The sequence below is a fragment of the Vigna unguiculata genome, chromosome 4, assembly GCF_004118075.2.
Source record: "Vigna unguiculata cultivar IT97K-499-35 chromosome 4, ASM411807v1, whole genome shotgun sequence".
Lineage (NCBI taxonomy): Eukaryota > Viridiplantae > Streptophyta > Magnoliopsida > Fabales > Fabaceae > Vigna > Vigna unguiculata.
In genome coordinates, this window is record NC_040282.1 from 34894313 (window position 1) to 34966401 (window position 72089).

Sequence of the window (72089 nt, forward strand, 5' to 3'; positions counted from 1 at the left end):
GTTCTTTGTAAATGCAGCTGATCCAATTCGGAGGATGTTTATATTATAATGGGGAGGAAGTTTCACCGACGAATATAATAGTAATATAACTGTCGATACTATTACTATGAACGTAACCTTGATATTTTAGGTAGTTTTGTCTTCATTTCCTCCAGTTTATATTCATCTATCTTCACGTCTTTTTGTCTTCTCAAACCCTAGTTTAATTGAATTAGTAAAAGCTATTGTAAATCTTCTTATTCATGCTATAGTTTATTCATTCCTGTTATGCAAGTAGACAGGAGCGGATATTGTTCGGGTTAGGGAGGGGCATGGTCCCAAAATTTTGAAATTTTTTTAATTATATATATATATAAATTTACTAAATATTTTAAATTATAGACAATATATTTTAGGAATTTGTGAAAATTAAATTGTGTATTTTTTTATTTCTTTTATAAAGCACAACATCTAATATTAATAGATAATAAAGAATAAAAATATTTAGACTTAATTTCTCTTATGGTCTCTATTTTTGTTAAAAATTGACTAAAAGACCAAATTGCATTAGTTTTTCGAAAAATCAAGACCAAATTGAGATAAAAAAATTGGAGGGCAAACTTAATATTTTTAAATGAAAACATGAATCAAAAGAGTAATTAAACCAAATATTTATTAAGATCATTTTAATTTTTCTTCTTATTGTCTTTTTAGTTTTTTCACAAATTGTAATTATTTCTCACTCTCATATGTTTTCTTTTATTTTTGATGAAAAAAAAAGAGTTAGACACAAACTCATATCTTGTCTCACTTGATAATGAAAACATTATTTTTTATCTCATTAGTTTTTTGTCTATTCATTTTTGTATGAATATAGAAAAAAAATAATGTATCATGTGTTTTTCATAACTGATTTTTAATTGTGACTTCACTATAATATATTTTTCTTTTAATAATTACGTGCCTCAATTTCTTTTTTTAGATTATGATAAATTATTTTTTAATTATTTACAAAAAGAAAGTATATTAATAAAGAATAAGAGAATAAATTCATCGTTTAAAAACGATAAAAAAATTATTGATAAAAAAAAGATAAATTATATTTCTTCACATGTTTTTAAACATTATACTAATGATCAAATTGTTTAGTAGAGAAACCATGTGAAACATTATACTAATGATCAAATCTAATGATTTTAAAATTATATTACTTTGATTCTTCTAACATTTTTTTTGTCAAGATTCACTATTGTAAAAACTAGTAAAAATAAGAGAAAACATCTACAGAGAAAATGTCTCGTTCTACACTTTATTGCACTCACTATATATATATATATATATATATATATATATATATATATATAATTACCGAAAAAATAGAACACATGGAAAAGTAACCGAAATAACAGAAAACTAACTTAACTTTCTAAGACTCCTCCTTAAGTTAAAGTTGTGTTTACATGAATAACATCAATCAGCTCTCTTATATTTCTAAACCTAGAGACCTTTAAAGGTTTAGTGAGAATATATACTATTTTACTTCAGAGAAAAAAAAATTAGTTACTTCATTAACTTAAATATCAATTTATAAACTTAAAATTATTGGTATCTAAAATAGTCTTTATTATAGATAAGAAATTATAATTAATTTTTAAATTAAATTTTAAATTAATTACTAACATTAGTTACTAAGATTTTGACTATTAAAAGAATTAGAGTATAAAACTTAGGGACTACTTAAAATTAAATAACAAATTAATATTCCAGTATTTTATTAAAAATATATAAAATAGTTGAATTATCTCTATGATAAAATTATAAAACATATTGTTAAAATCAGTTAAATAATATTATTCACTTATACTTACCCCTTTTTGTCTCTCCATACAATATGAAACTTGTTCTTAGAATACAGAATATGAACACGGTAAAGATTCCACAAGATGATGCTCTTTCCTTCACTCTTCAATCTCTAGTGTTATGTTCCTAAGTTTGGATGTCGTCTCGAGCGGAGTGAAGATATGTTTCTGCAAAAAGACTCTGACACTTAATTTAAAAATGTACTTCATATAATAATAGATTATATAATAATTATTCGTGGAGCAGTACCATTTATATTAGACTATGTTTTATGGGCCTTTTCGTTGGACCAGAATAACATAGATAATTGGTTAATTTGCTTTGTTAATATGTTTTAACTCTTAAACCTTAATTGACTATGATTTTTCCTTGTTAACCTCTACCACAATGTCTTAGCTGACATTACGTAGTCTTGTCTTAGGAAATCTAGGTCATACACATCACAACCTGGAGTGATATCATGCATTCAATAATTTGAGATGATATGAAAATATAGATCGAAATGATTTCGGGTGTGTATAGTATAAAATTCTTATTATTACTTTTCCTATAACACTTCGAATGCTCGAAAGAAAAAGGAAGAAAATACATAAAAGAGACGGAAACAATAAGCAAAAGAAAATCTTGAAAACATTCTTCGAAAGATATTTAATGAAATTCTTAAAATTTTGATCCAGAACTAAATAAAAAATTTAGAATATTTTGGTGACATGAATAGTGAATACGTTTCATATATTGAATCTTTGTCTTCATAAAATCAATTTATTAAATAATTATACTTGTAAATTAACTTCTTCTTTAATTAAAATAAATATTCTATACTAATATGAAAAAAAAAAGAATTCTGTATGGTTAAGATAAGTATTTTGTTTCTTAGTATCAAAGATGCTTTTGTATTAAACTTTTAAATCGATGTAGTATTACAAAATTTACAAATTTATGATAAGAAACATGTGCAAGCAATAATCATTGTCTTTTGAGAAATCAGCGAAACAATCCTTTTGTATATTGAGATAAACAGATACAATTTTAACCAAACAATGCACACTACCATCTTTTTTATCTGTCTCGTGCTTTTGTCTAAAGACTGTTCACGGCCCTCGTACACTTCCAAAGGTAAACAAACTCATTTCGCAAACAAAAGAAATTACGATAATGTAGGGAAAATATTTTAATTGTTTTTTAAAAAAAATAGAAGGATAACATATTTTTTTTTAAATAGAATTCTTACGAGTTTTTAATGTTGTTTGTTAGTGAGTTATAAATCCTTATGATAAAAGTTATTAAAAGTAACACTTCAACTGAATCAGAAAACAACATAAAAAGTGTATAAATAATTATATCGACCTTCGTTTTAACAAAGATACAACTTAATTAGTGCAAGTTTTTAAATTGTTAGTGAATCCGAAATTAACAATTTATATGTGAAGTGGCCTTTTGCACGCTTCAAATTTCTATATATCATTAACACCTTGTTTTCATCACTGTCTTCCTCTAACTTCTAAACCAAAACGTTTTCTGTGGTATCATTGAGATATTGAGTATCTGCGTCACCTTTGATTCACAATACTTGCTTGAGCTGAGGTGTGTAGGTATTTACTTTACTCATAGAAATAAAGTTTCCATGAAAATTTTGCTTATTGTGTTTATACATCTTTGTCTTCAAAAACTAAACATTTGCTTAGTCAAATGCATTGTATTATCTAGAGAAAAATACATGGTCAATACATTTGACCCTGTACAAACTATTTGAAAATCCACTTTTTAGAGTAATATGATCATTAAGAATTTGTATTTTTGAACTTGTAATAGGGAAAAATAGATGATGGAGGATAAAATAACATATATAGAATGAGTGTAAGAAATTATTGGATGTCAGATATCGTAGTTCATAATAAAGTAAAGTAAGTATTTCTAACAAAGTGCTTGATGTAGTACAAAATGAATGATGTAATGTACAAGGCATTGAGATTTGGAATTTATTTGGAGGAATTCATTTTGAAGGTAATTGGAGGAAATGGGATTAGTGACTCGAATGCTCAGTTGAACCCTAATGTTGGTTTATGATAAGTACTTTGCAAGAGTTTGTTGTTTTTACCATATATACATGAAAGAAGGTATTTGTAGCGGAAATTTCAATTTTTGTAGTTAAAGATGTGGGATGAGGCTTAATGTTAGCATAACAAATGCATTCATCTATAATAGTCATTGTTATTGTTGTTGTGTGTGAGTAGAGGCCAATTGTAGGGGATTTTTGGAAACAATGGTGTGGATTAGGGTTTGTGAGATATAAGGTTTTGAATTGTTGATTGTTTAATGTAAGTCAAATACATTTTTGTGAGATGCAGTTGTTACATATATGGTTTAACATTTGGAATACACTTTTATTAATGAATTTGGAATACAATCGACATAATGATTGTTAAGTATATTATTGATGTTCTTGTGGTTGAATTGAATTAGGGAACATGGCAAAATCAGCAAGTTCAACCTTTAGTAGTTGGAAGTCATCCACGACAAGCCCATCAAAAACTACTTGTTATTGTGGCATTCCTTGCAAAGTTCAGATATCAAGGACAGCTAAAAACCCTGGAAGGAAATTTTTTGGGTGTGGAAACTACAATGGTGGCGATAATCATTGTAAGTATTTTTTGTGGTGTGATTGTTTGAACGAAGAAGATGACAATTCTTCTATGATTGAATTATTGTCAAGTCAGACATCTTCTATTGGAAATGCAGTAGAGAAAGTTGAGCACATTACTAAAGAGATAAAATTACTAGTGGAGAAAGTTGATTCATTGACGGAAGAAGTGGTGAATTTAAATCATAACGTTGAAGCATGGGTTGAAAATGGTAAAAGGTTAAAGGCAATTTTTTGGTCGATATGTGCCATTATAGTTGCAAAATGGATTTTTTGATTGTAATTATGTTTCGTTGTGTGTGTAGATGGGTAACATGTAAGAATTGTAGTGTTATAGATTTGTTTATTGTCTTGACATTGTTGTAAGGACAACGATTACGTGTTTTTAGGTGTTTTGTGTTTTATGTAACTAATTTGCTAAATGTGTTGTGCCTTATTTGAAATTTGAAAAACCTTTCATAGTTGTTCCAGTGTGGTTTATAGGATTTAGCATATATAAAAGAGTGAATTTAATTTGACGCTAACATGATGAAATGACATTACAATTAAAGTAAGATGTTGCTTGTAAGCCCGCCGAAAAAACGTGGGGCAGATCGAGATGTTGAGTCTGCTAGCCCGCGTAACTCGTGTGGTTTATTGGATTTATATAAAAGAGTGAATTTAGTTTGATAGTCACATTAAATTAACACTACAATTAAAGTAAAATGTTCTAAAAGATATTTTAAAAAATATTGGGAGACTTTTAGTAGAGGTGGCAATATGGGTTTGGCTTGGTGGGTCAATTCATAGACTTGCAAAAAAAAAAAAAAAACATAGGACCAACTGAGATATTAAGTCTGCTGACCTGCAAAAGCCTAACTCATATAACCTGCAGCCTGTACGGACTGGTCCGCGACTCACATAAAAAAAACTTGTACTTGTATATATATTGGTTACTTCCCTTATGGACTTATGCATGAACGTTTAAAATTCTTGTATTAATGAAAAAGATAAATGTTATGTAGTTTTGAATGTGATAAAATTTGCAGAATACGTCGTGCATGTCAAAGTACGAATATGAATATGATGAAAATGTTGAATTATCGATTTATCATTCAACTCCCTAAAATCTTTGCTTAATTTTGTGAACTTGTTAAAGTTTCCTAATTTGTTGAACATTGAAAGTTTTATCATAAGATTTAAAAAGAAAAAAACGTGAGCTAGCCCGTGAGTCAGAACTTATGTGAGACAAGCCAGACTTTTTAGCCCGCATTTTCAACGTGGGGCGGGCCAAGTATAGGGTGGGCATAAACAATGGCAGAACTTACGTATGACAGGAGGGAGCCGTGGCTCCCCCAACCTTTTTTTTTCCTTTATTTTTTATGTATATATTTTAAAAATATATTTATATATTTATATATTATTTATATAATTTATATAATTTATATAATTTAGTTTTAAAAAGTTTTATTTAAATTTAAAAATCATGTTTTCTCTCCCTGTTGTAAATTATTTTACTTCTTTATTTGATTTTTTTTCTTTAGTACTTTCATCTCTTTTTATGTTCTTCTTTCCATTCCAATTTTTACCATCAATCTCTTATCATTTTCAAAATCAAACAGCACCACAACAAAATTGAAGAGTTAAGAAACATTTTGGATTGAACAATTTTTTCTTTTGAGTAAGTTCATTCTTTATCCTTTTTATTCTCGAAACAATATGTTTTCCTCTTCTTTATGGCTTTTCTACACTCTAGGCATATCTTTATGGTCATAAAATCATACTCTAATTGTTTATCAAACTCTCTTTATGTAGATAGAGCTATTTTAGCCTTTGAAGTTGTATAAGAGAAGAACAATATTAGGAATCTACGTTAAGGTAAGGGACCATTTAGAAGGTGTTAATTTTCTTAAAATATTAAGTTTTGGTTTTGAGATTTAATTTGGTTGGGGTATTCATAATTTTATCTTTTCCGAAATAGGTGAGGGTGACAAATTTACATTAGAAAAATTATGATAAAGAGTAGAATAATTGATTCTTTTTTCAAAAGGAATGCTTGTGATGAAGATGAAAAAATGTATCTACGTCATCTAAACTTGAAAAACTTCACGATAATCCAAAAAATGAAGAAAATGAAAAACAACTATCTAAAGTTCCTAGAGTTGCATACAATGAATTTGAAAATGCTTTAGAATGTGATCCGGGAAAACATCCTCAAATCTGATAATACCCACCAAATCAAATTGATGAGGTACGAATGGCTTATCTAAAATGGGGTTCATATCAAATGCATCTATAAAATTATCTGTTGTCTACTAAAGATGATTATCCAAGAAGATTTCAATACACATGATTTAACTTATTTCCTTTATGGCTAAAGTATTCGGTATTCGTAATTAAAAAATGTTGCATATTGCTTACTGTGCTATTTTTTTAGTAAAAAATCAAGCAGACGACTTGACTCAAATGTTTTTATTGTTACATGTAATTGAATTGATTTTCATTGAATTCTAGTTGGGATTCAGTTGTTTGTCATCAACATGTTTTAACCATTTTTAGTGTTTCTTTTATAGGTTTTAAAAGATTTTATAACAAGCACTATAATAATCCATATTGGAAGGGATATTGCAACAAACTTCAGTTATAAATCCATTATTTAAGATTTTAAGTAATTGAAAGAACATTGAGAAACACTAAAGGTAACTTTTGCTTTTTTTAATATATGATTGTTGATAATAAACTTTATGTTACACTTTCATATATATTATTATCATATTTTTCTGGATTCTATTATCATATATGCTTGTTTTAAATATAGAAAATTATGTGAGGAAATAATTTTATTTTAATGTAGAAAAAAATAATTTACATATAAAAAAAATAATTTTGGCTCCTCTAAGATTTTGGTCCAAGTTCTGTCACTGGGCATAAATGGGCCGGATCGGCCCGCATTGCCACTCCTAACTTTTATGGTATATGAGTCATAGTATGATTGAGGAAATTGGACCATTTAATAAGATTTAACCAAATTGTAATATTAAAATAATTAAAATAATATATAATTTGAAGGTTGAGGTCACGTGAGTTGTGATTGTGAAATGTAAAGTAGTTATTAATAATATTTCTCCATAATTAAGATATGAACATAAATGACAACATATTTATAAGGTTTACATAAGGTGAGACAACTTTGTGAAATATAAAATTGGTATTCATCTAACATTTGTGACCCAAATTTTGACTTAAAATGTCATTGGTGACAATCTCCAACAAATATTAGTCTAGACAATATCGTAAAATCGTGACTTAAAATATAAAAATTGTGGTCTAAAGTATAGATAATGGTTTTTCAAGACAACAGATTTAGTGTTACAATAATTTTAAAACTAGTTTTTAAAATGATGACAACAATCATGATTTTTTACTCCTTTTTATTTTTATAATGGTTTAACCAATACTTCCATAAATGTCACATTTGGGTGCATTTATTAAATTGTTGCTTTATGTAAAATATTTGTTTTTTCATTTTGTATAAATTGTTTATACAAGAGTTCAAATGAAAAAATTGTTATGTATGTCTTCGAATCACAACATGGTGTAGTTAAAGGCCACACTATATTAAGTGTGACTAACATTTTAAGCAATATTTGTAGACAAAATATCCATGATAAATATCACTATACATATACTTCAATTTTAAAGTTCAAGCTACAAGATTAAAATATTGTCTTGAAGTCATTAGTAATATCAACCTATCAAAGTTAAAACTAAAAAGTTAAAAGACAACAAATCTAGAATTGTTCTTTACTATAAAAAAATTTCATTATTCTACAATATTGTCTTCATGGTTTTCGAACCATAAACAATTCCAAAATATAGTCTCAAATGTTTTCAGCATGTAGAGATACCATCAAAATCCTGATCATTTTAAGAGACACATTATTGATATATTGTCAAATTCCAACAAATGCATTAGTTTACTTGTAGTAAACAAAGGTCGTATTCACAAGAATTTGTTCAAATTTATCCACAACTTTTAATTTGTAAAGATTTGGAATGGAAAAAAAATTGGTTGTTTAAATCAAAGGAAGATGCAAATTAAAGTTAATAAAATTAACGATAATGAGTGTGTTAGGATTGAGTTTCACTCCTTTGATCCTACTGCGCTATTATTGATTTACTAAGTATCAAATCATTATCCAATGTTCTTGGAAGTACTAAGTTAATTCTAAATCAATTCCTTGACTTTAGAATCTAAGGAGTTCAAAATCAATGTGATTCCTTCAACCCTAATTGGATTAATCCTTGCATAAAGAATAGGACTTTATAACTATCTAAAGCATATAGATCTATTCCTTGAATACTTAATCAACAAACTTGCTTTCATGACAAGGGTTTGATACAATTAATGAGTCATGATCTATTCCTAGATAAATCTTTGTTAGGTATTTTTGTTTTATTTCTAGATCATATGTCTAATGAATCAAATATCAAGCTACAGATGATCAAACCACAACAAACATTAAGCATTGAAACAATGCTAATATTGAATGTAAAGACATGTATATTCAGAAAATTAATACCAATTACATGAGAGTTTAGTTGGTTACATCTAATCGCAACAATACGAGTATATCTTTTCATTGTCATGAAGAGCCTAAAAGAGAAATGTGAATAATGGAATAACATGGAGATCCAAGAAGGAGAAAGAAGATTTTCCTAGAAAACATAGCAGACCCTAAAGGTCTTCCCAATGCATTTTATTCTTCCAAATCACTAAAAACCCCATCTCCCTCGAAGATGTAAGAAGAAATAAGGTAAATGTTTCATATCAGCAAAGCATCGCCCAACACCCAACACCAAACACTCCAAGCGGGTTCACACACAAACTTAGCTCCTTATTCGACTTGCGATTAGTGCAAGTTATCTTATGTTGACTACATTTACTAAGAGGCAAAAATTAAGGTTTCTATCCAATTGACACCCAAACCTGGCTTAGTGGCACCCAACACAGTTCACCACTGGGAGTTGGTGCTCAACCTTGGCTTAGTGGCACCTAACTACAATGAAAAATCGCCTTAGTGGTGTTGAGCGTGATTCATGTGGCGCTTGACACATATGCTCTTTTATAATTTTTAGTTTTGGTTTTCTATCCATTCTTCCTTGGATTTTAATCTTGTTTTGCTAACTCAAGTGCTTCATGTTCACTTATTATAAAAAAATAATGAGGATTAATGGTATAATTAGATAAGAGTAATCAATATCTAAGTACTTACAAAATAAGGTCAAAATGAGGACTAACTGAGTGAAAAGCTAAAATGGAATTGATTTTGTAAATGTAACATGATAAATAATAATGGTGAAAATTAACATTATCAACTTCCCCAGACTTAGAACTTTATTTGTACGTAACTTGACACAAAAAGTCATCTAATCAAGAATGATATAATGATAAAGAAGAAAGTTCACACAATCTCTTAAAATTTCATTTATGTAGCCTTTTTTTTATTCAATCCAAATAAAATGTGTTTCCTTGTAAAGTTTAAGCTACATCGTAATTATCACAAAAATACACTCATGTTTTTATTAGAGGCTAACAATCACAGAAACATGTTTTCATTGATCAACTAAAGAGTCACTCCTTACTAGAATAAGTGTGGCACTCAAGCACACTTCTGTATAAGGATGTTTGTTTTCCTCTCTTCCATCATTATTTCAGTGCAATTTAAGTTTGCTTTTTGTTTTAAGAGAGGTATGAACTTTCACAAACATGCTAAAATCACAAAGACTTTAATGGATTGTATTGTGGCTAGCTAAAAGGAAAATTTGGTTTTCATAGATAACAAAGACACTTTGAGCAAAAAGATCAATTAAATTATGAACATAGCATTCTATTCTTTTCTTTCTGAAAATCAAAAACTAAATAGTTTTTATGTCTAACGAAGTATGTTGCGCCAAGGTGAAGATACAAGGTCTAGATAGGCGTATGATGACAAAAGGTTGCATGTTACATACAGGTGGAAGTATGGTAGGAAAGTTTGTGGTACCATTGAAGACGACAAGTTATATGAGGCATGATGTTTGAACGTCATCATCCATTCCTTTGATATTATGGAGAAAGTTAACATACAAGAGGCGAGGAAGGTAGAACGGAGGGTCAATCAAATTAAGTGTTTACTAATTAGGATTTGTGAAATCCATCTAAATTCTATATTGTGACTTATCATACCACGTAAGGTTGCAAAAGTAAACGTCGGAGTCATGACTACATTTTTTTCCTATTCAATATAAAATAGCTCCAAAAACATCCAACATATGCACGTGACCAAAGATATATGAATATTCTATATACTATAATGTAGTCATATAAAGATACTCCCTCCCATTGATTGCTTTTTTTAAACACTTGTCGCATGCTTTTTCAAGTATACCGCAAAATATTCATGACACTTAAAGTTGCCAAATATATACTTTAAGATAATCTCAAGCGAATGTGATTGCATCAAATATATACTTAAAGTTAAGTAGGGTTAATTATTTTAACAATTTTTTTTTCTATTAAAGTATAAATGATGTAACAATGTATTTACATTGTGGTTGGTATTAATTAAAGAAAACTACTCATATTTATGATAAGTATTTTGTTTAACATTCTTAGTATTAAATAATATACTTTTGAATTGAACTTTTAAATCTATGTAGTATTACAAAATTTGGAAATTTATGATAAGAAACATACGTAAGCAATAATCATTGTCCATTGAGAAATCAGCAAAAACAATCGTTGTATATAAACTAGCATCTCTAGCATCTTTTTTCCCTGTCTCTTGCTTTTGTCCAAAGACTGTCCACGACCCTCGTACACTTCCAAAGGTAAAAAACTAACATCTCTAAAAAAAACTTAAAATAAATAATTTGTAGAGAAAAAATCATATTATTTTAAAAAATAAAAGTATAAGATGAAAAATAATTGAAGTATAAAACTTAAATAGAGTTCCTACGTGTTTTTAAGGTTTTTTTTATCTATAATAATATATAAAGAGAATTTCTCTTTTTTGTTCACTTTTCATTTTCTAATTTTATCATTAATTATTATTTTAAAAATTAATTATTTTATAATTAATTTATTTTTAATCTTTTTTTCTAAATCTTTTTTTATTTTGACCGTTATTCTAAAAATATTTTTTAACAATTATTTTATTTAACAACTATTTTAAAATTTATTATATATATTCTAAAAATAAATATTATTAATCTTATACAAATTACAAAAATACAGATACACAGACACGACAGCGTACTGTGTGTTCGCCAGTTATAATTAAATTTTATGTCTAACAGTTAATGGCCGCTTTCACTATATATCCTTATCATAAAAATTATTAAAGTAAAACTTTAACTGAATCAGAAAACAACATCAAAAGTATATAAGGAATTTTATTGAGCTAAGTTTTAATAAACATAGTGTAAGTTTTTAAATTGACAGTGAATCTTAAATTAGTGATACTTTCAACTAATGAGTTAACATGACTTATTATGGATTAAGTGGCACTGGATTGGAAAATTTAAGTTTTTGTTTTTTTAAATGTGGGTTAAATCGAAACTTTTTTACTTAACCCACGAATTTAAATAAGATTGAAGGTAGTTTGATCCGAAACTTAACAACTAACAATCTTTTATTAGTTCTTCTATAGTTTTTTCATAATATTTTTATTATAATTATTTATTACTTCTACTTAGATAAATTAACAATTTTGTATTTTTAAATATTTTAACATTATTCACTTAAATAATATAAATATTTAATTTATTTATTTGTTAAAATTACGTAAATTAATACTTCAATTTTAAATAATTATTTTTATAATAATATTCGATGAAATGAGAAAATACTTTAATTATAGTGTTACCAGTTCGATTGAGTTAGATTACAAAATTTCAGCTCACCAGCTCACCAGAAAATTGAATTAAACTTACTTATTTTTAACTTAACCGCGCTTTCACTTTGACACTTAATTTTTTATATTAAAGTTGCTTTTTGCACGATTCAAGTTTCTATATATATCATTGCCACCATATTTTCATCACTGACCTCTACCTTCTGAAACAAATGTTTTCTGGTGTATCATTGAGCTATTGAGTATCTGCGTGACCCTTGAGTCAAAATGCTGGAAAGGTTCTCGCTGCATGAGTTGAGAAGGTGTGGATGTATTCACTTTATCCATAACAAAGTTTTCATGAAAAATTATTTATTGTGTGTATACAACTTTGTCTTCACAAACTAAACATTTCTCGCTGCAGTGTTGCAGTAAACTATTCATGTTCAGAGATATAGTCTCTATAAATCTTTTCTAGGCTTACTTTTGTGTTTGTGGTCCTCTTTTAAATTAGCTTCGGACGTTTGCTACTATTAGACATTAAGTCCTCGTTTAGTATTCTAGCCAAAGGTCTTGAGTTGAGAATTCAAGTTGAACATTCATATTTGATACTTATAAGCTCTCAAGAAATTAACTTCCTCTTACTATTTTGGTAATGCGTGTTGTATAGCTTAAGACATTTGAGGTCATGAAACTTAACCTTCAACTTACTTAGTATACTATTTGAGCATATGATAGAATTGGCCTAATCATTGAGCACTAAGGCTTCTTGCTTGAGAGTTGCATCATCTAGTTGTGTTGGTTAGCTTATTATTGATGACCCAGTTTTTTGGTTCAATACTGACATTCATGAATTTGTTTTGAATGTTACAGTGTTTAAGGGGAAATAGCAAAGAAGATGGAAAATTTTTGGAGCATGATTTGTGGTGATTCTGTTGGTTCAAAGACTATGGGAAAGCTTTCGTGTTACGATTTCAAGTTTCTGAAAGATCCTTCGTTATGCATCAACCATTTATTGATAATTTCCTTTGATGCGTTACTCTTGATCATGTTATCTTTCGCTGTGATCCACAGGTCTTTCTCAAGACCATGTCAGGGTCTAATCCAAGTGGGAAGATATTCAAAATTGCAACTATGTTCTGCCATAACCAGTGGCTCTCTTGGGTTGTTGAATTTGTGTTTAGGCATTTGGTTTTTGGAGGAGAAGTTAAGGAAAAACAATACTACATTTCCCCTTCACTGGTGGGTGCTAGAACTTTTTCAGGGATTCACATGGTTGTTTGTGGGATTAACTGTAAGTCTCAAGCTGAAGCAACTTTCAAGAGTATGGTTATGGTTGTTCTCTATATTGACATTCTTTGTTTATGGTATTGTCTGTCTTTTATCCATGTCTTACTTAATTACCAGCACAGAACTATCCTTCAAGATCGTTTTAGATGTTTTATCTCTTCTTGGAGTCTTTCTACTACTTTCATGCACATATAGTGTATGTAAAATTGAAGACACTAACAGAGAAACTAGAGAAGGCCTTTATACCCCTATAAGCGACCAGTTCAATGGAGTTGATCCTACTAATAGGTATGTAACCCCATTTGCAAAAGCTGGATTCTGTAGTAGGATGTTGTTTTGGTGGTTGAGTCCACTCATGAAAAAGGGTCAAGAGAAAACCCTTGAGAATGAGGATATCCCAAAGTTGGGAGAGTTAGATCGAGCAGAAAGTTGTTATCTATTGTTTGAAGAACACTTGAACAAACAGAAAGAAAAAGATCCATCGTCACCTGTGTCAATTTTGCGGACAATAATTTTGTGCCATCAAAAAGAGATTTTGATATCAGGATTCTTTGCATTGCTTAAGGTGGTGACTGTGTCTTCTGGTCCTGTACTTCTAAATGCCTTTATACGGGTAGCTGAAGGTAATGAAAGTTTCAAGTATGAGGGCTATGTATTGGTCATATCACTTTTCATTATAAAGGTCATAGAGTCCCTATCACAAAGGCAGTGGTACTTCCGCAGTAGACTTATTGGGATGAAAGTTAGGTCATTGCTTACTGCAGCCATTTATAAAAAACTGTTGAGGTTGTCCAATGTTGCGAGATTGACACACTCTGGTGGTGAAATAATGAATTATGTGACTGTGGATGCTTATAGAATTGGAGAATTTCCATTTTGGTTTCACCAAACATGGACTACAAGTGTCCAACTATGTATTGCATTAGTGATACTTTTTCGTGCCATTGGGATGGCCACTATTGCCTCATTGGTGGTGATAGTTCTTACTGTGTTGTGCAATACTCCAATAGCTAAATTACAACACAAGTTTCAGACCGAACTTATGGTGTCACAAGATGAGAGATTGAAGGCTATTTCTGAAGCTCTTTTGAACATGAAAGTTCTAAAACTATATGCATGGGAAAACCATTTTAAAAATGCTATAGAGAAGTTAAGAAAAGTGGAACTCAAATTGTTAGCTGCAGTGCAACTACGAAAGGCATACAACGTAATTATCTTTTGGTGTTCGCCTGTTTTGGTTTCTGCTGCTTCCTTTGGGGTGTGTTACTTCCTTAAAGTTCCATTGCATGCAAATAATGTTTTCACATTTGTAGCAGCTCTACGGATTGTGCAAGAGCCAATTACAACCATCCCAGATGTTATCGGGGTGGTCATTCAGGCTAAGGTTGCTTTCGCTCGAATTATTAAGTTCCTTGAGGCACAAGAACTACAAAGTAACAGTTTTAGAAAAGAGAGCTCTGTTAACAGTCTTAATGACTCAATTTTAATCAAACATGCCGATTTTTCGTGGGAAGATAATGTATCAAAGCCAACATTGAGGAACATAAATCTGGAGATTAAACATGGGCAAAAGGTGGCTATTTGTGGAGAAGTTGGCTCAGGCAAATCAACCCTCTTATCACTGATTCTTGGAGAGGTTCCGATCACAAAAGGAACTGTAAGTTTTTTTTTTCTCCTTATGTGCTCATAGAATAAACTACTAAATCTTGTGATTTACCATTCTGTAATAACTTGATGATATTCATACTTTGTAGTGAACAATGATTTGTCATTATTAGCACAAACATTCAAATTGTTGTAAGGAGGGATTTCTTTCCCTTTTGTTCATTGTTAGCCAAACCATTAGGTGTCTGATTCTCTTTTCTGAACTACAGATAGACGTTTATGGGAAATTTGCTTATGTTTCTCAAACAGCATGGATACAAACAGGTACTGTAAGGGAAAACATTTTGTTTGGATCGGAATTAGAAGCTGAAAGATATCAAGAAACACTTCATAGATCTTCACTAGTGAAGGACCTGGAGTTGTTTCCCAATGGTGACCTAACAGAAATAGGTGAGAGAGGAGTTACCTTAAGTGGAGGTCAGAAGCAGCGAATTCAACTTGCACGTGCTTTTTATCAGAATGCTGATATATATCTTTTGGATGATCCATTCAGTGCTGTTGATGCCCATACTGCCACAAATTTGTTTAATGTAGTCACATTTTCCTTTCTTCTCATGCTGCATTTATATTGTTAGTGTCTTTTTTTACTTCAATATGGCTTTGAAATATGGCAGGATTATATCATGGAAGGACTTAAAGAGAAAACGGTATTAGTAGTAACCCATCAAGTTGACTTCCTCTCAGCCTTTGATTATGTTTTGGTAATTCCATTCATCTTAGGGAAATGTTATATCATATTTCAACACTCAAGTTAATGTGGCTAACTGAAGTAAATTAGTGTTCATATACTTTTTATGACACTACTCCATCTTGGACTTTCTAATTCAAATTTTGTTTTATGTATAGTTAATTTCGAAGGGAGAAATCCTTGAAGTTGCTCCTTATCATCATCTATTGAGCTCAAGCAAAGAATTCCAGAACCTTGTCAATGCTCACAAGAAGACGGCTGGTTCTAACAAGCTTGTGAATGTTACTTTTTCCAAGAGACATCCAACTTCTGTTAGAGAGATTAGACAAGCTTTCATGATAAACCAATTCAACATAGCACATAGTAAATTGATAAAGCAGGAAGAGAGAGAGATAGGAGATACTGGGTTGAAGCCTTACTTACAATATTTGAATCAAATGAAGTGCTATATACTCTTCTCTGTTGCTGCTCTTTGTCACATTACATTTTCAATTTTCCAAATATTGCAAAACTCATGGATGGCTACTAATGTTGATAATCATCATGTCAGCACTTTGCTGTTGATTGTAGTTTACTTCTTGCTTGGAGTTATTTCAATACTTTTCATGTTCATCAGAAGTCTAAGTCTTGTTTCTTTGGGGTTTCTATCCTCAAAGTATCTTTTTTTACAATTAATGAACTCACTTTTTCGTGCACCAATGTCATTTTATGACTCTACACCATTAGGAAGGATACTTAGTAGGGTAAGTATATTAAACAATCTTTTTCTTTGCTGCGAAATGTGATGGTGATGGAAGTAACATAGTACTTTGACTCTCATTTTCTTCGTTAGGTCTCATCAGATCTAAGCATTGTGGATCTTGATATTCCATTTAGCCTCACCTTTACTGTGGGAGCAACAATAAATGCTTATTCAACTCTGACAGTTTTAGCAGTTGTCACTTGGCCAGTCTTGGTTATCTCAATACCATTAGTTTATGTTGCAATTCGCTTGCAGGTAACAGATTATTCTTTGAATTCATTAAAACAGTGAAATAGTGCTCTTTATCAACTGTGAGAAATACAACAAATTTTAATTTCATAATGTTTTGGAGCTTCTACCTTTTGCCCTATGGTTAACTTATTACTTTTTTTTATAGTATTTAAAATATTAGTTGGAAAGTAAACATGGTAAGTTTTGTTTCTTCTTTTAACAGAGATATTACTTTGCCTCTGCTAAAGAAGTAATGCGGATGAATGGCACAACAAAATCCTCTGTGGCTAATCATATTGCTGAAACTGTTGCTGGAGTTGTAACAATAAGGGCTTTTGAGGAGGAATATCGTTACTTTGTAAAGAATCTTGATTTGATTGACATCAATGCCAGTTCTTTCTTCCATAGTTTTGCCTCAAATGAGTGGTTGATCCTACGTTTAGAAACTGTAGCTGCAGTTGTTCTTTCCTTCTCAGCACTTTGCATGGTCTTGTTTCCACCTGGGACTTTTACATCTGGTGAGACTTGGTCATTGTAACATAACATCTATAATGTTTTTGTCTGAGTATTTTAATTATTTTTAAATTATTGAACAAAAGCATTATCACTTTTGAAACAAACTTCTTATTTGCACTAACCTTTCACCTAGGATTTATTGGCATGGCTCTCTCTTATGGCCTTACCCTAAGCTCTTCCTTAGTACTTTCAATCCAAAGTCAATGCAGCCTTGCAAATTACATAATATCTGTAGAGAGGTTAAATCAGTACATGCATATACAAAGTGAGGCTGAAGAAATAATAGAAACAAAACGCCCTCCTTTTAATTGGCCAGATGAAGGTGAAATAGAAGTAAAAGACTTGCAGGTAACTGGTACACACTTTTAGAATATGGAGTATAATGTTTAGAAAAAGTAATGTTGAAGTGAACTGAATAATTTACTGGTTTATACACTAAGACAGGTACGATACAGGCCTGATGGACCACTTATACTCCATGGAATCACATGCACATTCAAAGCAGGACACAAGGTTGGAATTGTTGGAAGAACAGGCAGTGGAAAATCCACTCTTATTGCTTCTTTATTTCGTCTTGTGGAGGCAGCAGGTGGAAAAATTGTAGTTGATGGCATAGACATATCTTGTATTGGCCTTCATGATTTGAGGTCACGTTTTGGTGTTATACCTCAGGATCCTACCCTTTTTAATGGAACTGTTAGATACAATTTGGACCCTTTGTTTCAACACTCTGATAAAGAGATATGGGAGGTAAAACTTTGTTGCATTCTACTTGTCTTTGTTTCTCATAGCAAAAGGTGGACTAATTTTGTTGCTTAACATGAAGGTTCTTGGGAAGTGTCAGTTGCGAGAAGTTGTCCAAGAGAAAGAAGAGGGCTTAAACTCCTCAGGTACACTTCCAAGTTTCTTTATCATAACTATGTTGCAAGCACTTGAAGCACTTTTTTTCCTCCAAATTAGCAATTAGTAATGAAGAACAATGTTAAATTGTTACACAGTTGTTGAAGATGGATCAAACTGGAGCATGGGACAGAGGCAGCTATTTTGTTTGGGGCGTGCTATTTTGAGTAGTAGTAAGATATTGGTGCTAGATGAAGCTACAGCATCAATTGATAATGCAACTGATTTGATTCTGCAGAAAACCATTAGGACTGAATTTGCTGATTGTACAGTTATAACAGTAGCACACAGAATACCAACTGTGATGGATTGCACTATGGTTCTTTCAATCAGTGATGGTACGTTTCATATTGATCGTTGTAGTCTCTTTATGTCATTTGACAAACACAGTTTCATTCTAGTTCATGACTCCTCTTTCATTTCACATAGTGTAAACAGTGAGTTCAGTTGCTTAATACCACACACACCAAATATATGTTTGCTTTAAACAGAAAAAATGGTTGCATTAACCTATTTACAAGATGAAGTTAACATTTCAATTTGCATGGCACATCTTTATAACATACAAAATATGGAGTTCTTGATTTTCACACTTGAACTTTTATCAGGGAAAAAATGTTAATACTATGCTTGATCAAAGAAAAAGAACCTTATGATTCCATTTACAGGAATATTGGTAGAGTATGCTGAACCAAATACCTTGATGAAGAGAGAAGGGTCATTGTTCAGACAACTTGTCCAAGAATATTGGTCTCATTTTCACTCTTCAGAATCCCATTGATGCTATTGTTATGTGCTAGAAAAAAGTAAACGAAGTTTTCTATGAAGATGTAAGGTTTAATGGAACTTTTGTTACTCAATGCATCACAATTGTTCAAATTTAGTTCCAACCCTTTGCCAAAGTTGGCCTATAATCCTGAGAAGTTTTACATTTTCACATGTATGCTATTTTGTAGGTATGTGATGTGACTATAAATTGTGAAATTGGTATTTCTCCACTTCAGCATTAAATATAACTTGTACCCTGTAAGTACAAATCATAAAAGGAAAATATAAATGACGAATATATTTTAAAAACTGAAATTAAGAAATTGAGATGTAGGATGAACATACGTAGAAGTTGAAAAATAATAAAAATTAATTTAATTTTATATATATATATATATATATAAGATCTTATTTCTTCGTATTGATAATACCATGGATTAAACCCAAGATCTTTTTTTCTCTTTCTTTCATTTTAATTATTAAGTGACTTTATCACTCCATATATTTAAATAAAGTTTGATTAATAAATAAAAAAAATGTTTGATGTAAGTAAAAAAAAGAAAGAACAAAGTTTATAGTGTTAAAAAGTAAATTTTGACAAAAAAAAAAAATATCATAATCCTTAAATAAATTAATGATTTCTGAGACACCGGTTGAAATAGCCTTTTTAAATTTGTTTGCTATCTGTCTTCTAGTTCCTCACTTTTTTATGTTTATTCTATTTTTATGTTTTAAATATTTATTAAATCTTATTGTTACTCCTTTTAAATAAGGTAAGTTATTTATTTAATTGATTTTTTTTTCTTTCATAGTTTTACTCTTTTATATTGTATTATTTATTTTAACTATTATATTACTTATAATATTTATTTTATCAATTCAATATTATAATTCGATAAACTGGTAATGACAGATTTATTTTATTTTTTAATAGTTTGATGTTTTACCATTTATTTTAACACTACACTAGTTATCATCACAAAAATATAACATCTACTAAAGGATACTTTATTTTTACTTAATTGTAAACTTCATTGAAAATGCTTTAAAATACAATATGACATTAATAGTATAATATATAGTGAAAAACATGAATATTAAAACTAAAAAATGAAATTAAAATAATTAATCTCCAAATTAAAAAATTCAAGAGTTGAAAAATAATTAAAATAAAAAACTATAGACACCTCACAGTGTATTTTCCACCATAAAATTAATAATATATATATAAAAAATCTAACATAGATATGTATATATTTATTATTCTACATTTTTAGTTAGTTTACTATGTACTTTTATTAAACATTTATGATTTTAGTAAGTTAATCTAATATCTTTAAACTACTCGTTAGCAACATTAAACTAATGTTTCAGTTACTTATGTCAAAGATAATCAAATATAATTTCCAGATTGTTATAACTTAAATAGAAGATAATTATCCTAGAAATTAGATTATTTTAAAATGGTCTTTGATTAGTAAAAGAAATACATCGAATAGAGTGGACAAATTAAACTCCTATTTATTGTACAATTAAAAAAGTAACATGTTTACAGCACGTTTATAATCCAGAAAAAAAAAAAGTTCTTATGTAAACAAGTAATTCAAATTTATAACACTAATTCAATTATAGGATATACTTTTATTTTTTATTTTTTTCCTTGGAGAAGAAAATCAAAGTCTGAATTATTCTCCATAATCTACTTTTAAGTAACCAAATTCCCACACCTAAGTGTGAAGCATTTCCCGTGCCTTGCACGTGCAGGCGATAACGAAGATTCATTAGAACAAATAACCGACTTAAACCTCTGTGCCGTGTTGCAGGATAACACTCTCCTTTCACCACTGTCTTCGTCTCTCTCACCCAACCTCTTTCTCTTCTTCTTCTTCTTCTTCATTTTTCTTCCACCTTCATCCATGTCCATTTCCATGTCCATTTCTACACTTTCCTCTTCAACCTTCCCAAACTCTAATCCCTCTCTCACTTTATCTTCCCAAAAGTTCCCTCTCTTCCCCAAACCCCTTCTTCTTCCCTTTTCCCACCCCCTCTCTCTCCCCCTCCGAACACAGACCTTCCTCTCTCCGCTTCTCTGCAAGTCTCCTGAGGCGGAAGCGGAGGCGCCGCCGCCGGAGGACCACTGGCTGCAGAAGCTTCCGGAGAAGTCGAAGCCGCTCTACTCCCACAGCCTGCCCTGCATTGAGGCCTGGCTCCGAAGCCTGGGCTTCTGCCAGAGCAAGGAAGACAGGGCCCTCTGGCTGGTTCACAAGCCCGATTGGCACGCCCATCTCTCCCTTGATGTCACTGATCTCTACATAAGGTGCTTGCCTCTCTTTTTATGCTTCCTTCACTTCCTTGCTACTTCAAACAATATTTGATTTCTCTTTTTTCATTGTAAATTAACTTGCTTTTGCATTGTTATGAGCATGGAGCAATATTTCTGTAAATTACAGCCATTGATTATGGTACACTGAGACTGCAAAATGCACAAATGGTTTAAACTCCATCAATTGCTTTAATTATTATCATTATTAACGGTGACTGCTGTGTTTTTTTTTTTTTTTTAAATTTACACTAGTAGGTCGAATCAAGCATGAAATTTGTTTACTTTTCACATATAATGTGTCGATGTAGTGAAAAAGAGTGATATATAAACACTATATATATATATATATATATATATATATATATATATATATATATATATATATATATATATATATAGTAGTAACGATGGTGAGCAGAAGAAAACTGTGACAACCTTCCTTTCTTTTTTGTTCTCATTATAAAGAATAAGTTGAGTAGTTGTTCATTATATATATACATCTGCCAAAGTACTGAAAACAGTTGGCAAGCTAAATTTTGTTTGACAGCAAAAGAAGGAGTGACGTTGAAATTCCAAAAGCTATGCTCAATGTATGTAAATATTTCATACTTCACTGTTTAATAGTCACGTTCTTTTCTAAAATGGACATAGCAAACTTTCATGTATTCCTCAGAGTTTCTAAAGATTGACCATAGAATATGTTGCATGGTTAAGGATGAGAGCTTTCTCTTTGATTAAAAGGAGGGAGAATGATAGTATGCATTCTGAGGAAGATAGAGGAGCAGCTATGGTTATGAAAGTAGAAAGATGTGGAGTTTGCTCCTTTCCTCTCTAATTATATCTGTTTTGTATGTAGAAACATTCCCTTCCCTGCCTCAAGGGTTGTATTTTTGTGAAAGGCTTAGGAAGGTTTGTCAATCAGAAAGCTCGCAAACTGAAAACATGAATGCCTTTTGTTTCTAAAAGTTGAACTGATGCATAATTTGGATCTGAGAAGTAATTGGTGTTAATATTTGAAAACATAACTGATAATATTACTTCAATGTCTATTGAATTTACGATAAAATGTTGATGGAATTCTTCTTGGAGATTCTGCTGAAGGCATTAAAGAAAAATATATAGACAATATTAAAGGTACACTTTTTGTCTGCATTTCTGTGACTAGCTTGTTATCGATATCTGGTTTGTCTGTTGGGGACAGAGAAGACCAGGTGCTAGGATTGAACTTCCTCTGATTCATGCTATAACCTTAACATCCTCCAATTAGTCATATTCATAGTTCATACTATCCATAGATCAATAAGTTTGATTACAGAGTAAATTGTTGGTCTTTTAATAACAAGTTGAGTGTGAAATATTTGGTAACTATGGATTGAGTAGTCCCATTGTATTGGTGCATACTGAAGTTTAACTAGAAAGTTAATGTCAATGATTGTATAAATGGTGCAGGTATTTGAAGAGTGGACCAGGGAATCTTGAAAAAGATGTAGAGAGGAGGTTTAGTTATGCTTTAAGCCGAGAAGACATTGAGAATGCTGTACTTGGAGGACCATAGTCATTGTTCTTTCGATCTGTCAAATATACAAAAATGGCTTGATTATTTGTTGAATTGTTAACTTTCATGTCAGCATGGCCTTTTTTTAAAGGAAGCACTAAAGAAAATGTTACCCATGTTTCCCCTTAACATAGATATATTTTTGGTGCTCTGACAGTACACTGTAATGTTAATATAGTTTTTTTGTTGAAAGATGAGTTAGTATTCCTTCAGTCCAAATTCTTTTTAATGTTTTACCTAAATGAAATATTAAAAAAAATGTACAGCCAGCGTAAAATAATTTTTTTAATAAACTTGTGTCATATGCTTCCGTTAGAGATTTTCCGTCTTCTCGTTAACACCCTAGAAACCATCCATTATATTTCATTGGATTTTCAGCTTCTGCATTTCTCTTATTAGCGTATTTGTAACAAGAAAGGAAGAGGCAGAGTTAGTTAGTCATGTGGAGGACTATCATGGAGTAGTGCGAATCAGAAAAAGTGCATGTATAAGGAAGGAGAATGTTTTATTAGTTAAATATGGATTTAGTCTCTTAATTTTTAGATAATTTTGGTATTAGTTTATTTTAAAAATTTAGATTAATTATATAAATTTAGTTCTTTTACCAAATTTTATTAAGTTTATTTAATGTTTCGTATGTATTTTACGATTATATCTGAGTTGTTTATATTGTTTATACATTTTTGTTTTAATATTAAGTTAAATATTATTATGAAACGTGTGTTTGAAATGTTAAATAAATTTAATAAAATTTGATTAAAATTATAAATTCATGTATTTTAAAAAATAAAGACTAAATTAATTTAAAATTTTAAAATAAATTAAAAATTATGGGACAGAAACATATTTAAAAAATGTTTTATTATGCCTATGTTTGGATGGCACATATGGATCTGAGGATGAAAGGGGTTTGTTTTTGGGGGCTTCTCCCTGCACCTTCAAAGTTTCTCCTGTACCTCCAAAAATTACGGTTTTGTCCCTCGTAAATTTATTTACGCCGGTGGTTGAAAATAATGAAAGCAAAATTTATTGCACGTTACCAGTAAGGTTCCTTTTTATCTCTGCTTCAGTTGCACCCCGAACTTTTCCACCTTCCTTTTTCTTTACTCTCTCCCGTTTTCTTCGCTCTCTCCCACTCTCTCCGTTTTGTTTCGTCCCTCTGCTCACTGTCTTAGTGATTCACTCTCAAGTGGTCCATTGTCCTCTCTGATTCAACCTCCCACAGTAATCCCACTGGTCCCTCACTCAAGCTTCATCCGTGCTTCAAGGTGACTCTATTTCATTAATCTTTGAAAGCTCCTTCACTTCCAGGTATTCATTCTCATTTGAATCATAATCCAATCCATCGTTGTTATCATTGTATTGTATTGCTTGTTATAACTAGAATGAGCATTGAAATTTAGTTTTGTGTACATTGCGGTTGTCGACATCCGTTTCAGAAAAATGTGAAATGGATGTCGACATCCGTTTTGTTAATTTTTTTTTATATAACGGATGTCGACATCCATTTCAGGAAATTGTGAAACGGATGTCGACATCCGTTTCGTTATTTTTTATTTTTTTTTAAACGGATGTCGACATCTGTTTCAGGAAATTGTGAAACGGATGTCAACATTCGTTTCGTTATTTTTTTGTTTTTTTACGAAACGTTTTACGAAACAGATGTTGACATCCGTTTCAGGAAATTGTGAAACGGCTGTCGTTATCCGTTTCACTATTTTTTTTGCTTTTTTTTTAGGAAACGGATGTCGACATCCGTTTTAAGAAATTGTGAAACGGATATCAACTCCGTTTCACTATTTTTTTTTTGCTTTTTTCACTATTTTTTTGCTCTTTTTTACGAAACGGATGTTAACATCCATTTCACTATTTTTTTTTTTTTTTTGCTTTTTTTTGTGTTTGAGTGTTACGTGAGGTAGCTATGAAATTAGTGGGTGCAAGTGAGATGAGAGTGTTGTGTGATTCGTGAATGTTAAAGTGCGTATTGCATGTTACGTGAGGTGAGTGTAGTGTGTTGCAGTGTGTTGCAGTGTGTTAACGTGAGTGAAGAGAGTGAAGAGAGTGAGGTTTGTGCAGTGTGTGGTGTTGTGTATGCACGTGAGAATGAGGGAGTGAGAGGTTAGTGTGAGTGGTGAGTGAAGAGAAGAATGTGTGATATGCAATGAGAAAAGAAAGAAAAGAAAGGAATGGATGAGAGTGTGGTTGTATTACGTGAGTTAGAGTAAGGTGGTGATATATATGATCAAAGGTGATGATATATAATAGGAAACGGACGGCGAAATCCACAATTAAAATTTGCGAAGCATATTTCGACATCCGCAATATTAAAATTTGTACATTAAATCTTGCATCATAGCCTTGAAACCCTTCTCATCCAAGCTCCCTCCCTGTATCGTGCCTTGCCTCTCTGCTTCAATGCAATAGAACCAAAGTTCTGAAATGGCGTGTTGTTACAAGTACCACTATCTGTTTCTTCACTCTCATTCCCTCTGGAGAAAGCTTCCACTCCCGCACAACAGGAGGTGGTGTGAAGCTCTTCTCGCCATCACTTGTCATGTCTGTCAGGTAACGGAAGCTGCATGCACCGAAAATAATGAGGTTCAGATCAAAAACAAGAACGAAAAAATGGGAAAGTGGAAGTGAGTTTAAACGGCGTTTTCAGATGAATGTAACATGTGTGAAGCTGAAGTTTGAAAACGGAACACAGAGTGCGCGAGGCGAGACTGCGTGCGAAAAAGCAACAACATGCAGTGTAGGAAACCAGGCACTGGTTGGAGGAGCTGGTGCCGAAATAGGAGGTGGTTATGGCGCAACAGCCCCTCTTGTCCCCATCATCCGCAACAACCTCAACCTCACCAAAAGCGACATTGGAAACGCCGGCATTGCTTTTGTGTCCGGAAGCATTTTCTCTAGACTTGCAATGGGTGCAGTGTGTGACCTCTTGGGTCCACTTTATGGTTGCGCCTTCCTCATCATGCTCTCCGCCCCCACCGTGTTTTGCATTTCCTTTGTGAGATATGCTTCTGGGTATATAGCGGTTCAGTTCTTGATAGGGTTCTCCTTGGCCACCTTCATATCTTGTTAGTACTGGATGAGCACCATGTTCAACAGCAAGATCATAGGGCTAGCGAATGGTACCGCGGTGGGGTGGGGGAACATGGGTGGCGGAGCCACCCAGCTCATAATGTCTTTGGTGTACGAACTTATCAGAAGAGCCGAGGCTACTCCCTTCACCGCTTGGAGGATTGCATTCTTTGTTCCGGGTTGGTTGCATGTCATCATGGGGGTCCTAACTTTAGGTCAGGACTTGCATGATGGAAACCTTGGGGCCTTGCGGAAAAAGAGTGATGTAGCCAGAGATAAGTTTTCTAAGGTTAGTGATCCAAAAAGATATTTTTAATATATAAAAAATAATAAATTTATTGTAGGTGTGTAGATAGTAAAATCCTACCCTACTATAGCATAGACAAAAAGGAAAAGAAAATAGTTGATGAACTCGAGCAAGTGTTTCTTCAAGCACTACAAGTACGATAAAAAGAACTAGTTTTTTTAACAAACTTTTATTTATTTATTGTTGGATTTGTTATCATTATGAAAGAGGGAGCGTTATGTTTAACTTGAAGTGGGGCTCTGTTTTTGTTGAGGAACAAGCATTCTATTATGAGGGGAAGGCTATTATGTCAAACGAGGAATTTGATAATCTTAAGGAAGAACTCATATGGTAAGGGAGCACCATTGTGAACAAAGAGTTTGATGATTTGAAACTCAGGCTAAAGGTTTGCCCATTTTCTAGCTTGACACTTGCTATTAAGCTTCTGTCAATATTGCTTGTGCCAACTATGAGGATCCAAGGGGCTCCATTAATTAAGGAGCCATGAACGGGACCAGAGTTCCCTACTACAGAGCTTACAAAGATTCCCTTCTGCATTGCTGCAAACGTGCCTATTGCACGGAAGTCTACTTTCATTGTGTAATAAATAGAGGAGAGAGAATTACTTAATTTTTTACTTTTTACTGTGAAGGCAAAGATGGAATTAATTTTTTTTTGGAGGTACAGAGAAGAACCGTTTGGAGGTACATGGAGAAGCACCCTTCATTTTTGGACAGTTAAAGGTGAATGCACATACGGATTACAAAGAATTTGGTGCATGAATCATCATTACAAACCGAAGGGATCGCGGATTTACCGTGTTTACTGTGCAATATGAATAAAAAAATCAAAATACTTTTTTTATAACAAACTAGAATTAATCATGCTTAATAATAGTAATATTAATTATAATATTAAAAATTTATAATATTACTAAGTTTAATAATAATGAAAGAATGGTAATAATATTGATAATAATAATAATAATAATAATAATAATAATAATATTAATAATAATAGTAACAATGATATTAATTAGAGGTGTTAATTTGCCTCCTAGTCCATGGACTATCTTGATCCACTCTTCATTTAGCCTACTTTTAGGGATTGTCCCAAATAAGGAGGTCAAACAAAAGCTCCAACCTCCAAAGCTCCCTCTTCAGTGGGTTAGGACTAGGGTTAAAGTGAGTTAGGCCCCCCAAATAATACTACATTAAGCGAAAGCTAAAGATCAAGTTGAGCAACCCAAACAGGCTTGAAGACCCAGATGTATTCGAAGAGTCAAACACGTCCGACGACCAGAACGGGTCCGACGACCAGGACGAGCCTAATAGCCTTAATGGGTCCGACGACCCAGACGATCTACACGGGCCCGACTACACAGACAAGCATGAAAACTCGGATGGTACCGATAACCTAGATGGGCCTGACGACCCTAACAGTCCTGAAGACCCATATAGGTCTGACGATCCTGACGATCTGAAAGGGTTTGACAATTCGGACAAGCACGACGACTCGAATGTGCCCGACTTTGTCGCACCCATCTTGGTTGTTCGGGTCGTCGGGTTCGTCCGGATCGTCAGGTTCGTCCGGATCGTCAGGCCCATCTAGTTCATCGGATCTATCTAGGTCGTTGGGTCCGTCCGAGTCGGCGAGGTCATCCATGTCGTCGGGATCATCAAGGTCGTAGGGCTCGTCCTAATTTTCAGGACTTTTCGGGTCATTCGGGTTGTCGGTCCATCCACTCAATCTCCTTTAAATCCTCTCCTGAATCCTAACACAACCTAAAAGACAATGCAAAATAAGGAATGACTTGTGTGGTGTGACTCTTTCTTTGAATTTCTACTATTCCTTTCTCATTAGAGTGTTCATTCTCTCTTTTCTAGGTCGATTCGTGCTACGGAGGAGCCATACTTTCATAAAATTTGTTAGTGTTATTTTTCATTTATGTTATTTTCATATTATTCAAACTTCTCTATTTTGAGCAATTATATCCCTTCGTTGCAATATTATTTCATTGGTACTTTCATTGTTCTTCATGGTTGATTTTAAAACATTTTGCTTGGCTTACAATATTATTTAGACTTAATTTACTTATCTAGACAAAGTGAGTAGATGGGCATCATAAAAAACCAAAGGCTTGGAGAACATGGAGATCTATAGCTCCCCCTTCCAACGGTGTGTGTGTGTGTGTGTATATATATATATATATATATATATATATATATATATATATATATATATATATATATATATTACTTTGTTGAGTCTCTATATTTCTTAGGATTAAATATGTTTTTGGTCACTTAACTGTTAGAATTATGGTGTTTGATTTAGTCCCACATCGCTTAGAATAGTGAGATGTGGTTCTCTATTTTACTATATAAGAGACTCTATGTAAAGCTTTAAGATACACCTGAAATACAAATACTTCCTAGTGTAGTCGTGGACGTAGGCATACACATTGTACGCCGAACCACGTTAAATTCTCTGTGTCTATTTTTCTCTCCTTTATTCTTTCCTTTATTGCCTTGTTCCTAACATTAACTTTCATGAAAAATTAGAATTAATCATTTTTTGAAACTTTGGCCTAATTTAGTCTCACAACTTTAGAAATATTTGGATTTAGTCTTTTTAGTCAAATTTTGTTAAATTTATTTTACGTTTCAAAAACGTTTCTCGACTAATATTGAAGCTTAAATGTGTCAAACAATATAAACAACTCAAATGATATCAACGTTAACATAGTTAGGAGGTGACCACATGTGAGTCCAAACCCTTCTCCCTCTCAAACCCTTCTCCGACAATACAATCTTACTGAGATCTCCAATAATACAATCTCACCGAGATTTTTTCCTTCATATCCAAGATTGTCTCATTCAAATCTAACATCACGTATCCAAAATTTTTGTTTTTGCCTACTACATCGTCGGAGATGAACATATAATTTTGTTATGGATTTCAAATTTATCCTTAGGATCCATGGAAGTCGACCCTAAGGGAAAAGGAAGCACATTATTTTCATATAAAAAATATAAAGACACAAAGAAGAAAAATATAATAACTAAATTACTAATTAAGTCTTTTATTGAAATGACACATTAGTCACATCTTTAATGGTCTTTACACCAATTTAACCTAAGCAACCATATTAACTATTTAACATATATTATAACTCAATTAAGTAAAAAACAAATAAAAATGTCGCAACAAATCAAAACTTAAATATAAGAATCGAATTACTAATTAAACATAATTTTTTTTTATCAAAGTAATTTTTATTTAGAAGTTTTATTTCAACGGTATATTGAATACTTTAAAAATGTTTTTATTTTGTCCAAAGGTCTACATCATAATAGTCTCTTTTATATTTTCAAACTAAACAAATTTCCTTCCATTCCTACTATGTTGTTGCTAGCATTTCTATTCTAAAATTTCCAAGAGTAATTTACCCTATTTTCTATTATACTCTAATTAAGTCCATTTCATAATAAATTATTAATATCTTTAGTTTTTACAAGATAGCTTTCATTGTGAAGTTTTAGTACTATATATCTTTTAGAAAATTTACATTAAATATATAGTAAATAAGAATACTTTAACTTAATTTTATATAACTTAAACATTTTAATTTATATGAAGAAAATGTTTAGGCCTTCCCGATAAGATCGAATTTGTTTTCATGTAAATAAGATTGCATACAATCGAATTTTGACATGAGACGACTTAGTCGAATACGATCAAATTTGGGTCAGGATCGACTCGGCAACATTTCAATTGGATCGACTTGACCATATTCGACTGAGACCAATTTAGCCTAATATGTCCAAATTTCAACGGGAGTCGATTATGTAGAATATGGCCAAATTTGGGCCAGGGTCTACTTGGCCAAATTTTAATCAAGGTTGACTCAACTGAATACGTCAATCGGGACTAACTCGACTAAATACAACCAAATTTCAGTCATGGCCGACTCGGCTGAATACAACCAAATTTTGTACAGGAATGACTTGTTAGGTTTATAAGGAGGGGTATCACTGGGGAGAACAACACCAATGAGAGTGGTGTCAGTATCTTATGTGGTTAGGCTCAGATCTCATTTGTGTTGTTCTCCCCAGTGAAATCTCCTTTGTAAAACCTGACATCAGAGCCGATGGTTAAAAATCGGCTCAGATGAGTGCAGTATGGTCCTAGTATCGAAAGTCTTCCTGGCAAGGGTCCCAGGTAAGGGTTCCAGGTTAAGCGTGTCCCAGAGAAGAACGGCGGTACAGAAAAGGGCAGAAAATGAGTACTCGTGGTTGGGCAGCTTCCGCTGAAGGGGGAGTGTACCAATGTGGTTGAAGGGACTCACCCTTGAGGGGGAGAATGTTAGGAATCTAAGTGTGAGTCTAAGTCCCACATTGACCAGAATTGAGAAAGTAGAGCACCATATAAGGATCAAGGCCCATAAACCCATTGTCTTAAGGTTTTGGGTTGAGAGTGGTGTCAATTCCTTATGTGGTTTGGCTCAGGTCTCATTGGTGTGTTGTATCTCCCCAGTGAAACCCCCTCTGTAAACCTAACATGACTGGATCGAATACAACTAAATTTAGGCCATGGTTGATTTCGCCAAATTTTATTCAAGGCTGCCTCATCTGAATACTTCCAAATTTCGATCACGATTGGCTCGGTCGAAACGAAAAAATTTCGTCTGAGGCCAACTTGGCCGAATATTGCTAAATTTGGTGTAATGTTGATTCCGCCAGTTTTTGTGAGGCTGACTCGACTAAATTCGACCGAATTTCAATTAGAGTCGGTTAGTTTGAATATGACAAAATTTTGGTCACGGTCGACTTAATCGTATATGAATAAATTTGGTCTTAGATCGACTCAATCCAATACAATTAAATTTAGGTCGGAGTTAACTCAACCGAATACAGACAAATTTCATTCTAGGCTGACTGTTGCATAAGAAAAAAATTTATTTGTGACCATAAAGACAGCATGTAGTTGAGAATAATAATGTGACCATAGGATACGCTATAGCATAAGAAAAAACCATAGGACACGTTCAACTTTTGAAGTCTTATTTCCACAATAACTTGACTCAAAGGGAACATAATTTAATGGATCTGGTCCTTTAAGTTTCTGTTTCTTTGCATCTATTGACTATGACTGAGTGATATGAAATTAAAAGAGACGTTGAAGTAAGAACTAAAGTGAAAGTCACGCTGGGTTTTTCATGATGGAGAGTAATTTTGCTCTCAATCCATTACCCATCCATGTTTATTTATATATTTTTTTACCTATTGTTCAAAACATGAATATCTTAGTTTCAAATCATTATGTTACTACAAAATATATTGTAATTTGATGTGGTGTTCACACAATTTTTATGTGGTCTATATCATCAATTTGGTAAAAAAAAAATATATTTATGCTAATTAATAAGCATAATGAAAATAGTCCATTATATACTCATTCACATTGCAAAAATATTCAAATTTTGAAAGCTAATTAGGATTTACTCTCTCTTTTGTTTTTCTTTTTTCTTTTCCTCAAATTCATATAAAATTTTCTTCTTTTTTTGTTCTCACTTTTACTTACTCCAAAAAATTTTACTTTTCATTCTAATTATTCTTTTTTTCTTTTTTTCATTTTCTTACTTTCTCTTTTACCAAAAAACAAAACCCCGAAAAATCATGCCTAATCCAGGATTTATCAAGTTAGAGTCATGCATCATTAGAGTCAAAATCTTAATTTCACAATGCTATTTAAATTAGTTTATGGGGTGTGTAAAACGATGTAAAGTTTTTCTAGCACAAAAACAAATCATGTAAATATATACATATATATATATATATATATATATATATATATATTATATAATTATACATAAAAGTTTCTTTCAATATAAATATTAACATTTTTATCTTTTTATAAAATATTTGTCATCTTATATTAAATATAGCATTGCATTACAATATACATTATTTATCATAAATTTAAATATACCTTATATGCTAAAAATATTTATTCATTATAATTTTCAATTATATAAAATAAATATTTATTTGATATATATAAACCATAATTTTATAATTAACGATTTCTTTAAATAAGTTTAATTAATTAAAAATGTAAAAAATTAACGCTCTTTTAATATATTTATTATTATTGGTAAAAAATTTATAATTTTTTCTCGTTTAATGTTGCTTCCTCGTTATTTCATATTTCTTAAACAATATTAAAAAAATGCACTACAAATAATTGTAGAATTTATATACATTCCGGTCAGTCAACTAAAGACTTTTTTAATCCCCAACATTTACATTTATGTTGTTCACACACGTTGAAGCACCTATAAATTGGTACCATCTCTTGCATCTTATAAACCAAACAAAACCAAACCAGAAGCTATAACACACACAACAAACACAAAGCCCTAGAACCATGGAATCCCTAAACAAAGCCTCACTCCTCTTACTCCCTCTCTTGCTCCTTTCCCTGCTCAGCCATTCCCATGGTGGAGGAATAGCTGTGTACTGGGGCCAAGACGTTAGAGAAGGCACCTTAGCAGAAACTTGCAACACCAAAAACTACCAATTTGTGAACATAGCCTTTTTGTCCACTTTTGGCAATAGCCAAACCCCTCAACTCAACCTCGCTGGCCACTGTATCCCCCAGAACAATGGTTGCAATGGCTTGAGCAGTGACATCACAACTTGCCAAAACGGTGGAGTCAAAGTGTTCCTCTCCCTTGGAGGAGGTGCTGGAAGCTACTCCCTCAACTCAGCTGAGGAAGCCAATCAACTTGCATCCTACCTCTGGGACAATTTTCTTGGAGGACAATCTGGTAAGGAATTGTTTGAAACTATTTATCGACCATTTCACACTTATATAAGCGTAAAATGGTTATACAAGACTCATAAACTCATTGTTTTAAGGTTTTGGGTTGAAAGTGGTGTCAATGTCTTATGTGGTTGAGTTCAAGTCTCATTAATGTTGTATCTCCCTAGTGAAATCTCCTCTGTAAACCTAAAAAGTAGTATAAGCCGAAGGTTAAACCCGACTCAGACGAGTGCAGTATGATCCTTGTATCGAAAGTCGTCCTGAATGCAGTGGTTCTTGTATCGAAAGTATTCATAGCAAGGGTTTCAGATAAGCGTTTGAGTTGAGAATGGTGTCAATACCTTATGTGGTTAGGCTCAGGTTTCATTGGTTGTATTTATAAAATAAAAATGAAAAGTAGAGAAAGAATAGTATCAAATGAGATTAAAAAAAATTTGGGTATCAAAATACCATTGTTCTAAATTATAAGTATTAAATTTTCAGCATTTTGTTTCATTCTTGATAATGCAGGGTCAAGACCATTAGGAGAGGCAGTGTTGGATGGCATTGACTTTGACATTGAGTCTGGTGGGAGTGAACATTGGGATGAACTAGCCAGGGCACTCAATGGGTTGAGTTCACAAAGAAAGGTGTATTTGTCTGCAGCTCCACAGTGCATAATCCCTGATCAACACTTGGATTCTGCCATCCAAACTGGGCTTTTTGACTATGTGTGGGTTCAGTTCTACAACAACCCTTCTTGCAGTGGAAACGCCAACAACTTGATCAGTTCATGGAACCAGTGGATCACTGTGCCAGCCACACAAGTCTTCATGGGGCTTCCTGCAGCAGAAGAAGCTGCTCCAAGTGGTGGTTTTGTCCCTTCTGATGTGTTAATTTCTCAGGTTCTTCCTCAGATAAAACAGTCTTCAAAGTATGGTGGAGTTATGCTGTGGAACAGATTCTATGATCTCCAAAAAGGTTACAGTAATAGTATTATTGGCAGTGTTAATTAGTGAATAGTCAAACACTGCTTAAATAATTAATAATCACCACTTGATGTGTTGTGAACTCAATGTACGATTATTGTAAAACTTGGCTTACAAGTCACAGATGATATACTGTTCCCAACAATAAAAAAGTTCATTCTGAAGTGTCATTTTCAACCTTTCTGACGTATAAAGATTCTTGTCTTCTACAGAAATTCTTGTTGTATTTTGTATTCTAATGGTTTCCAAAGCATGTTAGATATTTTTGTGGAATTCTTTATATGAAAACTATTAAATTTTTGGCTTAGTAATTTAATTTATATATTTAGTTCTTTGATTCGTTTTAATCCTTATATTATTTTGAGTCCTGTTAAATAGAAACATTATTTTTGTTAAATTCACATTAACATAATTTAAAATGTGATCATATATCGGTCTAGGCCTAATTAGTCTAATATTGGATGACTATAATAAATATAGTTAAATTTTTTAATTTGCGACTAATCGCTTTGCATCTTCTATCAACCTACATCATTAAAAACTATAACAGGTATAGTTCAATTATTAAAGTTGAAATTAATTAGAAGATACATGCATTAGTATTAAATATGACCATCAAACATTGTTTACATTGGAAGATGAATAACAAGATGGTCCATTGAATAAAAAAGGCTTGATGGAAAGATTCTTTCCAACTTACATATTGTATTTGGTATATTTTTTTACCATTCGAACTAAATCATCCATCTTCAGTATATTTCAACATAAATTAAAAAATAAACGACTTATTTTAGAAATGGTACTCCACACAAATTATGGCAATCAACGAAAAGCAATCAAGAGTATACACTTTATGAAAACAGTCATGACTTTTTATGTCGTGCATACTTCCTTTATCATGATTTTCACACCTTGCAATGTTAGATGATTAACCATCTGGCATCTTCAAATTTGTACTATGTTTATAAATAGATTTTGCACTTTTTGGTGTCAACGTGTAGCTTGCCTTCAATTTTGCTAACCTTCTGTTTTTTAGTCGGTGGCGGAGCTATTTGGAGGCAGGGAGGAGCCCCGGCCCCAAGATTTTTATTTTTTATTTATATATATACATATATATATATATATATATAATTAAAAAATATATTTAAAATTTATTAATTTTTTTAAATTATAGACAATATATATTAGAAATTAATAAAAATAATTTCTTTTTATTTCTTTTATTTAAACATAATATTTAATGTAAATACATAATAAAACATAAAAAATAAAAATATATAGGTTTAATTATTCTTTTAACCCCTGATTTTATTTAAAAATTAATAGTAGGATTAGGTTAATTTTACTAACAAAGCAAATCATCCATATTAACAGTTTCAATTTTAATGGAAAGATCATTGATATGTTTCGAGGAATTTAACGAAATTTATCATACAAGACAATCAGTTTTCAAAAATTGGGATCAAATTGAGACTTAAAAAAATATTGGAGGACCAACTTAACATTTTTAAACCAAAGCATGAATCAAAAGAATAATTAAACCAAATATTTATTAACCTAATTTTTATTTTCCTTTTCATTGTCTTTTTAGTTTTTCACAAATTGTAATAATCTCCCACTCTCATATGTCTTCTTTTTGTTTTTAAAGAAGAAAAAAGTTAGACATAAACTCATTATATTTCTCATTTATCCTCTTCCTTTCATGTCTTTTGTCTTATTTTATAATGAAAACATTATTTTTTTTATCTAATGAGCTTTTTGTAATTTTTTTTATGAATATAGAAAAAATAATAGTGCATTATGTATTAAGAATAATGAATATATTTTTCTTTTAATAATTACATGTCTCAATTTTTTATTAGATTATGATCAATTATTTTTTAGTATTATTTTAAAAAAAGTATGTTGATAAAGAATGAAAGAATAAATTAATCCTTTAAGAGTGAGAAAATAAAATTATTGACTAAAACAAGATAGATTCTACCTCTTCACATATTTTAAAGCATTATACTAATGATAAAAAATGTTCGGTTAGAGAAGTCATTTTTTGAAGCATTATACTAATGATCGAATTTAATGATATCAGAATTATATTATTTTGACCCCTCCGACACTTTTAATCAAGATCCACCACTGTTTGTAGTTGAACCAACTCCAAGTCCCCTCATGCACATAATTGAATCACATTCTTGCCTTTTGATTGTCTTTGGTTTTACCCTTGACATCCATCACAATATTAAACACATTATCGAAAAAGTTTTTCTCTTTGTTAATCATGTACGTGTCTTAACAAATTATCTTTCCAATATGAAAGATTCCAAAATATTGATCTTTTTGTCCAATTATGATATTGTCCATACCCAAACAATGTATCAAATGGACCTTCAATTACCCTAAACTAATTTGGCTTGACTTTTGATCGACTTGAGTCAACATTCGCTATAATCACACTCTTCTTGATCTTTAACCTAGGCCAACTTGATTCAACAATGTCCTAAACTGCCTTGACTTGACTTAAATTCACCTTGATTTTGGATTTTCAAAATCCAAATCAATCCAAATCCAATTAAGTGGATTTGATTATAAATCCAAAAATATAAATTTAGATTGTTATAGACTGAATCTCAAAATTTGATTTTTTTTCCACCTTTCTGAAAATACTTGGAATGTGATTCCATTATCTATGCATACATAATGTGTTTTTCAATCATTATGGAGTTAATTATTTTTCTTGCGGTAGAATCACACAAGCTAATTAATTTTAGTGAGTATAAAAACATTCATAGAGAGTTGGTTTGGTGATCCCAAAACACAAAGGAAAAGGATACAGATATATTATAAAAATTGTCGTGAAAAAGAAGAAAAGGATTTGAGAGAACTTTTAAAACTGTTGGAAATGCAGATAGAGTAGTTGTTTAGTCCAGAACCAACATTATCCGATCTCATCATCCACAATTATTTGAGGTTGAGAAATTGATCCATCTAGAGTCCAAGTATATTATGGATCTTAAAATGTTCGTTGAACGGTTCCAAATTGTTTCAGAAAGAAAAAAAAAAAAACCACAATTGAAAACTCAACAACTTAAACGCAAGTCAAAAGCTTAAAGGCAGAATTGGAAACTCATCTTAAGAAGTCTTTAAACATGCTTTCACCTCCACCAACGAATGTTCACCTTCACTATCAAAACGACCTCTTCACCAACAAACCTTCACCTTAAACACATATTTTAGGTTACTAAAGCAATGACCTTATCAATCCAATCGAAGAGCATTTTGGGAAAGATCGCTTACTTTAAGATCAGACCTCACACGTCGCATCGTGGATAGCAGATTGATGGCCACTTCCATGATATTCTTTTCCTCCGGCGAAACCAACAAGAAATGAGAAATGCAAACGAAAGAAACGAAAATAGAGAAGTAGAAAGGTAAACTTGACTTTACCTTTTCTGCCGCTTACTTTTTCTTCAAATCTTCTCAACGAGATCTATATTTCTTGAAGTGATATTAGAATTAGAATTTCTAAGACAATTCTCAAATCTTTTGGTATGATAGGAAGATATGACCCATCTACTGCAAAATATCCACCAGTTACTACTAAAAGTATAAGGAAGATAAACATAAATTTCTTTTTTTTTTATTAAAAGTTGACAAAATATATTTATTATTTATCATTGCATAAAAACTATTATAAGGTTCCTAACTCATTTATCACGAAGCAAAACATAATATCATTTAAAAGGTATTCTATTTATCGTATTCGAAAGTTTAAATTATTTTTTGGTCCTCATTTTCTTAAAAATATTTTAATTTATTCTTTAGTTTGATTAGACGGTGTTAAAGTCAACGTCAAGTGTCAATTTCTGATTTTTTTGAATTTTTTAAATTTTTTTGAATTATTTTTACACGTGTTACTTCACAGTTGTGTCACGTGTCAAAATGATTTAATTTATATTTGTTTTTAGTTTCAATTTAGTTCTATTTTTTGTAAAAATTAAGCAATATCGTCACTTCTTAAATTGACACTCAATTTACTTTTTTATAAATCTTATGATGATATTCTTACTAAAATTAATGTTTTTATTGAATATTTTTATAAATATTTTAAATTAACTCTAAATTTTATACAAAACATTAAACTTTGGTTTTGTTTTGAACTTCAAATTTAGTTCCTAAACTTATGTGTGACAAGTTATTTGATTTTTAATCTTCACTATCTTTGTATAATATGATACACTTGATGCCTTTATATATGATGACAAAATTATTAATTGTTGAAATTAAGTTTGGGATTTAACTTTGTTTAATAATAAAACTAAAAAATAACTTGTTTAAAAATATTTCTACAAATATTTGATAAAAATGTTAATTTTAGTAATAATATCATCATAAGATTTAGGTTAAATTATTTTTTTCGTCCCTCTATTTGTCAAGAAATTTCAGTTTGGTCTTCAAGTTTTTCGTTGTCTCAATTTGGTCCTCATTTTATTAAAAATGACTCAATTTGATCCTCGCCGTTAATTTTGACTAGATGGTGTTAAAGTCAACACCACATGTCAATTTCTGATTTTTTTTTATTTTTTCTAAAGTTTTTTACACGTGTCACTTCACAGTTATGTCACGTGTCAAAATGACTCAATTTGTTCCCTATATTTGTTTTTAGTTTTAATTTAGTCCCAATTTTTGTAAAGTGTAGCAATATTGTCCCTCCTTATATTAACAATCAATTTAATCTTTTTATACAACTTATGATGATATTCTTAATAAAATTGAAATCTTTATTAAATATTTGTAGAAATATTTTTAAACAACTTTTTTTTAGTTTTATTATTAAACAAAGTTAAACCCCAAACTTAATTTCAAAAATGAACAATTTTGTCATCATATATAAAGGCATCAAGTGTATCAAATTATACAAATTTAATGAAGATTAAAAATCAAATAACTTGTCATACATAAGTTTAGGAACTAAATTTAAAGTTCAAAGTCTAATGTTTTGTATAAAATTTAAAGTTAATTTAAAATATTTATAGAAATATTTAATAAAAACATTAATTTTAGTAAGAATATCACTATAAGATTTATAAAAAAGTAATTTTAGTGTCAACTTAAGGAAGAACAATATTACTTCATTTTTACAAAAATTGGGACTAAATTGAAACTAAAAACAAATATAGAGATCAAATTGAGTCACTTTGACACGTGGCACAACTGTGACACGTGTACAAAATTAAAAAAATTTTAAAAAAAAATTAAAAATCAAAAATTGACATGTGGCGTTAACTTTAACACCGTCTGGTCAAACTAACGGCGAAGACATAATTGATCATTTTTAAGAAAATGAGGACCAAATTGAGACAACAAAAAACGTAAGGACCAAACTGAAATCTCTTGACAAATAGAGGGACCAAAAGAGTAATTTAACCTAAGATTTATACAAAAACTAAATTGAGTGTCAATTTAAAAAGGGACGATATTGCTTTATTTTTACAAAAATTAGAACTAAATTGAAACTAAAAACAAATATAAGAACCAAATTGAATCATTTGGACACAATTGTGAGGTGACATGTTTAAAAAAAAATTAAACAAAAATTAAACAAAAATTCAAAAAAAAAATCAAAAAATTTAAAAAAAAAATGACACGTGACACGTGACATTGACATTAATATTGTTTAGTCAAAACTAATGACAATAATCAAATTGAATTATTTTTATATGACCAAATTGAGACAACAAAAAATTGAAGAACCAATTTAAAACTACTTGATAAATACAAAGATTAAAAAAATAATTTAACCTGTACAATATTATCAATGTATAAGTATAATAATTTCCTTATGAAATATTTATATTTTCTCGAATCTTCGTACATTTCATTCTCTAAACAATCATTTGAAGAAAAAAAAAAATCTAAATCCTGCTATCCAAAAACATAAACATGAATTTCCTTTTTTCCTAATGATTATTAGATAACACATAATACTTTTTATAACCTAAAAGATGTGAACTAAAAAGAAAAACTCTACGAATATCTATCATCTTACTTGATAGAATTAAAATACAAACTAAATAGTATTATAAATATTATTTTTAATATTTTAAGAATATTCTATAAAAGTTTTAAGCAACTTTGTTTCTATTACTCCAGGACTCTACACGTCAATTAAAAATGTATCACTTTTATCTAGAAACACAACTAAGTAGCATTTCATTCTTATCAACTTCGGTTCACGTCTTTTCTTTCCCTTCTTTTTTCCGCACTCTTTTGTTTTAATTCGCCTCTTTCTTAAATCTTTTAATGTCTTTTTTTTTCATTTTATTATCACTTATCATTTCCATTTTTTATCTTGAAAAATAGGGTTCAAAATTTTCTTCAAATATATCAATTATTTTAGAAAAATAATTTTATTTCTTTTACTTCTCTAATGAATTTAAATACTTCACACTCACTAAAATTACACTTCTCAATTTTTAATAAATTAAATAAGAATTAATTAAGTACAAATAACATTAAACCACAAATTTGATTAGTAACACATTAAATATTTTTTCAATTTTAAATAAACATTAAATTACACATTTTCAAATTTTAATAGTTTTATTCTCTAAATAAATATACATTTTTAAATTAAATTGTACTACTTACTTATTTTTTAAATAAATTAATATTAGTAAATAACAATATTTTTTAAATAACTCATCATTTTTCAAATAAAATCCCTTAAGTCATCTTACTATTCGTTTTTATTTTACTAGCATCAACTATACTAACTTATTTTAAAAAGAAAAATGTATAACAAAATAATGTTTTTCTAATTATTAACTTTAATATAATCATCATAATTTTAAAAAAATCACCTAATTTCAACCACAACTATATTATTATTTTATTTTATTTTTCTAATTTTTAAAGCCAAAATAATTATTAAGTATTTAGTGTTTTCAAATAAATATATATTTTTGAAATTATTTTTTTTTCAAAAAATTACAATACTTGTACAATATCATTACCATAAAATTCTAATTAATATTTTATTTATTATTTTCATTTCACGTCAATAAAAAAAAAAACTTTCCTTACCTATTTTAAGGAGTGTAGTATCCAGAAAATTAGTATAATTTCAAATTTAATATTTTAAAATTATATTCGGATCATTTAATTTATTCGATTAATAATTTAAATTGTTTAAACTGTGGATTAAATTAGTTGAATTTTTCAGATTACAAATTTATATTAAATTAATTTTTTTAACAAAAAGTAAAATATTTTTATTTTGAATAAATAAGTGAATTTTTAACTAAAAATATAATAGACTATAATTTTATATGACTTATTACTAAATTTTAAAATAATAATATCCTATTAAAAAAATTTAAAATTTAAAATATACTTATAAATTTGTAAATATTAAAATATGAATTTAAGTTTAATTACATAGTTCAATCAAGTTTTTAAATTTGAGTACGATTATCTATTTTATTTAATTTTATTTATCTTATCTAATCCAAATTCGATCATAGTACTCAAATTTCAAATTTACTTTAGATTAAGTATTTGGATTCTGTGGGATACGATTTTTCCATAATTGTACTGTTTATTGAAGGAAAATTATAGGTTAAAATTTTTTTTTTCAATTTTCGTCAAGTTTTATTAAATAAGTTTTAATTTTATTTTTCTGTTTAAATAAGTCTCAAGTTTCGTCAATTTTGTTCAATTTAGTCCATTTTTGTTAACACAGTTTAAATCATTAACGCGTGACTGTCATGTGTTACTTTGTGGTTTTTTTAATTTTTTTAAATTTTTATATTTTTTTAAGCGTACACATGTCAACATAATAATGTGTCACATGTCAAAGTCAATGTTTTATATTTAATCTGGTCCCTATATTTGTTATTTTTGTTGAATTAAATCTCAATTTTGTTTAAAAATAACCAATTTTTTCCCTGTCAAAGATGACACCAATTTTAATTTTTATATAAAAGTTATAATGATATGAATTTTAATATATTATATAAAAACATTTAATAAAAAATGTGAATTTTAATACAAAAATTAATTTGATTTCAATTTGGAGAAAGACAAAAATAGTTTGATGTTAACAAAAATTAGGTTTGATGTTAACAAAAATTAGGACTAAATTGAATAAAACTAACGAATATAAAGACTAAATTAAATATAAAACATTGACTCTGACACGTGACACACGTTGGTGACATACGCTGGGTTGACACGTGGATATTTAAAAAAAAATAAAAATTTAAAAAAATTAAGAAAATCACAAGTGACACGTATGACACTCATTATTAACGACCATTAATAATTTAAATGGTATTAAAAAAAAAGATCAAATTAAATAAAATTAAAACATATTTGAACACAAAAATAAAATCAACACTTATTTAATAAAATTTGACGAAAGAAAAAAAATATATTTTAACCAAAATTATACTATAATTTTTATGTAATGACTTTTATTCTTTACTTTTTAAAGTAACTTAAAGTGAGTCACTAATTTTTTAAAAGAAAGATAATAGTATATCAATTATATAAAATTGAAAGTAAAGAAAAAAAAGAAAATCATACTAGGAACCGTGCCACCAGCACAGTAAAAACTTTTTGTGAAAACATAATTTTCCCATATTTTAAACGTTGTTTGCAGTGGACCATTGTTGCCACGCAGTTGCTGACTGTCAGTGGTCACATGTGATAGGATATGGATAATGACAGAATTAGTTTTTTTTTTCTTTTTAAATTAGTTTTCTACTTTTATAAAATTTAATTTAGTCTTTTCTCTTTAGACTAACTTTTTAATTTAACTTTTATATTTATAATTTTAATTTAATTTAATTTTTTTAAATGAATCAATTTGATTTATTTTTAAATTGAGATCAATTTATTAATTAAACTTAATTATAATTATAATTTGTATCTATATGTTAAAATAATTTTAAATTTTTTTATATTAAATTATTTTATTTAAATATTTAATTTTTTATATTTTTACATTAAAAAAGTTTCTGTTTAAACTTATAATTTTTTAAATATTTAAAATACAAAATCTAAAGTAAAATTTAAAATTTTTAAATATTTAATCTGACAGATATTTTTAATGTAACAAATGTGACTTTATATTTATATTTTTAATATTTTTAAAATATTATAAGTTTAAATAAATATTTTTTATATAAAAATAACATATTTAAATATTTGTATGGAGTATTTTTCTGTATAAAATATAAAAGAAATTTTAACAAGTATTTAGATGTTGTAACAAAATTTAATTATTGATTTGGTCTAAAATCAAAGAAGTACTAAATTATATCTTTAAAAAAAGATCGACTAAAATGAATCAAAATTATTGACAGGAACTAGATTTAAAACAAGCACTATCGTGCAACGGTAACTGTGTGATAATGTCATGTGACACGAAATAACATGTATAATTTTTATTTATTTACTATTTAAATCTAAAAATAAAAAAAGAATGAAAATTCTAAAATTCCATCCATCGACATGAGATTTGTATAGTTTTTCCTCATTATATTAGAGAAACTTTTCCTCATTATGGTTTTATTATCTTTGATGATCGAGGTGTCAATATCCACCTTATTAAACTTGCAGGAAGTAAAATAGTTAAACATTAATATGTATTTTTAGAATTTTTAAGTATTCAAATAAATTAGATTTGAATTGATCATATTTTAATTTTCAATATATTATTTAGATCAGAAAATTTAAATTTAGTGAATCTTAATTTTTTTGTTGAAATAAAGTATTTCAATTATTATAAAATTTAAAAAATTATTTAAATATCAAATAATTATTAAAAATTAAAAATATCAATATTAAGTATTTCGATCTTGATGTTATTTTTATATTATTTTTTTTTCAAAAAATACTTATTTTATATATAGAAAACATTTTTTTTTTCAATTTACAATAAACGAAATTACTTTTAAGTTATTTTCAAATAATTTGAATTTGTTTAAATTCTTTTTTCTTAAATTAATTTAGTATCGATTAAATCCACACTAAAATTCAACAATAACATAAATATTTATTAATTAAAACAATTAATTTTATATTTAGTTTTTTAAATTAATATTTTATGTCATGTTAGAGTTGAGTAGGCTGATACCAATTTCACAGTGACAAATTTATCAGATGTTCAAAATGAGGATAGCGTGTTATAGCTTCCTTCTTCCTCTCGTCTTTCTCTTCCTTCAAAGTACATTTTTAAAAGAAAAGTTATCTTTTGAAAAACTTTCTTGTCGACAAACTTAACAAAGTTTTCATTAATAGAATTAAATAGATTAACTTTTTATTTTTTAATCAAAATAAAGTAATAAAATAGTATTTTTTATCTAAAGTGATAGTTTGTTAAAATTTCTCAAAAAAATATTTTAATAATTTTTTTTAAGTCACGCTAAAAATTTTTCTTCATTTTTAAATTAAATTAAACATTTTTTTTCTTACAATAAATAAAATGCTACCATACCAATAATATTGTCAAAGGTTTGTAAAAAAAACTTTATTAAAGAATAATTTTCCTTTTAGCATTTTCCAAGAAATTAATACTTTTTATGTCAGAAAACAATGTATGATTCTTGCAATTTTTAATAAAATATTATTTTATTCTTAATATTCGTGTTCAAACATGTTTGAAAGAACAATTATAAGATAAAAATAAAATACTTATTAAAAGAATTAAACTATTTTAGTAAATTTTTCGTTAATGATTTAATTTTCTTAAAAAAGAATAACTTTAAATTATATTAATATTTACTTGGTTGATAAGATCCATAAGTTGCAGAGACAGTAACTTTTACTTTTAAGACTTGTAATATCTTAACATTACTAACAATTTAGGCATCTGCTAATGTTGGTTTTGAAATTTGGAAGAAAAAAAATAATATACTTAAAAATTTGTATATTTTATAGAATTAATATGAAACTTTTCTTTTACAATTATAATATTTTGAATTCTAAAAAATTATCTTTTAATTAAAAATTAAAATTCATGTATATTTTAAAAAATTAATACGAAGTTTCTCTTTTATTACTATAATTATTTGAATTTTAAAAAGGTTTTCCTAATTCAAAAATTGAATTCTTAATGTTATCATTTAAAGTATGTGAAAAATTCAAAATATGTGAAAGTAAAATTTATCTTGTTTTCATCTACGAATATATTCTCTTATTATTCCTAAACAATAATCTATTATTTTATTGTTCATTTATATACCTATTTAAAAAGAATAAAAAATAATTTATTAAAACATAATACAAAATTGAGAGATGTAATTATTAAAAGAAAAATATATGACAATCACGTCAGGTTATAAAAAAAAATATATAGTACATCACCTCTTATTCTATATTCATACAAAAAATACATAAAAACTCATGAGATAAAAATATTACTTATTAAATTAATATTTTCTTGTTAATAGACAAGAGAGTTACATTTATTATTATAACATGAGAAATTAGAATACAAAAAATAAGTTCGTGTCTATTTAACTTCCTATTTTGTTTTATAAATAAAATAAAACATACTAGAGTAAAAGATAAATACAATATATGATGAAAATATAATGAGAGAGGTCATACAAAATTTTTTAATAAATTTTTTATTCTTTATTACTTAATTTTATATTTTATTATCTATTAACATTGAATGTTATAATTTATAAAAATTAAAATATATATAATTTAAATTTCATAAATAAAATATATTGCATATAATTTATAAAAAAATCAACTAAGATCCGTCTCGATCATCAATAATGAGTTATATTAATATTCTAATTATATTTTTTCATTTTATAACTTAAAATATTAATATATATTATAATGTAAATAGAAAGAAGTTATTAATTAACCAGGCACCATATAATTTTCTTTATTTAATAGGAGATCCATTACATGCATGTAATCAAACATGCATAGGTCACCCTAATGAGTGTACCTACAACTTTATTCGACATAAACACGATTCTGCATGGATCAAACCGACATCCTCAGCGACGCGGAACCAAGACCATAGAGACGGTTCCATGCATCATCACCATTACACACACATATGCAACCTTTAGGGACGTCGATTTTTATCTGAGCAGTGTAGTTATTAGCGATATCAAGGGCTCTGTCCCAAATGGCTACACCACCATAGTTCGAAGATTGTCTTACGGTTGGCAGAACCTTAGAAATAAGATCTTCCGGTGGTATGTACCCTGCTATGCCGGCATCGCAGGCAGCAACCAGGCCCAAGAATATTTTGCTGCCGGGAACACCAGCGCTCCATTTGTTCCACTCTTTCAAAAGATTAGAAGCGTCTCCGTTTGCGTAAATGCAAGGGTTCTGGTAGAAGAACTCCACCCAGATGTAGTCAAAGAGCCCAGTGCTGATTGCCTTGCCAAGGTAGTAATCCGGGTACACACATTCGGGTCCTGCACCCAAGTAGATTTTTCTGGCGGTGGTGGATGCGTTAATGGCCTTCACAACTTCGTCCCATTTAAGGTTTTCGCCGTCCGCCACGTCAGCAAGGTTGATGCCATCTAGGGCTACGCTTCCCAGTGGACCAGGGTTGCCACTGAGGTAGTTCTCCAAGAGGTAGCTTGCAAGCTTTTCTGCAGCTGCTGTGGAGTTGGAGCTGGAGCTGGAGGAGTAGTGGCGGTGGCTTTTGGTTTTTAGGGCTGTTACGTCTTGGCCAATGGAAAGTAACACTTTGATGTTGTTTTGTTGGCAGTATTCTATTTGTGGCTGTAGCTTGGCGGGGCAAGAAGTGCCACAATGATCATCCAGGTTTATTGCTGGTACTCTGCCATCATCGTACACCAGAAGGCTTTGGAGGATGACGATGTTGTAGTTCCCACTGGAACATAGGCTTTCTAAGGTGCCCTCAACTGATTCGGACTTTTGACCCCAATAAACGGAAATTTCACCGGCGCCGGTGCCACAGTCGGCTGCGCCGGAAGGGGCTGTGAAGGAGAGGGCTACAACGGCAAAGAGAAGGAATGCGATTAACTCTGGTTTTGGGAAAGCCATGGTTATTTAGGGTTGTGGAGGGGATGAGTTTGAAGGCAAGAGAAGGAATCAATTTATAGCGGAACTTTTTTTGTCAGGACATTAACCAATCCATTGTATCACGTTGTCACGTGCTTTTATGTGAAGCTTTGGTGGCGGGAAAAGAAGAACAAAGATAAGAGATGAAATCTGAACGGTGAGGAATGGTTGATTATCATGTTTTTCAATGAATGTCTTGATACATGTAATATATTAATATCTCAATTGTACTTTTTTATTTTATTTATTTATTTAGTTTGAAATACTAATTTATAATATTGCATTATTGTTAAAATGAATTATAAATGGATTTATTTTATCTTTTAAGCTGTAAAATTATCATTTTTCATATATTTAAATAATTTATGTCTGATGTTATTCAACTCATTCACTTCTTTCTTATGTAGGCAATCTCTTTTGGACAATATTTCCTTTGAAAGACAGAGTTTTTGAACAATATATTTGTAATATTGTTTAAGTAAAATATCAACCACTTATATGATTAAAAAACTTTATTTTCTAACTTATCTCAAATATAAATAAGGTTCAATAATTTAATTCAAAATAATTTTATATACATTAATTAAGATATTGTTCTATCAGCAAAAAGTAAATATATTGGTTAAGGAAAATAAAATTGTTCCAAAGAAACGAAAAAGAAAAGATAAAAAATGTTTAACTTAGTAAACGATAATAAGATGATAGTATAGTTTAATTTATAAAATATCTATAAAATTAAATCTCTATTAATTCAATTTATTATAAGTTGAAATAATTTACATTCAAAATTAAATTTAATTCATTTTTTTAAGTAACTAATTCGGAACTTTAGAAATCGAAATTTAAAATAATTGAATTTAAGTATATATATATATATATATATATATATATATATATATATATATATATATATATATATAAACAAAAATAAGCTTGGATCTTTGTAATTTGGTTTTATGTTGATTTTAAACCTATATTTGTTTTAGAAGTTTATTACAGATTTAAAATAATTTAAAGTTAAAGATAAAACATACGTTTAGTGGATAGCATACTTTATTCAACATAATATGACATAGTGATATTTAGTTCAAATTATAGTGTAACATCCCATTTTAAATAAATAATTCCAATTTAAATAAACGCCACATATATTAAATATTCAGAGAGTGCGGAAAGACGAAATATGACATACACAGTACCCCAACATATTCATAATAAAAGGAAGAGGCTCCACAGGCCTAAACGAGGTACAAAAACTCGCCAAGAGCGAGAGAAACTACTACTACTACTAAACTCCAAACGTTGAGGCCCCTATAGTGAGCCTGATAGTCATCCAAGATATCATCAAACCGCAGCATCTCTATTATCACCACTGCTAAAGGTTCTCACATCTGCTCACATCAACAAGGTTGATGATCATCGCAAAGGAAGAAACCACACACAATCATACAAACAAGCGAAAGGGTAAGCTAGTGTAACAGATCCTTATATTATAACACTCAGCAGGTAAATTCAAAACCAATCATAATTAACAAACATCCACACATGATATACCCAAACCACTTAGGGCTTTTAGACTTGACTAATCCGGATACATACGATGAGGCACCACCACCAAACTGTGGAATTACGTCCTAGCAGTGAGGCATCACCATGAGGCCTTCGCAGAATTACATCCTTACATGAGGCACTACCACGAGACCTCCGTGGAATTACGTCCTGGCCTTGAGGCACCACCACGATACCCCCGTGGAATTACGTCCTTATGTTGAGGCGCCACCATGAGCTATCACCCCGAGGTCCATGGAATTAAGTCCAATAGATGAGGCACCACCATTGACTCCCCCCCTAAGAGGGTCCATGGAATTACGCCCATACGATGAGGCACCACCATTGACTCCCCCTAAGAGGGTTCATGGAATTAGGTCCTATTGCTGAGGCACCACCGGGGACTCCTCCGTGAAGGGCCCGCGAAATTACGTCCGTAAGATGAGGCACCACCACGAGCCCCGCTACAAGGGTCATGGAATTATGTCCTAAACCACCCTTACTCATACATTATCAATCAATCATGAAATTCTTATGCATACCCTTAACATGTCATTAAGTATGAGTGATCAACCATCAAATATATCTCATGCCAAGCTCATTTCCAATTCATTTGTTCTCACCCATAACATACATAGCACATGCATATCCACCCCCTTTGTACTTAATAAGTCAATGAACCAACCAATCAAACAACCATCAACATTCAAGAGACAAAGCATAGCAAAAACCCAAAAGAGGTCTCACTCAAGTTGGAGTCCTCGCTCAGGCGAGAAGAGTGCTCTCGCTCAAACAGCAGACTCTTGCTTAGGCGAGACTGCAATAGTGGCTCCTGGAAAATGTCGCGAGCTCTCGCTTAGGCGACGCGAGACTGTTCGTCGCTCAAAAATATAGCAGCTCGCCTAGGCGAGCGCTCGAGCAGAAACCTGAGCGAGTTCCCGCTGTTCTCGCCTGGGCGAGTATATCAGTTTCCACCACTGTTCCACGCATGCTCAAACACAGACTCACTCATGATAGCACCCAAGGCATTTTTACATCATCATAAGCAACATGCTAGCACCAGAACTCAAAACAGAACCAACACATACAAAAGTGAATCAAAACGTGAAGTCTAGCTTCCCTTACCTGGAGAGGGCTTATACGGGACCTCGACACCAACTGCGGAGTGCAACAGTTCGAGAACTGGTCTCAAAAAATGGAAGAACAGCGGGGCAAAGGAAGAACAAAGTTATTATGGAACCCTAGAAGGAAGAACACGAAAATAAGATTTAGGGAGTACAGGTACGAGCTTGAGAAACACTTACATGGAGCGAAAACAAAGCTGAGCTCGAGAAATCTTTGGCCAAGATCGGAGTCAAGCCCTAACAGAGCGTCCTGAAAGGAAGGGGGCAGCGCTTAGGGTTCTATTTTGCAAGAAATGAATCAGAATTGGAAACCCTAGCAGCTTTAGGGCCTTAGCACCCTATGGACCAGTCCTTAGGCCTAGCAGATTAAGGTCAACCCTTAAACATTAGGACAGAAATAAAACTGGGCCTTACATATAGTCATATAATAAATATCATTTATTAAAATAAATATTAACTAAAAATATACAAAATATGATTTGATAGAATATATTTCTTTTATGTATATTTAACTTCATAATTATAATCAATGTATGAAGATAAATTACATATCAATAAAAATATACTACAAGAAAATTCCTAAATAATAATCAATTTTAGTGAAAAAAATAGTTAATCACCATAATGACCAACTTAGATACTAATTTATAAACAAAAAATTATAGGTAATTAAAATAGTTTCTAAATTTGTTACTAACATTAACTACCAAAGTTTTGGCTACAAAAAAGTTAAAAAAAAACTATTTTAATTACCAATAACTTTTAGTTTAAAAATTAGTATCTAAATTGGTTATCATAGTGACTAAGTATTTTTTGTCCCTAAAATTGGTCATTATTTAGAGATTTTCTTGTAATTATATATATATATATATATATATATATATATATATATATATATATATATATATATATATTGAATATTGTAGTTATTTTTTAAATAATTTTATATGTTTCATTTCTTTGATTTAACACTACAAAAAAAATTCTGGAATAATAACCAATTTTAGTAACAAAATAGTCACTATAAGTACCATTTTAGATACCAATTTATAAATTAAAAATTATTGGTAACTAAAATGGTTTCAAAAAATAATAATTGATCTGTAAATTAGTTGCTAAAATAGTTTATATTATGAATTGGTCTTTAAATTAGTCGCTAACATTAGCTAATAAGGTTTTGGCTACCAAAGGAATTAGTCTCTAAATTGGTCTCTAAACATATTTTTTGTCACTAAAATTGGTCATTGTTTAAAAGTTTTCTTGTAGTGTAATGTAAGAATAGGAAAACAAGTAAAAATATTTATATTTTCTTTTTCCAACTCTTAACAAGTGTATTTTCGAAAAGAAAAAATGTACACAAAAATTGTTAACTAGACCAAAATTGTCATGGTGTTAAAGGAAACATACATATTATTATATTTAGTTATATATTTTTTTCCTAAAATGTTATAATTAATATATTTCGATTATTAAGAAAGTCATTTGCATTCCGTAATGTCATACCTTGGTGTTACATTATCACTTATCACAAGTGTATAAATAGAATTTGGATTCTCTGTTAGATTTTTTAAAATAAATTTACATATTATTTAGTATAAACACATTATAAACATATACATGTACAAAATTATTTATATATAAAAGTCTCATTAGTTTCTTACTACTAAGTACTTCCACTTCTATCATCTTCTGCTCTCGTGTAACATATAATTATATTAGATGAAAACCAAAATCATATAAAATAAGGTAAGTTAGTGCATTTTGAAACAATATAATTTCAAATAGAAAAAAAATGTAAGGATTTTACATCACATTCAACAACCACACAAAAATCATTCAATTAAGATAACAATCCACCACTAACAATTTATTCTACTTCCGAAAGACCCATTGTTGAATAGACTAAGAGATTTTGCTTTCGTTATATGACATATCATTAGATTATGGCCTAAACCTTAACTCTACTAGGCTCTATATCTCCGAAATTAAGTCATCTTTATATGGTAGGATACATTTCTTCTATTTGTGAGACACTGACCCTTCTCATAATCACCCATCCAAATTATAAGAACCTCCACAAACTCTTACCATCTGAATATTTATATCATTGTTAGTTCATATTTTCCTTCAAAATCACCCTTCAATACACATCCAATAATCACACAACATATATTTTTTTCTTTGAAAACAACTACATCCACATCACACACACACACACACACACACACACACACACACACACACACACACACACACACAAATCAACAACAACTCTTAGTAAATTATGATATAAGTCATGACTCTACTGAACCTCACATACCTCTAAGTATATTATGACATAAGCTCTGACTGTACTTGACCCCTACACCTCATGTATTTTCATCCCACAAAAGAAAATAAAAAATAAATATTATTACAAATATTTTCCTCTCTCTCGCTTAGCAAGCATATCGTCTAGCAAGTAATCGTCCAACAAATACTTTGTTCACTCGTTATCCATTTTTCTTTTTAGGTCTTTGAATTTTCACTTTTTTTTTGCTTAGCGAAGGAACTAACTCACTCAGAGACCAAACCCTAGAACAAAAACTCAATAAAATCCTTCCAACGAATCCATACCTCGCTCTTGAAATCTCTAGAATTTTACAAAATATTTTTTACTCAACAACAATATTGCTAACTCTATGACCCAAACCTTTAGGAGTCAATCCACTAGGCTCGCCCAACGATTATGGCTTTGGAATTTAAATTTTCAATTCTCGCTTAACATGTAGTGGATCATCTAACGAGTATATGATTTGGTGAGTATTGTCTGCTAAACTCAAAAAATTAGTAAATATATCGGTTTGATATTATTGGCTTCCAATGTTATTTTTCTTCCTTTTACAAGTCACGAAAAGATATGATCCAATTCTAAAATAGGTCACCTTGAGTCAAATAATTTCAAACTAACATATATCTCATCATTTAGGGCTCTTTGTATAATTGTAGAAACCTCAAAGATATATTAGTTAATCTCTTTAGTCTTTTTGGGTTTAACTCATTTCTTATTGTCAAAATAGTTGCATTGAGTTAAAAAAATTTGCCATAATTACAACTAATTGACTCAATTATTTTTCAAGAGTCGATACTTGCACAACAAGTGTAACGTCCCATTTAATAGACAAAAGTTATTAAAATAAATCATCACATGATTTGATATTTTGAGAAACACAAGAGAGAGTATAAAATAATCACCATTACAGTCATCCGAAATTTACATAAAAAATTTCAAAAACTACTCAAAATAAAGTACTAAAACAAAACATAAGAAATTCCTATAAAAGGGTGCTCAAAGAAGGAAACTAGCTACAACGACTAAGCTAAACAATAACATCTCCCTACACAGGGTCCAGATCAACAGGTGCCTCATCATCTGCGCCCACCAATAATGGTGATCATCGCAAAAAACAAAAAGCCAAACAAAACACAAAACACAAATAAAAGGGTAAGCTAGTGAAAATAATTTTTAACAGTTAAATAAACAAGTTATGAAACACAAGCAACATACAACCAAAGAATAATTCACATGCTTATCTTCATGTAAACAAGTAATGGACTCTCGACTCGATTATTCGGATTATGCGCTTAATATAGAATTCTAAAGGAAGTATGCACCTATGCTGGTTTCTAAACTCTGCAGAGTCTAGACACAAGGGGTTATTGTAAGACCCGTAGAATTTAATTAATTAAATAAATAATTAATTAATAAATACGGGAGGGGTAATAATTATGACATTAAATTATGGTTGGTACGATGTGGAAAAGTGCTAGCTCATGTGGTTGAGAGCACTTTGATTGTGTGAAAGGGCTTGGGTTCGAGTCCTATGTATGCTAACTTTTGATGTTATGGTTTTGTTATTTTAATTTATGAAAACATGTTCTTGTATGTTATGATAATTGAATTGTGATTCCTAGCAAGAAATATGAATTAGTTAAATGGTTTGATATAGACTTTGTGATTACATGGTTGTGGGTTCGAGCCTTGGAGAACTTACATTAAACTTTATATTTTTGGCATTTTGGTTTTGACGTGAATATGGAAAGGTGGGAAGGAAACCTAAGTCAGTGGGCAGCCAAAGGAGGCTGGAAGGCATCCATAGGGAGGGATTGAATGGCACATTATGTCTTATTCAATGCCATTTTCGTTTTGGTAATTAATCCCTTAGTTTAGGCACACATTAAAAAGGAAAATTAGGTTAAGGGCTAAGGTTTGATAAGCTGGTAAACTATACCTAAAGAGAGAGCGAAAATCTGAGAGAGTGTGAGAGGTTCTGGTGTGATTTTACGTGGCTGAATAGGGAGGAAGCAAGGAAGGTGGGTGATCAAGGGGGAATCCTACAAATTTTCAAGCTTAAGCGAAGGAGAACCAGGTTAGGGAAGCTGGACTTCGTAAAATTTATGCATATGATCATAAATGTGTAACTGTATGGTATAATTGATGTTTGTGTACTGTTAATGCCTTCATAATTCTGCGTTTCTGGAATTTTCCAGAAACCGCCTGGCGGGTGATGAACCACCGCCAGGCGACTCATGCTATTTGGTGTGTTCTGGGTTCCTAGAAGAGGAACCGCCCGGCGGCACATTCTCGGCCGCCAGGCGACGCAAAATGTCTTAACTATTTTATGGGTTTGTTGATGAGGCGCCTGGCGGGACTGGTTGAACCGCCAGGCGGTGCGCGGTATTTTGACTTGTTTTTGGGTTTTCTGGAATTCTGGGTGAAATCTGATCAGGGCAAAAGGCAGTGGTGATCCTTATAGAGGGGTAATGATGATCAACAGTAGGTATAACCACCTAATCGAAGGCTTAAATGAATGGAACAGTGAATATGAGTTAGGGTTGAGCGTATGTTATCAGAAATCACGAATTGGAATGTGTTACTGTGAATTGGACAGAGGAAATGGTGATCAATAAATTAAATTGTTATGATTGTGCTGAGATTAGTTTTGTGTGTACTCTTAAAGATGGAAAAATGGTTGAGCATTTGGTTGCAGGAGGAATCTGGGAAGTTCCAGAACTGACGCACCGCTTGGCGGCACGAAGCTGGCCGCCAGGCGACGTAGGTGACAGTGCAGAAGGAGTGCTTGTTGTGATTGAGCGAGTGTTGAGTGTCAGTAAGAGTTTGGTGTAAAAAATGAGTGCATTTGGTTGAAGTTCGGAGTCATAGGGATAGGAGTTGATGGAATGGAATGACATAGATGGTGGATAGGATATGCGAGGACGAGTATATTAGAGTAACGAGGGATAATTGAAATTGAGGTTTTGGTATGAGTCATATAATTGTGTGAGGGCAATATTGGACCTTGAGAGGTCTTGTTGGATGGTGGTACTGTAATCTGAGTATAGTAGAAATAAGTATAAAATATAGTGAGATGAACTTGTATATCTAAGTAGGTTATAAAAAGGGGGAAGAAAAGAGGACAAGTATGGTAGGAGCATGAGTACTGTTTGGAGAAAAGGGTGAGTTATACTAAAATTATAAAAAGAGTATGTGAATCTAGACTAGGAAAATGGTTTCAAGTAAGGTACTTCCATTGATGCAAGGGCATTGTGAATAGTCAAGTCTAAGGGACTTGTTATGAGTCAGTTAGTGAGAATAGCATTGGAAGCTAGAAGTAGTGAACCATGAAAACTCGTGATAGGGAACTCAAGTAGAGTGCTGCTGTACTGATACAGCGCCTGGCGGCGAGAATGGGTAGTGCCAGGCGATGGCAAGGACTCAGTGGGGTTCTGGACTGGATGGCGCCTGGCGGTTGGATAGGCTCCGCCAGGCGGCGGCGACACGGACAGTGGCTCCTGGAACAGCGTCTGCCTGGCGGTGTAGACTGTCCCGCCAGGCGGTGGTTGCAGACTTTGTGAGTTTGAGGCGCTTGGCGCCTGGCGGTACGTGTCCCCCGCCAGGCGGTCTGGAAGCTGGCAGCGCCTGGCGGCACGTGTCCCCCGCCAAGCGATTCGCACTGCGACAGCTTTGAATTTGGATTGTGTAGGTGTAATCTATGTGGCGTCTAATGGTACCTTAAAGGTAGGATTGCTGGAGTTCCTTGAGTTGTGGCTCGGAACGTATCCCTTGAGTTGTGGCTCGGGATAGGGGTTTAGCACGTGGTATTCCTTGAGTTGTGGCTCGGAATAGCATCTCTTGAGTTGTGGCTCGGGATGGCGGATGAACACGAGAAACCCTTGAGTTGTGGCTCGGGTTGGCGAGTGTTGTCGGTATGAGTGTGCTGGTTGTGGCCAGTACGGATGGGTCCAGATAGATTGCCCTCCTCAGTTGTTGGCTGACGAGTTTGGTAGTCTTGGGACGATACGGGCTTTGTTCGTATATGGGAACTCTACCTGGCGTTGCGGTGTATGATCCGTAGCATGTTTTCCCGCACGTGCTCTATCGGTTGTGGCCGATAGGTATGGCAGCAAGTCACCTTGAAGTAATCATCAGACGAAGTAGAACACGAATAAACGTATTGGGGATCGAGTTGAGGGAATAAAAATATAGGGCAATATGGAAAGTTAAGTTAAGTGCTGTGATATGTATGCATGTTGATATATATATATATATATATATATATATATATATATATATATATATATATATATATATATATATATATATGTTTATAGCTTTGTATATATGTGATTTTATCTGCTAAGCTCACCCTATCTGCGTGTGTGTGGCGATGATCGTGTACGCGGTACACGGGAGCAGATGTTGGTGATGCAGGTGGCTCTGGTGCAGCTTAGTCGCGGAGAGGGGATTGACTTGGGAAACTTTTATATGTATTTATTTGTGGTTTTAGTTTTGTAATGTACGCTCTAAAATTATCCGCTCAATTAATAACGCTTTAAATTTTCCCGCGTTTTGGGAAAATGAGGTATTATTAAACGCGCTGTTTTATTTATTCCATTTATTTATTTATAAATTAGTAATATCCTGACGGGATGTTACAGTTATCACCCAACCACACACAAGGTTAATCCCATTATGCCTTGGGCCCAAACATGTCCCAAGACTAGGATTTCATGCCACTCTCACCACATAAATTCATTCTACTCTATATGATTGTGAACGATTATCAAAATTCAGAATACCTTCATTTATCTAGACATCTCCTTTATCAAGGTATACCCTAACCACACCATCACCAATAATTTCCCTTGAAACTCTTTCATCATCAATATTCCACATGTTATCTCAGAATAATTATCATCACATGCTACACACATCAAGTACAGGTAAAAAAAATGCCACATCATTCATGCATAACTTCATACATCATATTCCTAACATTAACTCGGTCAATCACAAGTTAAAATAAGAAATTAAAATTCTGTAGCAATTCTCGCTTAAGCTAGACTGATCTCACTTAAACTAGAAATTCTCGCTTAAGATAGACTGATCTCGCTTAAGCTAGACTAATCTGACTTAAGTTAGAAATTCTTGCTTAAGCTAAAATTCGAATAGAGAGCAACGTGGAATTTTGCTATTCTCGCCTAAGCTAGAAATTATCGCTTAAGCTAGACTGATGTCGCTTAAGCTAAAAATTCTCGTTTAAGCTAGAATAACATGTTTTCATGGATTTCAGCATGCAAAAACCAAAAATTCCAATACAACAAAACTAAAAACACACAACCACAAACATCAAACTAACATTTTAAGCACGATTCAAGACCAAAAACATGCAAGATACTTAAAAAAAAGTTTTAAAGCCCTAACTTTCCTTACCTTGACTGGTGCTAATGTGAGGTGAAGAAAGCCCTAAGTGGAAAGCACTGAAAAACCCAAATACAACCTAGGAAGCTAACATGCAAGAACATAGGGGAAGAAAACATGAGATCTTATCGAGCTTAGACATAGGTGAAACTTCAGAGGCGAGAAATGAAAGAGTGCAAAGTTGGGGTTGCCCAAAGGAAGGGAAATGTCGGTTCGTTTTGGTGAGAACTCCGCAAAAGTCCCAATTTCAGTCTCTACTTCGAGAAGTGGTCGAAACTGAGTTTGAATCAAAGAAAAATATGTGGAACAATAGTTGGAAAGGGGTGAGTTTGAGAGAAAATAGAAAATGTAGAGAGAAAAAGCTGGAGTGAAGGAACTGAAAAAGTTTTTTTAATAAGGAACATGTGGCTAACTTGGGCCCTTTTTACTAAGACTGGGCCAAAATCCCGAATTAAAAGTGGACCTTACAACAACTGAAATATCTTATATATATAAAAATTCAGCAACAAATCTCAATCACACATAATCATCTAATTCATTGTATCAACTAAAAATTAACAAAATAGTCAACATCATCACATCTCAATTAGAAACAACATTACTATTCACCATATCTCATTACAAATGTATTTACAGCTAAAATCAACTAGTTTTCCTTACCTGAACTTGAACTTTGATTTCAACAAAATTTTCACCAACTTATCATACACAAGACTCTCTACTTGCACAAACAAAAATTCAAATCAATAATCTAAACATATAATCAAAGATAAGGAGATATTCATCTTGAGCCCAAAAGAGTTACATGAATGCAAAATTTTCCACTTATGCAAGCAAATCTCTAAAATGATTAAAAAAAAGAAAAATATGAACTTACTCTCATTAAGACTTTAATCGAATATGATTGTTACCCTTTACTCCAAACTCCTATGATGAGTAGATTAATCAAAATCTTAAAGAGGACACAAAGTAATATAATAAATATTTTTTTAATAAGATAATAGATTTTTAAAATACATAAAATTCGATTAACTACTGATTTATATGTCAAAATTCTAATAATAAAATAAGTAATTTTTCATTTATAAAAATTTGCTTCCATTGTTAAGTATTTTATAACTCCTTACACACTCACATCTAATTTGTATACTTATTTATCTTTTAGTTTAGTAATTACTTACATATTTTAATGAAGAACAATAAAATTAACAAAATTTTGTGATAAAAATATTCTTAAAGAAATTAAAATTGAAGTTTATAAGAATTGAATTTATTTTATTTTTAAATATGAATTTGGATTTAACTTCAATCCAATATTTATATTTAAATTATATTTAGTTTGGATTGAATTTTCACTACAAGAAAATTCTAAATTAGAGACCAATTTTAGAAATAAAAAATAGTTAGTCACTATAGTGATAAATTTAGATACCAAATTACAAAATTAAATATTATTGGTTACTAAAATAGTAACTATTATAAATAAAAAAATATAATTTGTTACTAAATTAGTTATTAATTAATTAGAGACCAATTTAAAAACTAAGTCATTTTGGTAGTCAAAACCTAGGTAGCTAATTTTTAGTGACAAATTTCTTTTGGTAGTCAAATTCATAATAACTAATTTTAAAGACCAATTTAGTAACTAATTATAATTTTTTTATTTATAATAGTGACTATTTCAATAATCAATATTTTTAATTTTATAAATTAATATTTAAATTGATTATTATAATTGTTAATCATTATTGATCATTAAAATTCGTCCGTATTTACAAATTTTCTTGTGGTGTTTTAAAAATTTAATCCATATCCTTCTCTAATATATTGATTCAAGAGTGAATTCTTAATGAATACATTATTTTTTCCAATCAGAAAGTAGCGCACACTCACAACATATACCAAACGTTTTATCTAGCTCTATAAAATAAAAACTACAAATATCAAAAATTAATTAATTTTTTAAATTACTAATTAATTTCACATGTTTTAAATTTCATTCTAAAATTTATTCTTGGAAAATATAAAATTTTAGAACGTTTTAAATTTGAAACTATTTTTTTCTAAAAACTATCAATTTTTAAATCAGTATCACATTTTTATACATTCAAACTATTCTCTTTTTAAAAATATGATTTTGAATTTTAAATATAATTATGTTTTAGTAAAAACATTCTAAATTATTTGCTTAGAAAATAAATCTAAAATTAATTTTAATCTTTTTCTTTTAACATTAATCATATCTACTCAATAAAGGCCACTCTATGAAAGGACGCTGAGATGGAAAATAAGGCAGATGGAATGGTGCATGACCTAGATCAATTCATAATATACACACAAAACGTAATTGATCATAATATTATTATAATTTATTATGTTATATAAATTGAATAAAAATATTTAGAAAAGTAGTATATACACAAATTATTATATAAATATTATTATATTTATGTAAAAATATTAACTTTTTAACATATAAATCATTTTTTTCAAAATTTAATTATAAATTTAAAGGCACTTATAATTCTTTCTTCTCGATCTAAATCTCTTTTAATAAAATAAATACACAAACAAATATCGTGCGGACATTACGAATTTAAAACTATATAAGGAAAAACTAAATAAATAATTTAATATAAATTAACATTTTTTTCTATTTCTTTACTCAAATTAAACCACGTGTTTTGCAGAATTTACGGCTATGCAGGTGCATACATTGAATGGTAGCATGTGATATTGAAAGAGCCTTATCTCTTTAGGTAACGTAGTAGGTTGAAACAGCTAAAGCAATTATTTTAAGACTAAGAAAAAAAAATTAATATTAATATTCTTTTATTAAATCAATTATAAAATCATATTTAAAATAAACATATTTCAAATTTTTTAATATTAATATATTTCTATTAAAATAACAATAAAATTATTTAAAAAAATTATTAAAAGTTTTTTAATATTGAATTGATATAGTTTTATTAAATTGATTATAATTTTATATTTAAAAATAAAATAAAATAAAATTATTGATGTTTGTTAATTTTAATTGATATTAAAAGTAATATTTACTAAGTTAAAAAAATTTCAATAAAAAATAATTTTTTAAGAGAATAAAGATAATTAATTTTTTTTATAACTAATTTTGATTTTGATTTTTTGTTTATTTTTATGTGATTCTATGTGATTTTTGATATTTTTTTTCTGTCATTTCGTCTTTATTCTTTTTTTTTTTGAGGATTTTATTATATTTCATTGTTTGAATCTCATATTATTTGTGTATATTTTTTGTAATATCAATATTTTTATTTTTATTTTTTTTTAGTATCTTTTCTTTCTATTTGTATTATTATTTTTTATTCTATTTGTTGAATTTATATTAGTATTAGAAATGCATTTTTTTTTTGTATTTTTTGATTTATAGATTTCAAAAATTATTTTGCATATATTTTAGTGAGGACGTGAAATTTTTACTTTAATTGAAGTGTAGAACTATTTATTAGGTTATCATTTAGCCTTTTAATGAATAATAGAAATGACATTTCTAAAGAAATAAGTGAAGGAATACAAGTTGAGATTAAAAAACACCGTAAAAGTTAAATAAAATTAGTTACAACAATTTAATACATAATTTTACATAAAAAAACTTAAAAAAATAAATTTTAAATAAAAAGATATCATTTTTAAGTTTTTTTAGTCTTTCAAACGGTTGAGCCATCCTAAATTCATGTTTATTTGTTTAATTTTTCAACCAATCTTTTCGTGGGTTTTGCTTGTTTCACTTAATTTTTTAAATGAGTTTTTTTTATTAATTATCATTATTTTCTATTTTAATGTAATTTGTTTATTTGTTAACGAGATTAAGAAAATAAGATAAATCAAAACGTTTTAATTTAAATACAAAATTATGTAAATAAATAAAATGTTACGTGGTTGGGTAGGTTTCCTTAAATTAAGGACATAGAGATAACAAGTGTATTGACGAGTTACAAGTATAATTTATTTTATAGAGAAAAAAGATATTATCATCATATATTCTCACCATTTTTAGATATATTTCACATAAAATCTTCTTTGTTTATTTTATACTTTTAATCAATATAATATTTTATGATACTCAATTATAAAAAATGTAACATACCATGAATAGTGTCCACAAAAGTTTCAACATGAAACTCGTGCTACAAAACATCATTTTCACGCTGCATATGACAATACGATTACTACGAGGTTGTTTTACCCTATTGTCCTAGAATGATATATACTGAAACTACTGTATAAATATTCCATTTTGTTTCAACTCTATTCTAATTCATTCTGTGTGCTACACCTTTTCACATAATTAAAATTTATTGAAAATCATTAACTGTAGGTTATGTACTTTTTAATTGATTTTAATTGTATTTTAGTTATTAATAAATAAATAAAAACGTTTTAGATAATTCATCACTCTTAGTAAATGTTTTAGTTACTCTCGATGAATTTTCATGCTTCCATTATATAGATATAAATATAAATACATTGAGAGAAGAAATCAATTTAAAAATAATAATAATATGTATTATATTATATAGTTTATTATAATATATGACTTTTAATTATTCTATATCTTTTCCGTTTTGTTTTTTTTTCTTGATTTTGAGATTTTGTTTTTGTGAATCTGGTTAATTTGATTGTTTTGGGTTTCTTAGATATGGTTACGAACTTTATGTATTTTAACTATAAAACTGATATTAATATTGTTATTAATTTAACGTATAAAATTTTGTAAAGGAAATTTTTTATCATACTCGATATTTTCACAAACACGTTTGCTGCAGAATATATATTATATATATATATATAAAGAATTTCCTCACTTTTGCAACTATTCTTAACATGCCCTAATCCTTTTACTAACTATCTATTACAGTATATTTTAAAAAAAGTTTCGAAAAATCGTTAAAAGTGAATGAATGGTGTAAAACCAATCTTATTAGACAATTAATCGAGACAATTAATCAAACATGAGAGAGAGAGAGATTTTTTTGACCCATCTTTAATCCACCACTCTCATCACCCTTAGATAATCTATTTTAGTTTTTTGTAGTGATGTGATGTAATGATCTAAGGGTGATGAGAGTGATGAATTAAAAGTTGGTCAAAAAAATGGGTTAAAGTATTATTATCCATTTTTCATTAATTAAAGACTGAATGATACAAGAGGTTTTATGCAGGTACAATATAATATATTTTGGATTACTACAACATACCCCCTAATTCAAAATGTTAATTGATTTCAGGCACAATAAATCTTTGAGCTTTTTAAACTTGTTATGTCTTAAAACTTTATGAATTTATCAGCTACTACTTGATCTTCTGTAAAGCAGTATACAAGCTTCAATTTGCCCTTGTAAATTTGATCTCTCAAAAAATGAAATTTTGTTTCTATGTCTTTAATTCTACCATGACACACACATGGTTTTTGGATAAGCTAATAACAGACTTATTGTCTACCAAAAGCTAAATGGTATTCTACACTCAAGCTTAACCTCTTCAATAAATGCTTCAAGCCACAAACATCGACAAGTTGTTTTTGCTAAAACAATGAATTATGCTTCACACCAGGATAATGCCACTACATTATGTTTTCTAGAACACTATGAAATTTGTGCTTGCATGTATTTGAAGAAGTAGCCAAAAGTACTCCTTCTATCACCCTATCTCCACATTGTCGGACTAGACTTTCATAATCCCTTCATCTTGATTTGTTTCTCTTGGAAACATAAACCAAGTTCTATTGTATCCTTCAGGTATCTTATTATATGCTTTGCTGCAGTCAAATGTGGTGCTCTGGGGTCACTAATGAATTGATTAACCGGTCCAACACCATAACTAATATCTAGTGTACTATTACAAACATATCTAAGTGGTCCTACAATTTGTTTATACAAAGTCGCATCAACCATCTTTCTCATTTGTTTCTTCTATAAGTTTCAAGTTAGCAATAATTGGTATTGGTGTAGAATTGTAGCTTGTCATATTAAATTTCTTCAAAATTTCATTAATGTACCTTTTCTGACGATTCAAAATTCTTTTAGAGTGTGTTTGAATTCAACGCCTAAAGAGTAATTCAGAACTTCCAAGATCAGTCATATCAAACTCAAAGTTCATTCTCTCCTTGAACTGCTTGATCTCAGTTTGTGAGTTTCTTGTTGCTATCAAATCGTCAACATATAAGTATATTAGTAAAATTCTGATGTGAGATAGCCTTCACATATATACCATACTCTACTATGCATTTACTAAATCTAATCTACAGCTAAAACAAATCAATACATTTGTTCCAACATTTGTTCCAAGCACGTAGTGCTTGTCTCAGGCCATATAAAGTTTTTTGCAGTTTAAACACCTTTTGTTCTTTTGCTCTTCTTTCAAATCCTGGTGGTTGTTTCACATAAACCTCTTCCTTTAGAGGTCCATTTAAGAAAGTTGATTTAACATCCAACTGACTTATCTCCCAATTCCTCCAACTAGCAACAACTATAACAAGTCTCACTGTTTCTAGCCTTGCAATTGGTGCATACACGTTTGTGAAATCAACACCAAGTTTTTGCAGAAAGCCTTTTGCAACTAGCCTGGCTTTATGCTTTATTATACTACTATTTGGCTTGAACTTGGTCTTAAACACCCACTTAACATCAATAAGATGTTTATGTTGTGGCAAATTCACAAATTCCCAAGTTTTGTTCTTTTCAATTGACTTCAATTCTTCAAGCATACCCTCATTCCACTCTCTTATATTAAGAGTCTGCTTCCACGTTAATGTTTATGCATCATCCAGAAACGCCAAATGCACAAGTTTACCAGTGTCTCCAACCTTTCTATCAGCCAAAACTTCATGATCTGTGAGCCTAGTGGAAGGAAAACTCAACCTCTGTGACCTTCTGGTATTATGAGCCTCATTTGTGCCACTAATTAGAGTGGCAATCTTATGTTCAAGAATATAAGGGATTCTTCTTTGTAGATTAATAAACAATTACATCTCTATTGATTAACTATCTTATTCTTATCTGGACTATACAGTTTTTAAGCCCATGTTGGATGATATCCAACTAATATGAGAGCCTCACTCTTGTCCTCCAACTTCTTTTTCCTCTCGTCTGGTATATGTCTATGACAAAGTGAGCCAAAAATCCTTAATGTTTAGAGGGTTTGTCTTCAGACCTTGCCTATTCAGGTGTACACTCTTGAAAAGCTTTTGTAGGGCATCGATTTAGCATATATGCAACAGTTAAAACTTCCTCTCCCCAGAAATAATGAGGCAACCCCTTTCCCTTGATCATGCATATGGTCATGTCAAGTAATATCTTGTTTCCTCTTTCGGCTAATCCATTATGTTGGGGTGTGTAAGGAGCTATCACTTCATGCTCTATTCCCTTTGGTTCACAAAACTCAATAACTTCTCTTGAGTTAAACTCATTCCTTCCATCAGTTTTGAATATTTTTAATTTTAAACTAGATTTCCTTTCTGTTAGAGTGCAAAATTTCACAAAAATAGGAAAAAACTTCCTTCTTTTCCTTCAACAAATAAATTCATATCTTTCTAGTCCATTCATCTACAAAGACAAAAAAAACTTGATACTTCCAAGTGATAACATCAAAGGGGCCACACACAACCGAGTGACAACAAGATTCATCTTCACTACTGCTTGTAGGACCATTAATAGTACACGCTCTGAGTTAGGATTGCCTTCATCTTATGCCAGATGTGCTTTATCATCTTTCTTGTTCTTTTTGATCGTGTTATTGTGCCGACATTCATTGGAATAATGACCAAATTTATCACATGTATAACATTGGACCTTTCTTTTCTCGTAGGGCTTCTTGCCTTTACCTCTAACTTGTTTGCCTCCTCTAGCACGAGCACTTTCTTTCTGGGTATTACATTCTCCTCACTGAATTACTTAGAGAACTCTTCATTTTTTCCTCCACTTCTGCCACCCCTCGATCTTCCTCTTCTATGATAATGTTAGTTTTTACCATTATCTGAGTCATATTTTATCAACAAAATCAACTCTTATATAGCTTTGAACCTACTGAATCCTCAATTTTATCTTGCTTTTGTAAATAAATACATTTTGGGTTACATTGATATAATTTTACAACTAATCCCCATTTTTTGTATCCATTTGTAGACAAGAAGCTTTGTTCCAAAACCCAAACAAAGGAGTGACCTTGAGTAGCAAGAAGAAGATAAAAAATACAATAAAAAGGAAGACCAAGCCATCGTCGGGCGAACCAGGACCATGTGCCAGCCTGATTCAAGGGAGTCAGCGCCTGGCGGCACACTCATTCCCACCAGGCAACACACATTCCAGTGGGCCAGTGCCTAGCATGACTTGTAGGGTGTCGAGCGGCAAACACAGTTCTTGTCTTCTCATTTTGAGGTCTCACTTGGTAGTGTAAGGTTCCACCAGGTGGCACTTTCGCTTGTGTGGCAAGTTGGCCCTTTTTCTTCTAATTGTTTCAAGGGAAACTCATCTTGAACATTTTGGAGCTCGAACAACACGATTTGGAGCGCTTGGAGGACTGTTAGGCTTGTGGGAACTATCCCTTCTTGCTCTTTGTATCTTCTTCCTCTTCCATCTTCATTTTGTAAGGTTGTGCCCTCCATAACAATGGAAAGCTAAACCCATTTTTTTGGGGGTAGATGTAGCCACTAAACTCTCATGTATTTGTGAATGTTTTGAATATACATATGAGTGTATATATATATATATATATATATATATATATATATATATATATATATATATGTTTCTTTCATTAATTTCTAGTATCTTTGTTTCTTTACTTAATATTTACATAGTTTTGACTATTCATTGCATAATATTTGGGTCATTAGGTATTGGAAAATATCTCTTGAAACCTAGACTTGGAACAAGATACTTAATGGAACTTGTATCTAGGAATGGACCTTGACCCATTAGTTGTCTTAAACTTTAGTGTGTAAAGCCGGTTTGCTTCTTAATAAGGAAACCTAAACTCATTCAACTAAGGGATTACGGTTTGAGTAGACTTGTGGATTGACATTAGTAATTTAATGGAGAAAATTTTTAGTGTTTTATATGTGTCAGAGTGAAGTCGATGAAATCTAACTCCAACAATATCAATCCATTGCATTTCTAGTCTTTTCCATATTTTAGAGTTTCAAATATCCAAGTTCACCTTTTACCTGTTTATGCAAAATTTACTTTCATGTACAAAAACTGAAATTATGGATTCATTCTTTAGTTTAAATTAATTATTAATTGCACGATTATTTAGTATACACGAGTCTCTTGGGAAACGATATCCCGGTCTTACTAATTACTACTTGCGCGACTTGGTACACTTGCCAAAGTCTTAACATTCTACGACCACGACCTCTAAATCTTTGATGATCAACTCTGGTTTGGAAAGGTTGATCGACACTTTTCTCCCTGTTTTTCTCTCAATTAATCTATGTTCATGAGGCTTCAGTGAGATTTTGTAGTTCTTCAACGAACATCATCTCAAGATCCTTAGACTCCTCACAACAATATGATCAAATTGAGGTGTTAGGGTTCTGAGTATTTTCGCCACTATCTTGGTGCATTTCACTAGTTCATCATACGTTCTTATAGAGTTAACCAACACTTGTAGTATTCTAACATATTTTGCAATTGACTATTGTTCTAACATGCACAATAGCTCATACTGTCTTTGTAAGTATTGCAATTTAACCTTCTTTACCTTCCCAGAATTACCATAAGTTTTCTGCAAAATATCCCATAACTCCTTTGACGTCGTGGCTTTGGAAATTTTCTAAAAGATGGAAGCACACACACATTGATGTAATAACATTCTGGCTTAGTAGTCTAATCTTCTACTTTCTTTGTATCACTCTTCACTTCATCTGTGGCATTCTTGGAGGGTTCTTGAAACCCTTTCTTTACTATCTCATCCATTTCTTGGAAGCCAAGAATTGCCTCCATTTTGACGTACCAATCCTCATAATATTTGGTCATCGAACAAAGGCAAATTACCAAGAATCAACCCTTCAGCAACCATGAAAGCCAATACGCGCAACAAACTTTACATTTCACCCCTTGGTGATTTCTTTCTGAAATGCACCACACTAAACAACCCTTTTGTTTGAAGGTGAGCTTTGGATACCACTACTATAATGAGATAATGATTGACACAATTAATCAAACACACGTACAACAAAGAAAGAGAGGAGAAAAATAGAGAGTATTTCTCATTAACCAAAAACTAAATGATACAAGAGGTTTTGTACAGAACTAAACTTAATAACGAGTAATTGTTATAATCAGTTATTATTGTTACAATATATTTTGGATTACTACAACACCCAGCGCCAGTAGAAGGGCGCCCACCGCCAAAGCTCTAGAGGCCATCCTTTTTTCCTATCAAGGTGGCACTTGGCGTTAGGAGCGAGTGCGAACGAGGTCTAGGAGGCCCACACATGTTGTTTTTATGTTTTCTTGGATTTGTTGCTTGTGATTAGGCGTGTTAATTTTTTTTTTAGTTCAGCTTACCCTCGAACTATAAATAATGGGCTACCTTGTTTGTAAAAGACATATTTGAGTAAAAGAAAATTTGAGTTTTTCTCTTAAGTCTTGAGGTTCTTCTTCGAACCATCAATCCTTATATTTGAATCTTCGATTCAAAGTGGCGAATCTTCCTTAATTATTTTGGAATATCCTTCAAGTGGCGTGACTTCCTCCCATTCCGAAATCTCTCGAATCGACGTCCCCAATTTCCCTCTTTTATTATAGGGTTCATCCCCATTTTTGTCGAAGATGATTTCCACCCCTAAAATCATTTGAAACGAGACTTACATCAGTTGATATTAGAGTTTGTTGTTCATGTTTGTTTTTATGTGCACAGAGACATGCTTAAGGTGACTTTTGGTGATTTTTAGTGGCTTAACAAGTACAATTTTCAAGTCTGGAACAACACAGTTTTTCTTTTGTGTTTGGATGTGGATTCTGCTAATTTGGAAACAAACATAATAAATGTTGTTTTGGTGACAAGTTGATGTTGTCTTACCCTTGGTTTTGGTGCTGATTTGAGACCTGGAACAACAATCAATTGTTGTTGTTTTATTCATGTTTAACTGTTGACATGATTTTGTGGTGATATTTTCTACTATTTAGGCTTCTATTTAAGGTGGTTTTTGTTGCTTTTTGTGGTAGTATGGACATTGTTATGGTTTTTATCCATGGTGTATATGGTACTTATTTTTGGGGCAAATTTATTGTCAATATAAGTCATCTATCTTGATTCATAACTTTGTTTGAGTCTTTTGTCCATCATTTCTCTGAGTTTGATTTTCCTTGGATTCTTGTGTTGTGAGGACAATGTACCTTGAGCTTAATTGTTGAAAATATTGCTTGTGGGAATTTGAATTGATCATCACAATTTAGCTTGAGCACTTTGTTTCACATTTCTAGTAGTAGTTCTAAATACACTATTTAGATTATTTTTGTCTTTAAAAGTGATTTTCTCGTTGTCATAGTCTTAGTTTTGTCACAAATTTACTCTCTTTGGTTTAACCATTTCTTGATTTTGGTGCTTTTTAGTTTGTCTTCAAATTTCCTTGGTTTTGTCATAGAGTTTTCCTTTCCTTGATCTCTTAAGTCGAGCTAGATCTGTTAGATCTTTCACTTTAATATTAAATTCTTGTTGGGTTGATTAAAGATTCTTTGAAAAGCTAAATAGGAATTTGAGAGAGAGTGAATACATTTTGAAAAGTGAAACACGAGAGAATTGAGTGTAAACACGTAAGAAGTGGTAAAGTTTATTTGACAATTTTATTTGTATTACTTGTGCTAACCACTTACTTTATTTGGTGTTAATTCTTGTTTTCTATCTCTCAATGCATGATTTAGCAAATTTAAGCAGTCCACAATATTTTATAAACGTTCGACCTTGGTGAAGGATATCAATGTTATTGTGTCCAGAAAGTTAAATAACTAAGTTGCCTATATTGAAAAAGATTACAAACATAACGAAAGTCCATATCCTTAACATATCTATCTTTTCATTTACAAAGTAATTCCATTTCTTTTATTCCAAAATACATTAAACAATTGCAACACATTAAGTTATTTTTATATAGTTCCGGTACGATGAATTGTTGAAACTAGGTCACGAGAGACAAATACCGCTCCCATCCGTTGATATTAGTGATGAGAGACAAATATCTCATATTTTAGTAAATATTCATGCAAAACCAATCATATATTTTTATTTTAAAATATACAATTATTTGAGAAGAATCGACTATAAAATAAAAAAAAATTAATTTCTTGTTAAATATCTCATAAGTGTAGAAAACTTTACGGCGTCAGTGTAAAACTTTTCAAAATATTCAAGATATCTTTGCTATCGAACAATACAAAATAGTGTTAAGGTTATTTTCTATTGTCATATTCTGATAGGTTATATATATTTTCATCATATATATGGTATATAGTTATAGTTATGGTTATTGAGAGATTGTGGTTCTATATGGTTATATGACATTAGTCTTACATATATAAGACCTTAGACACTACTTTTATACAAAAACTTTAAGACAATGTTATTATGGGTCTTTATTCTTATATAGTGTTTAATTTTGTCTTTTTTATCCAATGTAGAAACTTTTTTTTTTATTCAGACTTGAACTATTAACTATTCTCGATATATCTACTTTAAAACTAAGAAAACAAACTACTAGGGATATTACCCTAATACCCCTATCTGATTGGCTGACACGTGTCCAATTAAATGGTTTTTTCGTCAATTTGGTGCCCTTTATGAATGGTTTGAGCAGTTGAAGACGTAATGACATTTTTGTCCCTGTTTTCTGCTCCGTAGTTTATTTGGGTTTGGTTATTTCGTAATTTTGCATAGTTTTAAATGCATCTCAAACTGATTTGACGAGCTTTCATTTCGACGCAGAGGCTTGGTTTGAATGCAGAAGCTTGCTTTGGAAGGAAGTTTACTACATAAATATGGAAGAAGTTATGTTATTAGTTTTTGTTTGTTGTTTTCCAGTTCTTTCTTCCTTCCGTTTTTTATCCTTACTCCAGGTATTTCTATATATTTTCTGTATATTCTCCTTCCTTTTGCAGTCTCTATCAAATTTATAGTTTTCTTTCTATTACTTCTTCAAACCCTCACGATCTCTGTCAAATTTTATTTTCTTTTTGTTACTCCATTAATCCCTTACGAAACTCTATATATTTTTTTGCTTTCAGTGATTCCATCAAATTGCAATCTTTATTTCAAGTTGATTATTTATTTTGTTGTATCAATTCCTTTTTTCACAGAAAAATAAACCTTGATGTTGATATATTATTTTTGTTATGACAGATAGTACTTCACCATCTCTCATCGTGAGGTATGTATTTTTTTCAAAGTTATGTTATTCCTTCTTCACGAAATCCTCTTTCATTCTCTCTTTTCAATCCAAAGTTGTTAACTTTATTTGATTTTAGGGTTTCCCTCTTTTTAATTTTTCTTCATTTTTATTTTTCTTTTGTTAATGTTGCTATTAATATTCAGGGATTTGTCAGTATATTTTTTAGGGTTTTAATCTATTATTGATTCTTTTCGTCAATTTTTTTTTAGTGCAGGACTTTTATTCATCAAAGAATAATACATTGGTATGGTGTTAGTGAAAAGGTATGTTCTTAGCATTTGAAGTTTTATTTTCTTAGTTTCTTTTATGCTTTTAATTGTTATCGTCAATTTTAGTTGGTATACAATTTATATTCACATCTTTTAAAATATTGATTTGTTACTTTTAATTGTTATATGGAAGTGTCCTGTGTTCTCAAGTTTTTACAACTACGTTTTTTCTGTACACTTAAAAGGCATGATTTTTTGGGAATTTAGTTCATGTGATTTGAATTTGTTTGTGTATGGTTATCTATTAATGGAAGTGTGAATGGAATGGTTTTGCTATGGAAAGTTTGAATTTCCTATTTATTTCTGTGTAACAATTGATGATAGATTTATGGGTTTGTAAAATAGTTGCAAGTGTGTTTTGGATGGGTGCTTACAAAATTGATTTTCAGAATTGATTTTCTAAATTGTTGACAACTATTCCGAAGTTTAATATTTCGGTCAGGTTATGTACTAATCTTTGAGGTTCATATGTTCTTGACTTGGTTACTAATATTTGACCTGCATCAATCACATATTGGCTTGATGGGTATCTTGGTCGCAAGGTACTATTTACTCATTCCAAGCCAATTGAATCCAAACCCCACCACATTTTTTTTTTGTTTTCAACATTTGAAGTTATAAACCAAGCCTTATTATTTTATTAACTATTATCTTTTTTGTCATGTATATGAAGTTGAAATCTTCATTTGGGGCATTTCTAAATCCAGTGGCTGACAAGGTATTT

At 30.6% G+C, this 72089-nt stretch overlaps 4 protein-coding genes across 4 annotated transcripts; 3 read left to right on the plus strand and 1 right to left on the minus strand.

The window, feature by feature from the left end:
* Positions 1–13234: 13234 nt before the first annotated feature.
* On the plus strand, positions 13235–19149 carry LOC114182214 (ABC transporter C family member 10-like). The gene is made up of 11 exons (XM_028069032.1): positions 13235–15283; positions 15501–15821; positions 15906–15992; positions 16138–16722; positions 16812–16976; positions 17176–17470; positions 17602–17816; positions 17913–18218; positions 18295–18358; positions 18467–18706; positions 19037–19149. Exons 1-11 carry the CDS (start codon positions 13235–13237, stop codon positions 19147–19149), a joined length of 4440 nt encoding a protein of 1479 aa, XP_027924833.1.
* A 1790-nt stretch (positions 19150–20939) lies between these two features.
* Positions 20940–23226, plus strand: LOC114181475. The gene is made up of 2 exons (XM_028067943.1): positions 20940–21453; positions 22909–23226. Exons 1-2 carry the CDS (start codon positions 21053–21055, stop codon positions 23012–23014), a joined length of 507 nt encoding a protein of 168 aa, XP_027923744.1. The 5' UTR covers positions 20940–21052; the 3' UTR covers positions 23015–23226.
* Positions 23227–32731: 9505 nt separating this feature from the next.
* LOC114181611 (acidic endochitinase-like) lies at positions 32732–34497 on the plus strand. The gene is made up of 2 exons (XM_028068112.1): positions 32732–33219; positions 33726–34497. The coding sequence occupies exons 1-2, from the start codon at positions 32817–32819 to the stop codon at positions 34208–34210; spliced, it is 888 nt and encodes a 295-aa protein (XP_027923913.1). The 5' UTR covers positions 32732–32816; the 3' UTR covers positions 34211–34497.
* Positions 34498–46192: 11695 nt separating this feature from the next.
* On the minus strand, positions 46193–47233 carry LOC114180827 (acidic endochitinase-like). Its single transcript, XM_028067116.1, has one exon. It carries the CDS (start codon positions 47231–47233, stop codon positions 46193–46195), a length of 1041 nt encoding a protein of 346 aa, XP_027922917.1.
* Positions 47234–72089: the final 24856 nt, after the last annotated feature.

Excerpts from the sequence above, each read along its gene's own strand:
- LOC114180827 (XM_028067116.1), bottom strand. The coding sequence starts at position 47,233 with ATGGCTTTCCCAAAACCAGAGTTAATCGCATTCCTTCTCTTTGCCGTT.
- LOC114182214 (XM_028069032.1), top strand. The coding sequence starts at position 13,235 with ATGGAAAATTTTTGGAGCATGATTTGTGGTGATTCTGTTGGTTCAAAG. Across the intron at positions 18,219-18,294 it reads CTGATAAAGAGATATGGGAG|GTTCTTGGGAAGTGTCAGTT; the intron begins GTAAAACTTTGT and ends CTTAACATGAAG. Across the intron at positions 18,359-18,466 it reads AGAGGGCTTAAACTCCTCAG|TTGTTGAAGATGGATCAAAC; the intron begins GTACACTTCCAA and ends ATTGTTACACAG.
- LOC114181611 (XM_028068112.1), top strand. The coding sequence starts at position 32,817 with ATGGAATCCCTAAACAAAGCCTCACTCCTCTTACTCCCTCTCTTGCTC. Across the intron at positions 33,220-33,725 it reads TTTTCTTGGAGGACAATCTG|GGTCAAGACCATTAGGAGAG; the intron begins GTAAGGAATTGT and ends TTGATAATGCAG.
- LOC114181475 (XM_028067943.1), top strand. The coding sequence starts at position 21,053 with ATGTCCATTTCCATGTCCATTTCTACACTTTCCTCTTCAACCTTCCCA. Across the intron at positions 21,454-22,908 it reads GTCACTGATCTCTACATAAG|GTATTTGAAGAGTGGACCAG; the intron begins GTGCTTGCCTCT and ends TAAATGGTGCAG.